General features: G+C 57.9%; 4 protein-coding genes across 9 annotated transcripts in view; 2 read left to right on the forward strand and 2 right to left on the reverse strand.

The window, feature by feature from the left end:
- The window catches only part of MOV10 (Mov10 RNA helicase), a 6,965-nt gene extending 6,701 nt beyond the window's left edge, over positions 1–264 (forward strand). The window contains exon 21 of the mRNA XM_064498207.1: positions 18–264. Within this exon, the coding sequence (XP_064354277.1) occupies positions 18–132 (115 nt within the window). The 3' untranslated portion in view covers positions 133–264. The remainder of the gene's footprint in view (positions 1–17) is intronic.
- A 196-nt stretch (positions 265–460) lies between these two features.
- On the reverse strand, positions 461–7,671 carry RHOC (ras homolog family member C). 2 transcript variants are annotated; one of them, XM_064498211.1, is made up of 5 exons: positions 7,454–7,671; positions 1,598–1,771; positions 1,347–1,467; positions 1,129–1,259; positions 461–1,049 (listed from the first exon to the last, which is right to left on the reverse strand). In XM_064498211.1, the coding sequence occupies exons 2-5, from the start codon at positions 1,751–1,753 to the stop codon at positions 876–878; spliced, it is 582 nt and encodes a 193-aa protein (XP_064354281.1). In that variant the 5' UTR covers positions 1,754–1,771; positions 7,454–7,671; the 3' UTR covers positions 461–875. The 2 variants fall into 2 exon arrangements, with proteins under 2 accessions (XP_064354281.1, XP_064354280.1); XM_064498210.1 differs by having other exon boundaries at positions 1,598–1,755; positions 7,454–7,668.
- Positions 7,672–9,311: 1,640 nt separating this feature from the next.
- PPM1J (protein phosphatase, Mg2+/Mn2+ dependent 1J) lies at positions 9,312–18,823 on the reverse strand. Of its 3 annotated transcripts, none has more exons than XM_064498208.1 (10): positions 18,303–18,823; positions 16,082–16,208; positions 15,198–15,521; positions 15,010–15,122; positions 13,643–13,727; positions 11,965–12,083; positions 11,668–11,731; positions 11,314–11,421; positions 10,981–11,132; positions 9,312–10,877 (listed from the first exon to the last, which is right to left on the reverse strand). In XM_064498208.1, exons 1-10 carry the CDS (start codon positions 18,587–18,589, stop codon positions 10,730–10,732), a joined length of 1,527 nt encoding a protein of 508 aa, XP_064354278.1. In that variant the 5' UTR covers positions 18,590–18,823; the 3' UTR covers positions 9,312–10,729. The 3 variants fall into 3 exon arrangements, with proteins under 3 accessions (XP_064354278.1, XP_064354279.1, XP_025967695.1); XM_064498209.1 differs by having other exon boundaries at positions 15,198–15,516; positions 18,303–18,425; XM_026111910.2 differs by lacking the exon at positions 18,303–18,823 and having other exon boundaries at positions 15,198–15,516; positions 16,082–16,319.
- Positions 18,824–26,327: 7,504 nt separating this feature from the next.
- On the forward strand, positions 26,328–49,109 carry TAFA3 (TAFA chemokine like family member 3). Of its 3 annotated transcripts, none has more exons than XM_064498027.1 (6): positions 26,328–26,532; positions 34,210–34,298; positions 34,594–34,709; positions 44,042–44,191; positions 45,445–45,569; positions 45,745–47,604. In XM_064498027.1, exons 3-6 carry the CDS (start codon positions 34,595–34,597, stop codon positions 46,150–46,152), a joined length of 798 nt encoding a protein of 265 aa, XP_064354097.1. In that variant the 5' UTR covers positions 26,328–26,532; positions 34,210–34,298; position 34,594; the 3' UTR covers positions 46,153–47,604. The 3 variants fall into 3 exon arrangements, with proteins under 3 accessions (XP_064354097.1, XP_064354098.1, XP_064354099.1); XM_064498028.1 differs by lacking the exon at positions 45,745–47,604 and adding an exon at positions 47,614–47,906 and having other exon boundaries at positions 26,333–26,532; XM_064498029.1 differs by lacking the exon at positions 45,745–47,604 and adding an exon at positions 47,914–49,109 and having other exon boundaries at positions 26,338–26,532.
- The last annotated feature ends 17,893 nt before the right edge of the window (positions 49,110–67,002 follow it).

The raw sequence follows: 67,002 nt of genomic DNA on the forward strand, positions 1-67,002 counted from the left end.
TGCTCCCCACCCGCCAGGTTTCTCGCGTACTGCAAGGAGGAGGGCGGCTACACGGGCTACCCCTACGCCGAGGAGGGCGCGGAGGAGGACGGGCTGGCCGCGGAGCTCGGCTCCCTCCGCCTCAGCAACTAGCGCCCGGGTGCGCCGGGGCCGGGACCCCCGGGGAGCAGCGGTGCCGCGGCCAGGACCCCGCGCGGGTTCGGCAGCCCGGAGCAGAGGCACCGCCAACGCCCCGCGGGCCGCCCCCCGCACCGGCACCGGCACCGGCACCGCCGCCTCGGCACGCGCCGCCTTCCCTTCCCGGCGATAAAGGCTTCGAGACGACCGCTGCGCTGGTTCCCGCCCGCCCGGCCGTGCCGCCGCAGGGAAGGGCTCCGGGCTGCTCCGGGCTGCTCCGGGCGCGGGAGCCCAGCGCGGGGCCGAGCACCGGGGCCGCGTCAGGAGGGTGCCACACCGGCAGTTGCCGTTACTAAAATACCGCTTTGCATTTATTCTCCCCGTTACACGGTGTGATTTACTGGTGCTGAGTCCACAGTCAGTTCAACCGTAAAGACGAGCGAGGCCTGACGCTGCTCGGGGGCTGGGAGGAGGCGCCGGCACCGGCGCGGGTCCGGGGAGCCGAGCGGCCGGGCAGCGGCAGGGCTTGCATGGGGGCAGCTCCGCACGGCTCTGCCCGCGGACGGGGACCGGAGCTGCCCGGCGAGCCTGCGCCGACGGCCGGCACGGGGAGCCCGCCGGGGCCATGATGCACCACGCTGCGCCGCGCCGGCCGAGGGGCGGCTGAGACCTGCCTGCCGGCGGCCCCCCCACCAACGCCGCGGGAGGGGGACGGGGGGGGGACGTGGGCCGGGGCGGCCCCCGCCTCGCCGGGGCGCTCACAGCAGCGGGCAGCCCCTGCGCTTCTTGTTCTTCCGCACTTGCAAGCCGGCGCGCGTGGCCATCTCGAAGACCTCCCGCACGCCCTCCTTGGTCTTGGCCGAGCACTCCAGGTAGCCGAAGGCGTTGATCCTGTTGGCCATGTCCCTCCCCTCCTCCGGCTTCACGGGCTCCTGGAAGTCAGGGGAAGGCGGCTCGGGAGCGCCCGGAGCGGGCGGGGGGCCGGGAGGACCCGGCGGGGCGCAGCCCTACCTGCTTCATCTTGGCGAGCTCCCGCCGCGTGTGCTCGTCGTTCCGCAGGTCCTTCTTGTTGCCGACGAGGATGATGGGCACGTTGGGGCAGAAGTGCTTCACTTCGGGGGTCCACTTCTCGGGGATGTTCTCTGCGGAGAGAGCGCCCGCTCCGCTAAGCCCCCGCGGCGCGTCCCCCCCCGGCCGGCGGCGGGCACCGTGTCCCCCCCGGGTCCCACCTAGGCTGTCCGGGCTGTCGATGGAGAAGCACATGAGGATAACGTCCGTGTCCGGGTACGAGAGGGGCCGCAGCCGGTCGTAGTCCTCCTGGCCCGCCGTGTCCCAGAGGGCCAGCTCCACCTGGGAGGGAGACCGGGCTCAGCGGCGCCGCGGGAGCACCGATCCGCGCCCGCGCGGCCCGACCCGCCGCCCCCTCCTCGGCCCCGGCCCTTCAGGGGGGACGGCTCCCCTGCTCCCCCGGGACGCTTACCTGCTTTCCGTCGACCTCGATGTCAGCAATGTAGTTCTCGAACACCGTGGGCACGTAGACCTCGGGGAACTGGTCCTTGCTGAAGACGATCAGCAGGCAGGTCTTCCCGCAGGCGCCGTCGCCCACGATCACCAGCTTCTTGCGGATCGCCGCCATGGCTGCGGAAACGGGAGCCTGGGTGGGGGACGGAGCAGACGCATCGCTCTGCGGCTCCTCCGATGCCCCCGCGCCCCCGGCACGGCCGCCCGCGGCACGACGGCACGCCAGCAAACCCGGGCACCGAGAGCCGGCGTTCCCAGCCGGGCCGGCGCTGGGCTGAGGGGCTTCCGCCTCCGCTGCTCATGCAATGTTTTACTCATGCCACAGGGCCGTTAATAAAAACAGTAAGTCGTGGATGTAACGTGAGAAGAGCTGGGACAACGGGCCCCGCGCAGCAGGAGCCGACGCTCCTCAACCAGGCGAGCCCGCGGCGTCAGACGCACATCCCAACACAGCAACGCCCCTACGTACACGGATGTCTATATATGTACGTTCGTGTGTGTGTCTACGTGTCCACACCTCTCTCTCTCTCTTTTTTTATTCTCATACGCATGCCCAGGCCTCTGCAGGGCTCCATCCCCGCAGGCGCTCCCGGTGCCGGCTGAGCCCCCGGGCCGGGGGAGCAGGCGTCCTGCGGGGCCCCGCCAACCTCGCCAGGCTCGTGCTGCCCGCGCGCCGCCACCTTCGCGGCACGGAGCGGGGAGAGCGCGTGGGCGGGGGAAAAAAAAATCTATTTACTTAGGCAGAGAATTCCTTCGCCCGCAGCAGACCGTGATTTGCCGCGTTGTTATTCCGCACCTGCGAGACGACGGCGGCGGAAGGGCGGCGGGGGAAGCGCCGCTATCTCATCGGCCCAGCACGGGGGAGGCACCTCCGCAGCGCGCGGATGAGAGCATCCGCGGAGAGCAACCGCCTGATTCCGGGTGGAAAAGCGAGACTCGCTCGTGCAGCGGCAGCACTTCTGGTCTCAAACGCAAACCGCCGGAGTCGTCGGCGCGTGCGGCACAGCAGCGAGCCCGCAGCACAGCCCGCGCGGCCGCCGCCGCCTCGCTCGCCGGAGGAGGAGTCCGAGACGCCCCGGCGAGGAGGGTCCCAAGCCGAGGGGCTCCGTCCCGCGGCCCGGGAGAGGCACCGGCGGGAGCGCGACGCCCGCCCCGCGCGGGGAGCCGGCCGCTTCCGGAGCCGCGGGATGCTCCGCGCTGACTCATCAGCGCAGGGACTTTTCTCCCCCACCCAAAATCTCAACACAATTCACCGCATTACTCACCGGCGCCGCCACAAATAGCAACCTGGAGTCGGTGCCTGGAGACGAGCAAGGCGGGAGCCCGCGGGCCGCCGGCAGCCCCCGGGGAGCCCCCAGCCGTGTCCCCCCCCCCAGATGCGCAGTGCAAAGGGCCTGGTCTGCATCGGTCCCCCCCCCCGCCCCCAGACCACAGGCTGGTGACCCGCGGCACCAAATCCGGGGCAGCTCACGGGGGAGCTTCGCCGAAACCGCCAGCGGGTCAAACGGCTGAGCAGCAGCAGCCCCCAGCCTTAGACACGGAAACGCAGATTACGAACCTGCTGAGCGCTAACCACCCCGCGCTTTAATGAACGCTGGGGGCTGAAATACTTTAACGAGCTGACCTGGCGCGTGGAGCAACCGAGGTTTTCAGGAGCGAGCAGCATTTTAGGTGCCTAACTTGAGATTTCTGGTGCTTGTTCAAAAGAGCAAAGCCTAAACAGGCAGCGCCTTCGGCATGCCAAGAAATTGCAAAATGAAACAAAATTGCTCTCCTCTATTTTCCAAGCAGCTACTCTCAAGTCATTGCGGTAAAAATAGCAAGGGCTCCAGCAGGGCCGTTGCAGTACGAGCCTCTCCCGGCTTCGTGATTCGAGATACAAAGTTCCTGCTGGTAGGAAACGGGGAATTCCTCTGGAAACAGGATGCATCTTTCATCCAGCTTCTGTTACGGGATCTCAGGAAACGGCAGAGAAGGACGTTAACGCTTTGAAGGAGGAACAAAACCCGGGACAGAAACCTTCCAGCCAACCCCTTTCGCCAGACCCGAGCTCCCCGCGCCAGTGGAAGAGTGTGGGGAATTTCTAATTCAGGACAAACCGCCCGTTGATAGTCCAGGCTTCTGCTGGACCTGACACCACCCACCCGCCAAACCATCCGAGTGTCCGCCTGGCCGCGACCCCGCAGTGGGGCAACTGGGACGGGCTGGGGCGGCGAGCCGGGCCGTGCCGCGAGGGGCCCCAGCCCAGCAGACGTCCCGCCCCGAATCAAACCCCCTCTCCGGGGATCTGCGGGGATGGTGGAGCGAGACAGAGCGCCAGGTCTTCCGACAGCGCTTCCACAGCACGAACCCCATCTCGTGACGCCCCGCGCAGCCAGGCGAGCTGAAGCCGTCAGCGCTCCCCCAGCGATGGTCTCGGCAGGAGACGGCAGAGCAGACCCGGGGCGCCTGCGCTTCCAGGGCAGCTTTGCAGAGCACCACAAAGCGTTTCATCACAGGCTCCTGGGATTATCAGGAAACGTTTCTCCCGTTGTGGCAGTTCTCCCATTGCTCCTCCAGGACTCAAAGGCAGCAAAACATTCAGAAAAACTGGTCCAACACCATTGTTTAAAACAACAAGTTAACTCTGTCCCCAAAGCCACTTTGCAACGAGAAGTCAGGCTGCTTCGATTTGACCTTGGTTTGGGAAGGAGCTGGGCTGCTGCAGCCCAAGGCAGACTGAAGGCTAGAACAACTCGCGCGGCGTTTCACCAGATTCCCCAGACCCCAAACCTGAGGCCTTTAGTTAGGCCAGCGCAACCGGTAACACAGGCGAGGGCTAAGGGAGCCCACAGCACCCAGAGAGCACGGCAGACAGCAGGAAACCCCAGCGAGGAACACAAAAACGTTTGCTAACCGGTGCAGCCGGGGACAAACCGTCTCTGCTTCTAAACACGGCTCTGTGCGCAGGGGACGCGGCCACCTCCGAGGCACGGCCGGGCGAGCGCGCGACGGGCAAACGGCTGCGGCTTGCGGGGAGCCACAAATCAGCGCCGGAGCTGCCAGAGCCCCAGCTGCAAACGGCCCCGCGAAGCGAGCAGGGAGGGCTCAGAAACACAGCAAGAGCAGCAAAGCTCTCCCTTCGCTCCCCTGTGACACAGACCTACGGCTCTAAATTGGCACGGATTCCCAGCAGAAAGTCCCTTAATTCTGCTGTTGCGCAGCAGAAATGGCTTCAGCTAGCGTTACTTGCTGGCGTTGCTGGTGCAGTGAGGAAGAAAGTAAACTTCCGAATTAAAATCCGAAAGGTGACCCCACTGAGGGGAGTGTAACGTGCGGAGCTGTCTAAATCACAGCACAAGCAGTACAGGACTTCCTGGCAGATATCTCGGGTATGAGAGGAATTCTCAAACGGGAGCAGAAAAAAGTTCCAAAACCGTCTCGAAGGGAAGACAGCAATGCCGCGAAACTCAAGGGAAAGCGGAGCCTGAATCCTGCCGTGAGGAGCTCCCGGGCAGCCCTCAGCTTCCGGACAGACGCTCGCAGCGGCACAGGCTGCGGCAGGACAAGCAACTGCAGCTTCACGTTTGCGCCGCTGCCGAGCGGGTCCCGCCGCGCGCTTGTAGGTGCCGCGCGAGCCCGAGCCCGCAGCCCTGCTGCTGCGAGCAGCCACCGCTCACGCCCACGTCGGAGCCCTGCGCCTCGGGTACGAACCACGCGACGAGCAGCTCCCACCCAAAGCCGCGTCCCTCCCTGCGGGCGTCTGGCGTGACCCTCGCTGATCGCCCCAGGCCGCGGCGCTTTTTGGAGGGAGGGGAGCGGGCGGCGGGAAGCTGCGCGGCTTCTCCAAGGCTCTCCCGCGAGGATGCCAGCAAAAGGCGATCTCATGCCGTGCGCGAGCCCAGGGCTTCTCGGTCCTGCTTGCCACCGCTTCCAAAGTCCCCAGGCACGCAACACCGCGGATGAGCAGAGCGCCTTTACACATCCCTGGGAACGCTGCCCAAAACTGCTGCTCAAGGCCTCGGCCTGCCACAGCCAAGGGACCGGTGATGAGCAGAACAGGAGCTCAGACTCAGCGCTGGACTTCTGGAGCTCACAAATTGCGTGACGTGGTTTCGGCACGATCAGACGGGCTGAGTTTTAGAGCGTGCTCCAGGGCAGTAAGCCCCGTGCTCGCTCTGCAGCGGTGATGCTGCGCGTAAGCGCCCAACAATCCCACGTATTAGACCAACGTCACCAGGAGCAAGGAGTCTTGTTATTACCAGTTTAAATGTCTTTTGTGTCAAGGTGGTATCCAAAGAAGTGAAAGCAGATGATCACTCTTGAAGCAGTGAGTAAACCTCACGCACACAAAACACCTCTTAAATTAAACTCACATTGATGGCAGCTGTGGACTTCTTACATATCACTAAGCTAAAGAGAAGCTAACTTTTTATATGCAGTTGCTGAACCTGTTGGGCTACCTGAAGTGTTTTATTTTAATAGTGTACAATGAAAACAATTTGAGTGAAAAACGTGGCACACAGGGAGCGGGCAGCAAGGAAAACCCCATCAGTATACCAAGGTGATAGAGAGTTTCCTCTTTCTTCCAATTTTCTGCTCCATCTGGTACCTACATCATTTTGCCTCCTCCCTCAGAGGCCTGCGCTGCCTGCCCTGACCTCTTTTCCCAAAGAGCATTACGCTCTATTTTACCTGCCCCCTCCCAGGCTCACAGTAACGCCAGTATCTTGCCGAAAGCTTCGAATCACACACCAGATCTCAGCCAAGGCCTGCGCTTGTGCAAGGCTTTACTGCCGTTGCCCCAGGGCCAATCAATGTTTGCTAATACATTCCTTACTCCTCATGTCAATACTCCTCTCCAGTGTAAACAGCAAGTTACAAGATAAACCTGGTTAAATGCTCCCGATAACCTGTTGGAAAAGGGTGACTTGGCTTATTTTCCACTTAAAAAACATTTTCCCTGGAAAAGCTCTATCTGTCAAGGAGGTGGCTGCAATTTCAGGCCCGTCAGGTCTCGCACAGCCTTTAACTACACTCCTCGCAGCTAAGAAAGAGCAGCCGAGCGCAGAGCGAAGCCGCTGGGCCACCAGAAGACACTCGAAAAAAAGAAAATAAAACGCAACCGGTATCAGCGAGATACAGATAAAACACCTAACCGAAGCTATCGGCTTCCTGCCTTTGGTTTCACAACCGAAGCAAGCGCTTTGCTAGGGATGTGGCGCGGCCGAGACCCTGCGCCGATGCCCGGGACCGCGGCGCTGCCTCTCCGGGGGCTCCGGGGGCCGATGCCGGGCCGGGCCGGGCCGGGGGGGCTCGGCAGCCGCTGGCGGGACCCGGCGCCCCGGCGGTCCCTGCTGCGAGCGCGGCGCGGTGGCGGTTCTGCAGCGCTTCCCCGCTCCCGAGACGCTGCCCGGCGGCCCCCCCCGCCCGGGCCCCCCCGCCCCAGCGCTCGGCAGCAGCAGGGGAACTTTTCCCCCTTTTTCCGGAGCAAACACGGCGCCGCCGCTCAGACGGGGGGGGCCGCGGGGGGCCGGGGCGGGGGGTGGCGCGGGGAGGGGAGGGGCCGCCCGCAGCCGGGCGCGTCCGGGCACGGGACCCCCCGGCCTCGGGGGGGGGGGGTAGGACACCCGCCCGGCCCGACCCCCCCGGGGCGCCCATGGACCGGACCGGCACCGCTCGGGTGTCCCGCTGCTCCCCAGCCGCGCCCGGGCCCCCCGCAGGGACCCCGGACCCCGAACAACTCCCCGGGCCCCCAGCAGGGACCCCGGACCCCCAGCAGCCCCCCGGACCCCTAATAACCCCCCGGGCCCCCAGCAGCCCCCCCGCCCCGCACCTCGCTCCGGCGCGGCTCCGGCTCCGGCTCCGGCTCCGGCTCCGGCTCGGGCTCGGGCTCGGGCTCGGGCGGTGCCGCCCGCCGTGGGGCCGCCCGCGAGGGGCGGGGAGGGGCGGGCCGAGCCGGGTCGGACCGGGCCGGACCGGGCCCAGCTGGGAACCGCCCGTCGGTGCCGCCCCGGCAGCGCCGCTGCCCCCCCCCCCGCTACCCCCCCCGCGGGACGCGCCCAGCGGCCGCCCCGGCGCCGGGAGGAGGAGCGTGCCGGGGCCGCGGGCCGGGTGCTTGTCCGGGGGGCAGGGACGGTGGCGGAGGGGGAGGACGGTAGAGGCGTTTCTGCGGACTGGCTGCTTGCTGCCGAGCTGCGGAGCCGGCCGGGAAATGTTCTCCCCCGTTTCCTGGCGCCGGAGCGGAGCGCGGCCCTCGCGGCATCGGCCCGCGTCTCCCACCGGCTGCGGGCGCGGGCGGGAAGAGCCGGGCTGCCCTCGCCGCCTCCTCCGCCCGGGCAGGGCGAGCGGCAACGGGCGTCGCGTGCTGCACCGCCCCGAGCGGGGGCCTCCGTCGCCCGGCTCATCCCCAGGAACTGCCCTCCCCCCCCAGCACCGCTCGAGGCAGGGCCGAGAGCCAGCACGAGCCGGGCCCGCCCGAAAGGCTCCTCACCAAAGCGGCAGCACCAGCGAGAGGAGAGGAGGAGGAGCAGGAGGAGGAGGAGGAGGAGGAGGAGGAGGAGGAGGCCAGCAGCTCATCCCTTCCTTCACACCTCCGGGCGCTGCCCCAGCTTTCGGGGCCGCCTGGCTGCTGGGTGGCCCCTACGGAGGTGCCCGGGAAGGAGAGTTTTCCCACTGTGCCGACACGAGCGGGGCAGCGCTGTCCTCGGGAGCTCGCGTCTCCTCTAAGGGGACCGAGCGGAGCCCCAGGCCCAGCGAAGGGCCGCGGTGGGGCCAGGACGCTCTGGCCGCGCTGCCGCTGCTCGCGCGGGAAGGAGCCCGCGGACTGTGGCCCGGAGGAGCGCGGCCCGGCCGGCCGGGAGAGCAAGGCACGCCACTCCCGCGACGCCCCAGCCGCAGGGCGAGTGTCCGTGACTCAGCAAGGGAAAGGCAGCTCCAGGTCCTGGCCCAGACCCAGGCACATAAACCGTTTCTATTTTTAGGGCTGGGAGATGGTTTTTCTTAATTTATCAAGCTCCAGACCAGAGATGGCTCCAAAGGAAATGTTCCCAGAGAGAAAGAGAGCCACAGAGGAAGCTTTAAACGCAACCTCTGCTTCCCTGCCTTTATCCAGCTGCTCCCGGCAGTGATCTGGAAAAGCAGAGCCTGTTCTCAGCGACCGGCATCGGAGCATGATGCTCCAGGGCGCTGGGGCTGTGCGAACCGGGGCACGAGAGGACGGGGCTGCAGGGAAACACGTGCGAGCGCTTGCACGCGAGGGCTGCAGTGTGACGGCAGGGACGCTTCCAGCGGGCCGCAGCAGCCCGTGCTCGTGCCCGGAGGCCCCGGAGCACCGCGGCAGGGACGGGACGCCCGGCCAGCACAGCCCTGCCTCCCCGCAGAGCCTTGGCTCCCGGCGCTCCCCCGGGACTTGCCGCCGGCGGAGCTGCCTCCATCCAGAGCCGCCTCGCTGGCACGTCCCCTCTCCGCCACAGGGACTCCTCCTCCGGGGCTGAGCGGAGGGAGCAGAAAGGACAGAGCCAGTGAAACCATCAGTTTTCAATACGTCTCTTTTGCAAGACTGGAGTGGGAGGCGAAGCAGCAAACCCTTCCTTCGAGCAGCCCAGGAGAGTCCCCCCGGCCCGCACATCGCTTCACGCTCCCTCCAGCGCGGGAGACACCAGTCGGTTAAAACTGCACTGGATAACTTTCACTTCCCATTAAGTGCACCCAATTTATTTACATCTTGCCGATTACGAGAGACAAACAACATCCACCAGAGGTGACATCTGACAAGCGCTGGCTGCCCCCAGCGACAGCGGGACACGGAGAAGCTGCCAGCACCACAGGGCGTTTCCAGCACAGCGGCCACGGCCAGCCCCGGGCTGCCAGGATGGGCCCCCCCCGCGCTGGGAGCGGGCGATGCTCCGCCGGGGCCCAGGAAACTCCCCTTCCAGCCCGGAGCAGAGCACGGCACAAAATGGGGGGTTCTGCGGAGACCAGCTGCTGCTCAGCACCGGCTTCGAGGTTAGGAAGGAAAAGGAGGGATTTCTTCTCAATCCCGGCAAGCAGATTTTGTTGTTGGTCTCCAGCCCTGGCTAAGCAGATGGGTGCCGCGGGGCTGAGCTGTTAAGCGTGGCTGAACAGGGCTGCTCTGTATGACGGGTGCTCAGCAGCGCCCAGACCAGAACTGCTCAGAGACACAGACAGATTCATACCTGCTCTCCCTCCCCCAAAACCAAACCTCTGAAGCTGGGCATTCTCCCACTCAGCTAATTAATAATAACTAACTGGCTCTAGAAACACAGCGGTGACCCAAGGCATGAGGGGATTTGGTGGGCTGAGCCCCCCCGCAGCCAGGGGCTGGCGAACACCGTGCAGGTGCAGCAGGCTCGTAGCTTCGCGGGTGCTGCGCGCTGCGGCGACCGAGCACCTGCCGCATCCCCCAAACCTGAGAGGAGGACGCAGCGAACAGCCTGGGAGGAAGGCCCGAACAGCCAAGGAGGGCAAGCACAAAGCCGAGACGTCGGTCGCGGGGCTCAGCCGCTGCCAGGGCCACCCACAGCCTGGTTTCTCCCCCTCAGGGCCGCCGAGTTAGGCGTCACCCCCACTGCCAGCGGGAGACGGACCGACAGGGCTCTGCTCCTGGCAGCGGCGCGGTCTTGATGCGGCGCCCGTCCCGACGGCACCGGTGCAGCGGCAGCAGCTTCAGTGTTAATGGTGCCAATTCCGAGGGGTGGTGGGGAGAGGAGACGTTTGCAGCAGCAAGCACACGCTTCACGAGGTCCGCGCGCCCCGGCCCAGAGCGGAGGTGCAAGGGGCGCACCGAGAAGCCGGGGAGTGTTCAGGCTTTTCACAGCAATCAAGAAAATGGCAACATGAAAACCGCCCCTGTACGCCAGCCCCTCTCCTTCCCTCCGCGTGGGCTTGGCGGCGCGTGGGGCTGGGATGCGGCGTGGGGCTGGGATGCTCCGGGCAGGGGCCTGGGGCACGGAGGCTCCAGGTTTCTTACTCTCCTTGCAGTCGGCTCAGGAAGCAAGTGCTCTCCGGAGAGGCGGCCCCGAGGCAGCGCTGGCGTCCCGCTGGCGTCCGTCCAGGCACGCGAGCCCCTCTGCCCCGGGGTATCGGGGCATCACGTGTAGTTGCCGGGGCCGCCCAGAGGGATCACGAAGACGGAGATGTCGTCACCGGAGCCCAGCTTGTCGTTGGCCAGCCGCCAGCCGCGCTCCTTCAGGACCCCTCTGGACCGCACCACCAGCTCCTGGGCCACCATGGTGTACCTGGCCGGGGGCAGAGCGCGGCTCAGCAGCAACCCCCGGCCCCCCCGCGGTGCCTGGCAGGGAGGGAAGAGGCCGGAGGCTGCCCTGGGAGCCCCACGCCCACCTGCACGGGTCGTTGGGCTCGTAGCTCGTCAGCACCTCCATCACCACGCCAGCCACTTCCTCGTCGGTGGTGACATCCCAGAGCCCGTCGGTGCCCAAGACGAGAACGTCGTCGGGGCAGTGCTCGTACTGCGTCAGGTCGTAAACCCTGACCTGCGAAGCAACGGGGCGAGACGCACGGGTGAGGGGCGCGGAGGAGGCTCAGCGACGGCCTGGATGTGCCACCAGCCCCGGTCAGCGCTGGCGTTGCCCCGTGTGGGGATCTGGTGACCTCAACCAGCTCCAGGCACCGCAGGGAGCCTCCAGCGAGGAGGGACCGGCCAGGCAGACTCACCTCGGGGAAGCAGGACAGGAAAGGCTTGATGTGGATGTTGGAGCTGAACACCTTGAGGTCGTGGTCTCCCAGGCCCCGCGTGACCCCAATCGTGGCCATCACCCGAGCCTGGAGAACAGGCAAAGCCAAAACAGAACCTCAAGCCGCTTTCTCTCCACCTCTGTTCCCATCTCAGAAGACGCACGCAGCTTTGGAGCTGTCGCCGCAACAGTGAAAACAGGCTGGAAACCCCCAATTCACCGCGGGCGGGTGGGAAACGGCCCCGCACGTGTGCCAGGGCCGGCGGTCCCTCGGGGAGCGGTGACCCACGGTGCCCGAGCCTCCCGCCGCACAGCTCCCGCCGCAGCACTTTACCTTTTTACCTTCCCCGTAGATAAGCGGGAACTTCAGGTCATCCTCCTCTATCTTTTTGTAAGCCCTGGTTAAGATAAACCGGAGAGGACGGGTCAGCGGGCGGGTGAGGGCTCTGGGCACCCCTTTGCTTGCTTGGGACACGGCGAGGCATCCATCGGGAATCGGACCCCAGACACCCGGAGCACGGCGTGCCACGCAGGGGAGGGCACGGGCTGCCGCGGCCGGAGCCGGCAGCCACGCGGGAACCGGGGCTGCGTCCCCCGGAGCCGAGCACCGCGCGCGGATCAGCAGCGTTACCAGCCGTTCATGTTTTGGTCTCTGTAGAGCATCTTCTTCCCCAGCTCCTTGGGCTGGATCCTGCGGGGAAACTCCAGGTGCGTGAACTCCTTGCCCAGCAGCTCGGGCCTCAGGAAGCCCTGCGGGAAGGTGCCCGGGCTCAGCCGCAGCACGAGGCGAGCGCCCCGAACGAGGGACGGCCCGGGTGTACCGGTCCCCTCCGCCAAGCAGCGAGGGGCAGCCGTGCCAACACAGAGCAAAAAGAGTTGACGCTCTTGCACCGAGAGGTTTGGGGAATAACTAGACCAAAAGGGATCAAAAATGCAAAAGAGCAAATTCTAGGACAAGCTGGAATTTGCCTAGGAAGAGTCGGACCTGCAAAGAACCCTGGGGCTGCAAAGCTCAGCACAGAAAACGGCATTCGCCTGAGGAAAGGATCTGCCGGGTCTGTTCGGAAAGCACTGTCCCAGCTGCAGCCGTGACTCGGAAAGCGCGCGGAGCCAGAGGCAACGCGGAGCACCTTGCCCAAGGGGCAGCGGACGGGGCCCGCGCCAGGACGCCCGCCAGCCCCGGCTCCTGGGGCCGGGTGTCCGCTAGCAGCGGCCGGGTGACGGTGAACAGCCCACGAACACCGCTGCGGGCGTTAAGCCCACCGCGCAGAGGTCCCAGCACTCCCCGCTCTGCCAAGAGGGCTCCTGCCGGGGACGCGACGCCGGAACACCCTGAAAGGCGGTAACCGCACGGGTGCTGCACACCACTGCCGAGACCCACGCCTCCACGCGCGCCAGCGTGCCGCCCGCAAACCTCCAGGCAATCCTCTGCGCCAGCAGCCCCAAGCCGCCCCGGAGCGCGGCACGCAGGCGCGTGGGGCCCCGCCGCCCCGGGAGAGCAGTGCTGGGAACAGGGGCGCTGGCGATGCTGGGAAACGGTGATGGAGAAAGAGAGGGGAGCTAGAAGTAAGGAGAAGAGCCCGCTCACCGCCCGGCACAGAGGTTCGCCCAGCACAAGCAGGAGAGGCGCTTTCAGGAAGAAAGCTGGAGGGCAGCTGGCACACGTCAGCTCCCCAGCTCTCGAGGGAGCATCCAGGCGAGAAACTAGGACTCAGCACCAGCACCGCGGCCTTTTCCAATGAGCGAGGGGACGCGATGGGCGAAGGGAGAAGAAACACGCTCGTCCAGCACGCCGAGCAGCTCCCTCGCAGGCCGTTGCGCAGGCGAGCCCAGTGCTCCCGCTGCAACGGCCGGGCGGGACGCAGGCCCCCGGCTCAGAAGGGCGACGCTCTCCCTGTTCCCCAGGCAGGTGCAGGGGGAGATGGGCTGATCGGGGTCCACAGGATGGCACCGGGACAGTCCCGGAGCACAGGATTCCCAGAGCACGGTCCGCCACGCCAGGCCCGCGCACATGGCTTTCGCTTGGACCCAGATGCGGCAAGCTGGGACCCCACCAGCCACCAGTCAGCCCAGCCGCGAGCCGGAGGCGCTCCCTGTCCCCAACGCCTCTCCCCACCCCTTTGAGCCGGCAGGGCCCTCGGCAGGGCCGGCATGAACGAGCGCCCCGGCTAGACGCCGGCTGCGACGCTGCCCCTCGATCCCCAGCACCTCCTGCGGAGGAGAGGTCCCGGCAGGGAGGACGAGGGGCCGGGGAAGGGGGCCAGGAGGTGCTTTAGCAGCAATGGGATTAGAAGAAAGGTCTTTCTTACTAAAAACTGCAGCCTCTGCCTCTCTGTCTCTGGAGTAAACTCCCTGGACATTGGAATGATTTCCCCATTACGGATGATAATGGCCCTGCAATGAGACATGGAAGGGTGAGGTTAGAGAGGAAGAGGCGACATGAAGGGTGGCAGCTAAGCGCGGCTCTCGCCGCCCGGCCGCGGTGCGCGGGACGCTCAGGGCCGGAGCAACGCCTTCCCGTACCGGCTGCCGTCCCGCCGCCCAGCCCCGGGCGGGGAGCCCTTCTCTGGCCGTGCGGCAGCTCGCTGCCGGCGTGCCCGCTCGGGGATGCACGCGGGGCACGCTGGCCATTCGCAGGAGGGAGGGAGGGAGGAAGAGAAAATGGAGAAGTGTGGGGCAGGGGAGAACAGCGCGGGGCAAAGCGAGGAAGGGATGCTGTGAGAGGAGCAGCGCGAAGGTTGCAAAGCCTCCTAACAGGCGAGCGGGACCTGGGACGGGCACAGCCGAGGCGCAGCAGGACACGGGTGCGAGTGCCCAGCCCGTGCACGCCAGCGCGGCAGGCTCACCGCCGGGGCTGGCAGAGGGGACGGCCTGTTCCTTCGAGGCATTAGAAAAAGTCTACTTATGAGACATTTCTGGAGGTCCTAGGGGATCGAGGATCCGTGTCAGCAGTGACAGATGATGCCCCCAGGCCATCACCCAGCCGCCACTCAGGGCTCGGCTGGAGCCAAGCGCACAGCCCAGCTCACCACCCCCAGCCCCCAGCCATGGTCCCGCCTCACTCTGCTCTGAAAACCCCAGGCAGAAAGGCACGAAGGAGCTCCTGCACCTTCTCCACAGTCCCAGAGCTGCAAGTGCACCCACCAGCCTCAGGTAACTGCACCAAGGCCTGCGTTTGCCGGCACGACGTTGGCCAGGGTAGGCTAACCCTGCAGTGAACACAGGGCAATTCAAAACAGCTCCGCTCAGCGTAAGGTGGACTGCCTACCTGATACTTCTTGTGGGATAAACACCCATCCATGGCCAATCTCAGAAATGCAGCCAAGGTAATGCACCTATGAATCAAAACCTTTGGGCTCCAAACTCCACAGGGCTTGTCTGCACACAGATTTGTATCAGTTTTGGTAGAAAACTCGCCCTTCTCTTGAAGGGTTCATTGCTATAAAGCGTGCCTAAAATTAAAAATTCTTGTGTACTTTTGAACGCTTTGCTGAGGGCGATTTTCACTTCCCAGCTCCCGGCCGAGGCCGGTGCCGGCGGCAGGGGCTGGGGCGCGACCAAAACGCCCAGCAGAGAAGCTGCCGGGGGGGCAGGGAGGGAACCCAGGCGACGGGCGACCCGGCAGCCCCGCGCGCTCCCTCCGCGCCGGCCGACGGGCCCGCGTGCCGCGCCGTACCTGCTGTCGCCGGCGTTGGCCACGTAGAACTTGCCCAGGAGGTAGACGGCGGCCAGGGCGCAGCAGCCCCCGGACACGCGCTGGGCCGCCCGCTCGCGCTCCATTTGCTCGTCCTGGGGAGACGGAGAGCGAGGGGCTCGCGAGGCTGCAGCTCGGGGAGCGCCGGGCAAGGCAGGGCCAAGGCTCACCATGCGCTTGAAGGCGTTCTCGATGGCGCCGATCACCAGGCTTTCGTGGGAGACCGCTTTCTCCAGGTGGAAGCGCGGCAGAGCGTCGCCGGGGACCTCGCCGTCGTCCCCCGCGAGGGGCGCCCGGTTGGGCCCCGCCAGGCCGGCCCGCGCGTCCCGCTGGAGGCAGATGGGGGGCGGGGAGGGGTCCTGCAAGATGTCCACGAGGTCCCGGAGCTGCTCGCAGAGGTGCAGGTGGAGCCTCTTGGACGCCAGGACAGCAGCACCGCCGCCCGCGTGGCCATCGAACAGGGCCCAGTAGTGGAAATGAAAGCCCTTCCTGCCCTGGGAAAAGAGGAAGGTTCAGGGAGCCTGCAGGGATCCAGGGAAGCAGGTCCGGGAGGTCCCAGCAGCCGGAGTCGGGGCTGCAGAGCGAGCAGCGCTGGACAGCAGGACACCGGGGCTTCGCCGCCGGCTCCCCGGTCCCCGTCCAGCACAGCGCAGGAGCGACCCAGGCAGCTGATCCAGGGCGCCCGCACGTAACCGATCCCTGGCTTCAGCCTCGTCCTGCGTCACGAGCCCCGCGCTGCGGAACAGCCTCCTGCGGCAGCCGGTTGCCCCGGGGGGCACGGCGCGTGGGGGGCACGGCGCGTGGGGGGCACGGCGCGTGGGGGGCAGCACCACGACACCCCCCCCCCCCCCCGCAGGCACCTGCCAGCCCCGAGCTGCCTGGCGAGGGCACCAACGGAGCAGGCGAGGAGCAGGCAGCCGGCCCGGGGCCGAGGGGATCCCCGGGCACGCGGAGGCCAGGGCTCCCGCGTCTCCGCGTCCCCCGTCTCGCATCCCCCCGGCAGGCATCCCCTCCCAGCCCCGCACGGCGCAGCACGGCAGATCCGGGCTCTCACCCCCTCCGGCTCCCCGGTGCCCTCCCGGGACGGCAGACGGCTCCGCGGGCTGGGCCGTCTCTCCACCACCACCACCTCGCAGCAGGCCTGGTCCTCGTTGTGCTGGCTCTTCCCAGCATTTATCACCCTGCCGGAGGGAAAGGGGTGTAAAGACCCTTGTGCACCGACAGTGATTTCAGGGCTCGTCCACACGAGTTCACTGCCTCTGCGGACACGAGAACAAGGATGCAGGCAGGCATCCCTGCTACCCGCCGTGCCTCTGGGGGAGGTCGCCCCAGCAGCAACCAGCCCCCCACCGCGTCCCCCCAGGTCCCTGGCGATGCTCTTTGCAGGTACTCCTGCCCGTTTGGGCAGCAGCAGCCGGGCAAGCAAACACTTCCCAAACCAGTGGCACCGGCTGATCCGCAGGGCGACAGCGGTCCCCCCTCCCGCTGAGGCAGCAGGGCCCCAGGAGCGCAGCTCTTCAGAGCCTGCGCAAAGGGGGGTGACCAGAAAAAGCTGCTTGGCTGCCGGTCCCCACCCCCCAACCTGAATCAGCTTCCCTGCATCGCTCAGTCCCGGTCTGGACAGAAGCACTGTTGCTCTGGAATAAGCGGTCACTTCACGGCATTATTTGGAAATAGCTGTTCCTAAGCCGCTCCGAGCGCAGGCGAGCCCTTCCGAGGAACAAAAACCATCTACCGACTGGCAGGTTTTACACAGCAACTTCGGAGAGAGTGGCCAGGGCCAGCCCATCCCTCGCTCTCCCTGGCTACGCGGGATGAGAAGAGCAGCTCCCGGCTGAGCCCAGCTGCTCTGGAAGAAGGATGCTCCCACGCAGCGCCCCGAGCAGAGCCTGCGCCCGCCTCGCTGCACGCACCCCGAGCCCGGACTCGGGTCCTCGCGGGGATCCCGGCCTCATCCGCGCGCTGTGAAACGCAGGGCACTGCTCGGAGACCAGGTAGCTCAGAGAAGATGGGGAGAAGGACGGAAGGATGAAACCCGCAGAACTTTTGCAAAAAGATTCACACTAACTTGCCAGTTTACGCTGGCAAAGCAGATTTCAGATCTAGATTGCAAAAGCTGCTCGTGGGAGGAAGTTGTAAAGATGCATAACAGGATGAGCTCTTTGGTTTGCAGGAAGAAGTCTTGGGACACAGAGAAGTCTTGCTGCTCAGCAGAGCGTGGTTTTCCCTCTTTCCCCACAGAGTTTGCAAGGTTCCTGCTCCTGTGAGATCAGGCACAGGGCACTCTCACCCCAGGACCTGCCGGGGTGGATTAACATTTCTGAGGGCTCCCAGGGCGATCAGGAAGGTCTATTTGTGCAGAGAGATGCAGGAACAGACCCACCGAGCAATAAAGCTGGCCTTCAAAGCCTGACGCTCCCCACCTGCCTGCAGTTAAGGGGGAAACTCACAGCGAGTAAAAGGAGAAGAAAATCAGGCCGTCAAAGGGGAAGTTGAAGTCAGGTCCCCCTCCAAAGGCAGCTTCAATTCCCTACTCCCCCTCACATTTCCTGCGTGAGCTGGAACAGTTCCTTCGTCCCTCAGCGTGTCAGTTCCCCATCTGTGACACCGGGTATTTTGCAAATAAGTACAGAGAATAAAAAAGACAGAAGAGCTTGAAATATTCACCGATGGGTAACAGCACACACACTGATTGCTTGTGCGCCGCCAGACATTTAGAGAGCAGGCTTCCCATCCACCGCTCTGGGGGAAACACACACAGCTCATCACCGACGAGCTGCGACCCGAGTGAGCTGCTAAAGATCCCAGGCCAGGCTGGCGCGTTTCCACCCTGAGCGTCCCTGGGCTGCAGGGCACCTTCCAGCTGCAGCAGGCACAGCTGCCCGGGGCGCAGCACCAAGCACCGCGCAAGCCTCTGCGGGCCTGGGGAGTCCCTTCAGCGCGGGATTCTGCCCATCCTAACGCCGAGGAGCGGGGAACATCCAGCACCCGCTCAGACGCAGCGGCGGGTCTGCGAGGGCAGGGGAACCGCACCTGGCCTGCTCCAGAAAAGGTGCCCAGAGGACTCGCAGCCCGCTCGGCGCTCCCCGAGGAGGGAGGTATATTTAGACTGGATGCCATTATCGCAGAGCTCAGCCGCGTAACCTGCTTACAAGCCAGCGGCGCTTCCCTGCCCGGCGGCAGCCGCAGCACCCCGGGAAGCGCGGGGGAGGCGCGGAGCGGCGCCGACGAGCTGCCCCCGGACGGCCGCCCCCCCGCCCCCCCGCCCCGCTCACTCGGCGTAGCCCGTGCTCCAGGGCAGGCGGCGGCGGCCGTCGCGGGGGCTCTGCACGGCGCGGCCCGTGTGGTCGTCGGCGCGGCGCAGCTCCTCGGGCGTCAGCTGCAGGAAGGCCGGGCGGCAGAAGGCCGGGCCCCCCCCGGGACCGGGGCCGGGGCCGGGGCCGGGGCCGCGCCGGGGCTCGCCCGCCGCCGCGGGGGGCTGCGCACCGGGGCCGCCGCCGCCGGGGCCCGGGCCCAGCCCCGGTACCAGGTGCGCCACGGCCGTGCGCACCCGCAGCAGCATGCCGGGCCGGGCCGGGCCGGGCAGAGCCGGGCAGAGCCAGCGGATCCCGCCGCCCCGCCCCGCGCCCCGCCCCGGCCCCGGGGCCAGGCTCCGCGGGCGGCGGAGAGAAGAGCAGGGAAAGGAGGAGGAGGAGGAGGAGGAGGAGGAGGAAGGATCGCGGCCGCCAGCGCCCGCGGCTCCGCGCCGCCGGCAGCCGGGGATGCGGGAGCGGAGCGCGGCCCGGCCCCAGGGCGGGCGCAGGTGGGGGAGGCCGGCAGCGAGCGCGCCCGCCCCGCTGCGGCGCCTCCTGCTCCGTCCCCCCGCGGCAGAGGCCCTCGCTGGGCCCCCCCCCCCGGGAGCGGGGCGCTGCTGGCGCGCGGGCGGGTCCGGAGCCCCGGCGAGCCGCAGACCCCGGCACCGGCACCGGCACCGGCGGGCAGCGGGCCCGGGGGACCCGGGGGCTGCTTCCCCTACCGGGCTGCGCCGCCCCTCGCCGCACACGCAGCCCCGTCCGCTCGGCTCGCTCCCGGCGCCGCTCCGCGCCCCGGCTCTGCCCGGTGGATACGTCCCGATTTGCTCTCGATCTCTGCTCCGGGCCAGGCCCAGCTGGCGGGGGGGGTTACGCCAGGGCCCCCGGCTGGCAGCGCGGGTGGAGGCGTGAACCAGCGCGGCCTCCTCAGCACCGGCACCGCCGCCCCACGCGGGTGCCCAGAGCAGGCAACGCACTGCCAGGCTCCGCGGCAGCGGCAATGATGCATCCACGGTGCTGCAAGGACCTCGACTGGTCCGGTAGCTTTACAGCGCAATAAGTAGAAACCTCTACTTTGCATCGACCTGAAACCAGGAAGGCCAGATAAAGGAGTTCTGATTAGGAGATCTAAAACCTCTTGGCATGAAGTCTGGGCAGAGAGAAAGCTGTCAGTAAACGAGTTCCCAGTGCCCCAGTCACCTGAAGTGCAGCTGGGACCTTTGGCAGGGCAGCTCCCTGCTTCTCCCGCTGTTAGTCTTGCGTTAGGGGCAGGAGGCAGAACTGTGCGGCAGGGCACGTAGCGGCCAGTGAGCAGCAGCTCTGGGAAGATCCTCTGCTGGCTGCGGGAGGCAGAAGGGAAGCAGGGAGATACTTCTCCGCTGAAGAGGGAGGCCCACCCTGCCCACTGCATCTGTTCCCCTCGCTGTGCTTAGTCTGGGGACCAGCACATGGATTTCCTGCTTGAATCTTCCCTGGGCTCCAGCAAAGTCACCTACTCCAACACCATATCTACACCCAGGAACAGGTGCTTTGTCACCCTCCCTTGATTCGTCAGTGAAACCCAACCTACCCGCAGTGGTGCTGGGGTATTAATAGCTGCTGCAGAGGAGCAAGGAGCTAGTGTAACAGAAGACTGAGCACCGCATCTCCCCTGCTGCCACGGCAGCCGCGGTCTGGCGTCGGTCAGGACGCAGACGCAGCTGACCCAGAACAGCACATCTCCGCTAGCTGGGAGCAGAAGAGCCACCAGTTTAGACAGTGTCACTCCCACAGCCCGACCTCAGCACCTCCACACCTCCGGTTCCTGTGACAGCAGAAGTCCAGCTGAGCACCTGCAGCGTTTGCCAGCTGTAAAGCAAAACTAAAGCCCATTTCCTAAAATCTGTGTGTGCCCCAGTGCTCTCAGTTCCTCAGGGAACTGTTTCTTCCCTTCCACAGAGGCCTTTTTCTCACCCTGAGGTCTGAGCAGAGGCAGGGCTCTTCCCACCAGCTCTGCAAAGTCCCCAGCGCTTTAACCTTCTGCCTTAGTCAGAGCTCTCCTAACTCACCTAGACTAAGATTACCCCACAGATGCTATTCAGCACTCCTTATACCCTACACCCCTGCAGCATCTTAGCCCTAGCTCCAAGTTATTTATCAGCCTGCCTTACTAAAACCCTCATGCACCCACATCCCCCTCCCAACATCCCCTTGCTCACCCACATTTCCCAGGGCTGCTCTCCCACCCCTATTTGTAACTGCTGCCTCGTCCCCTCCCTCGTCTTGCACACACTGCTCACCTGCACATCCCAGCTGTTGCTCAGCTCTGGGTAATGTGTTCCCTGATAAATGCTTCCCTGCTTCCTCTCTTTCCCTTTCCTTAATGGGGGAAGGTGGGAGAGCCTGAAAGAAGGACTACCATGCTGCACTCTCAGCTTGCAGCGGGGCAGGCACTGCTTGCAGCAGGTACATGTCTATCTCTTCCTTGCATCTCATGTTAGTGGATCAAATCCATTTTCAGAAGCAGATGTTGTTGTTCCTCACCTTGTTTGTAAGCTGGGGGAAAGCTGAGGCCTCCATAGCCCTGTACAGCTCTGGGGCTGAAGCAGGGGGCCAGGAGAGCTGGGGGCTGAGTCCCTCTGCGGAGGCCGGGTCCTGCTGCTCTGCAGTGGGTGCTGTGGCTCCAGCCGGCAGAGTTTGTGCGGCTGCGCAGCCCTGCACTGATTTCTCTTTGGTCACTCTGTGGTCACAGGGATTTTCTCCAGCTGCAGAATAAATCAGGTCTGATTTTCCACTGTCCTCAGCTGTCAGAACAGCTGTTTCCCAAGTGCCCTGGGAGCACAGGCAGGATTTTCCCTGGAGCTCCCATCCCTCCTGAACAGAAGTGTGTGACTGGGCTTTCCGCGTGCTGCCCCTTCCCTCGAGCGCTGGCTCAGCCCCGCCACGGAGCAGGGCTCCGCAGAGCCGGGCACCTGGCACACAGGCTTCTGCACCTTTGCCCCCTCCTTCCCTAAGCACTTTCTTGCTTTAATTATGGTAGACTCCAAGCTCCTGTATGAGCTGCTTTGCTGCCAGCACAGTGCAGAGCTCAGTGAGAACACCTCGCTGCCCGGAGGTTTTGCTCCTCTGCCTCCTCCCTGCGCCCGGGTCCCCTCTGCTCCAGCATCAGCTGCAGGTGTTCCCTCCGCGCGGGCTGTGGCAGCCCCCGGCGCTCACTGCTGCTCCAGCACAGCCTGCTCCAGCCCCTCCTCACCCGCTGCGTCCCTCCCGGCTGCAGCCGCTGGCCTCGGCCGAGGCACGGCAAAAACTGCAGAGAGACGGGGGGACGCTGGATGCCGACGCAGCCTCTGCCGCGGGCTGCCCTGTGTCCCGGGGCAGCGGGGCCAGCGGTTCGGGGTGTCCTGGAGCCACCAGGTTCAGGGGCTCGGGGTGTCCCCGGACTCCCCAGGGCTCTGGGGCGCCTGGCGTCCTGCCGCCCCGCAGGCTGCGTGCCGGGACATCCGCGCTGCTGAACGTGTGCAGTGGCAGTCTATCTGTACAGCCCCTGCAGGCAGCCCGTGAGCCCCGCAGAAAAGCAGTGCTGGAAGATTCAGGTCACCGTTGTCAGAAACGGTTATTTGGAAGTGGGATCTGAGGCGGGAAGGAGAGGCACTGAAGGGTCAAACGCTTCCTCCAAACGGGGTTTGCCGTTAGGGTGCTCAGAGCGCGGGGTCCCACACGGCAGTGCTGGTGTCCGTCTGCCCTCGGTGGGGGTGGGACGTGCTCTTTGGGCCCAGCAGCCGCTCCAGAGAGCTGGCTTTGCATGGCTCTGAGTGAAAAGTGTGCTGAGAAGTGCTGCTTCTTTCCCTGTTTAATTTTTTGTGGTTGAAAAAAGCCGATTACCTAAAGCATGTCAGGCTCCTTGCCTCTCCTCTTGTGGAGGGTGGGGAGAGGAATAGAAAGTTCTAATGCCTTTGAAATAGCTGCATAGAAATGATCTTGGAATTTCCTGGCATAATTTTACTGGCTCTTTCATCTCTGTGCAGCCCTTTATAAACTGCTCCGTGGCTTATTGCAACCAGAGCCCTAAGAGCCAGAACACAGGAGAGCTCCACGGCTTTGCACTGGGAAGGGAACAGTTTGTAGCCCTGGCACAGGCGCAAGTTAGAGCTTAATGTGCTTCTGGCACTTGCTGCCCGCCTCTTTCCTCCCAGCCCTCCCGTGCCGTCTGGCTGCTTGCACGCTCCCGCGGCCCGGGCTCGGAGGGGCTGGCCAGCTGCGAGCCCTGGTGCTGCCCGGCCGGCACTGGCAAGGCCTGGAGCTGTGGTGGGAATGGGGGCAGCGGGCAGGGGCTGTCTGGGAACAGCCGGGAGTGCTGGGACCCCTCCGGTCCTCCAGCAGCTCTGAATCCTCTGTCTCCTTGCACCAAATGCCTTTCTCCTCACGGCACCTCCATCCTGCTGCTGGTCGCAGAGGGATGCCTCAAATAGGAGTGCAATATGCTTTGTGGTGTTAAGGCTGAAAATCACTGGATTCTCAGGGAACACTTCTCTTCCCCACAGGGCTGCGAATGTGCTGTGTATCACTGAGTCACCAGGATGCATTCCTGGGAAAGAAGGAAACTGAAGTTTCCAAAATGAATTCTGTGCGAGTCTGAGTCCTCTTTTACATTTCCGTCATTTCCATTTGCTAAGCACTGCACTGAAAGAATGGCCTGACGTAAAAACATGTTGCAAGATGTTCCCTAAAGCAATGCAATGCAGGTAACAGTTTTCCAAGAAAGAAAAAGCCCATTTTCTTCTATTCATTCTGCCTGTGAGCTCAATGGGAAGCTTCCTCCTCGTCCGCGTTTCTGGTGCTCCCTTCCACAGTGCTCCCTGGCACGTGCGTGGGGAGGGAGCCAAGCAGAGCCGAGTCGGACCGGGAGCTCTGGGGTGCAAACTCCTGTGAACCTGCTGCGGCCGCTTCAGATGCCAGCGGCTGTGCCCTGAGCCTTTCCCTGCCCTTGGAGACTCCCGTCCGGAGTGGCCTGTGCTTCCCCTGCCTCCCACGGCTGTTCTTCTGAGGAGACGGTCCTTCCTGTCAGTTCTGCACGGCTCTGCTCCAGGCAAGAGGAACTGAACTGACCTTGACCTTGACCTGGGGCAGCAGATACTGGCAGCTCCTCGTGCATGAAAAGGGGAAACTGCTGTGGATGGAGAACACTGGCACCAGCACTAACAACCTACTGCCAACCCACTGCCATGATAAACATCAATTAAAAACTAATAACACAGGAACTGGGCTCAAGTTGTGCTGTTTGGCTTCATTTCTTGTGCAACTGCTCAGTATTAAGAAAACTGGAGGTTCATCATTCTGATGGGCTGCTGAGCCCCAAAGGAGGTAGGATGAAGCTGGGGATATTTCTTCTGCCTTGTAATGTACTTTCTGGTAAGAAAATATGAAAGAAGGACATGTTGGTGGCATTTAAACCAGTACAGAAGTAAATTAAACATCTAGATCATAAAAATACCAGAGGATGTTTTAAAATAGGCTCTTCACAGCAGTGCATTAGTTGACTGCACAGCTTTAGTGTGTAATGAGCAATATATTAATTTATAATTAGTGTAATACAGTGAAGCTCAGCAAATAGCTCTGTGCACTCTGGATAATTCATCAACAGAAGCAGCAGCTTTTAATGGTTTCCAAGGTTTGCCTGTTCTCTGTAATCGGGAAGTTCAGAATTTATTGTTCTTTCTTTTAAGGGATCCTTTGACTGCAGCCACACAGCTTTACTGTGTCTGCTCCCACCCCGGTGCAGGGCAGCCTTCCGAGCACTGCAGCTTGCAGCTCACGCACGACCTCTCTGCTGCTTGTTGTGGTCAGTGCTGGTGCATATTTCCTGTAGGCTTTTCACCATCACCTCTTCCTGATGTGGAGAGGGAGAGAGCAGCAGACTAACCTCCTTGAGTCACTGAGCTTTTCTCCCCGCTGCTGCCGAAACTTCCTTCCCCCTCACATCACCCTGGGGATCTTCATGCTAAATTCTCCCCTCAAAGGCCTCAAGAGTCTCCTGTCCTCATATAATATCACTTGACATAGTAGAAATAGAAAAGGACAATAATAGACAAATGTATAATAATAAGGATACTTTGAATTTATGGAGCCTTTGGGGATGTTATTTCTTCAGTCTGGAAGCCTGGATCTAGATCTCAGACAACGTGGGGACCTAGAATAGGACTTACGCCACCAGTGTGACCTCCCCAAAAGCCCTGCCTGGTCTGCAGGCACCCCGGCTTCCTGGAGAGCATCTCTTGCACCTCCAGCTGAGCCTCTGCAGCTCTCCAGAGCCACCGCCGTGTTGTCCAGCTGAGAATCTGCAGCTGAAGTTCCCTGCTGCGGGCAGTCTTCCGAAAGAGAATGAAATCTGCAGTACGGGGTAGTGTGTGCTGAGATGGCCTGGAGGCGTCAATACGTAGGCAGAGGAACTGGATGAATAGCTTACACGTTAATCCAGTGATCCATTGAAAATGTGGGTGTGACAAATCTTTCTGCGGAATAAAATGGTGGGATCTCTGCTTTTTCCAGCTGCTTTATTAAACTAATTTGTATGCTGCTACCTTTAGCTGTAGATAAGTTGGTCACACACTGAGGATTTGCAGAGTTGTGGCATGCCCATCTCTCCTGGCACAACCATCTAACCCAAGCCCTTGTTGTAACCCCCGAGTTTTCTTTCTGATAAGCCAGTTATTCATCAGTTAAAGGATACAAAATATTTCCCGGTATGTCAACAGCTATCCCATATAAGAGGAAATAATTTGTTCTGTGGTGAGATGAGTATTCATCACCAGGATTTTGCACTGCAGTCCCTTTCCTTGCCAAACTTGTTACGGATGTGAAGAAGTCTTTGTTTTCCATGATAAAACTATGGACTATTTGAAGTCACATCCAGGAAAGAGAACAATGTAGAAGACTGTTGCTGGGAAATCTAACAAGTAAGAAGCTGGGAGGAGGGGTATAGGGGAAACTGCTATATTCACTTTCACTGGAATTTAAATGAAATCAGTTTTACTTAATCTTTTCTTCTGTGTTGAAGTGCTGTGATCTGGAAAGCAACATGTTTGCATTTTCTATACCATTACATCAATAAAGACCTTGATTTTGTAAGCTTCCTTATTGAATAATCTGGCCTAATTTAATTGGAATTTGGCTGATGTGAAAGGTATTTTTGATTGCATTTGCTCTTGATTGCTTCTATTAAAACTTTGTGATCTGGAAAGTAATATGCTTGTATTTACTTTTCACTACAGCAATAGACATGAGTTTGTGGACTCTCTATCAAATTACCTGATGAATATGAACAGCAGATTTAATCTAGTTTCATATTGATTTTTGCCTTTATTATTTAAAACCCTCTGATCTGGAGAAGAGGATGCTTGTGCTTCCTTAACATGCTGTTTCTGGGGTTTGGGTTAATCTTGTAGAGCTTTTTCTCTTTGAGCAACCAAGTCTGATTAACTGCAACTTAACATATGATAAATTGAGCCAAGATTAAAGAGAAGTTCGGGCTTCTGCTGGGGGTGGACAAAGGGGAGAAACCTCCCCAGTGCACCCGGTGGAGCAGGGTGTGTGTGTGTGGGGGGGGGGGCAGTGAGGGAGCCTGTTTCCCTGGTAAGAATGGGGATAGTGTGGGGCTGTGTAAACCGGGGGGGTGATGAGCTGCCGGGGGGGGTCGGGTGGGCCGCTGGCCGCGGCGCGGCGCGGCCTGGTGGGGAGGGGCCGTGTGCGGCCTCAAGGCCCTGGTGGGCCGGGGCCGGGGCCGGGGCCGGGGCCGGGGCCGGGCCGGGGCGTGCGGGCGGGCTGCCCACGCGTGGGCTCTGCCGGGGGCCGGGGCTCGGCCCGGGCCTGGCGCTGGCCGCCGCGGGGGCTCGCGGAGAGGCGTCCCGGGGGAACGGGGGGGCTCGGCCCGCCCGGGAGCCGCTCTGGGGGCCGCGTTCGGGCGGCTCCGGGCCGCGGCCGCTGCGGGTCGCCCGTCGCGCGGGGCGGCGCGCTCTGAGGTGAACCGGGCGCGGCCGCTGCGGCCGGCAGGCGGCGCTGCGCCCCTTCGCGCCGGGACGGCCCGCGCCCCCGCCGCCGCCCGCCCCGCTGAGGCGAGCGGAGCCCCGCCGAGCCGAGCCGAGCCGAGCCGGGCGGAGCCGAGCGCGGTGCCGCCGCGATGCCAGGGGGCCGCAGCGGCCATGGGCGGCGGCGCCACAGCCCGCGCGCGGGGCGCCAACAGGTACGTGCGGCCCGGCCCGGCCCGGCCCGGCGCGGCGGGAGTTCGGGGCGGGCGGCGCGGGGCGGCCGGGGCGCGCTGAGGCGAGGCGAGGCGAGGCGAGGGGAGGCGAGGCGAGGGGAGGGGAGGGGAGGGCGGCGAGGCGCTGCCGGCCGGCCGGGTCCCCGCGCTGCTCCCCGGGGCGCGAGGGAAGTTACCGCCGCCGGCACCGCCGTGCGGGGAGCCGCTGCCTGCCCCGGGCAGGTCCCGCTCCCCTCGCGGCCGCCCCCGCCGTGGGCCGGGGCAGGCGGGGCGGGGCGGTGCGGGGGCCCCGCGGTGCCGGACTCCCGCCTCGTTCCGCGGGGGAGAGGCAGGACCCCCCCCCCCGCCTGGGGCCCCGGGCCGGCGGGGTCTCCGCTCGGGGGGCCCGCGGGCGCGAGTCCTCCTCTCCCCGCCCTGCGCCAGCCCCTCCGCGCCGGGGGGCTGGAGCGGGACCGGGGCACCAGTGTCCCGCCGAACCGGCCCGGCAGGCCGGAGCGCCGCCCGGTCGCCGCGGTCCCGCTGCGGAGAGGGGCGAGGAGGGCACCTCGAGGGCCCGCTGCAGAGCCGCCCTGGCCGGGCCGTGCGGCCCGGGGCTCCCGCCGTGGTGCCGGGGCTGCTGAGCGCCGCGCCTTGCTCCGGCGACGCGGCGGGGGGTCGCTGGTGGCCTTGGGCCCCGGCGAGCGGGCGGGCCTGGGGCAGAGCTGCCTGCGGGGAGAGGGAGCAGCAGAGCAGGAGTCGGGCCCGCGCCTGGGCTGAGTTCGAGTTCACAGCCCTCCGCTTACCTGGGCGGGAGGGAGGCAGTGCAGGCTGAGGGGATGAGCAAGGAGCTGGGAATAAATCAGCCTGGGGAGAGCAGGAGCGCGCGGGGAAGGAGCGCCCTGCCCGCCTGCGCCTGGCCTGCGGCCTGCCCGGAGCACGCGCCTCGTCCCGGCCCGCCGGACGCCACCGGGCCCGCGGGGCTGGGCGGCCGTGAGCCCCGAGCGAGAGTGCTGGGCGCTAACGGAGGCGTGCGGAAGGGCCCGGCTCGGCCTCGACCCCCGGGGGAGATGGCCGCACGCGGTCGCCCGCCGTGGGGTTTCCTCCGGAGCGGAGCCGCGGCCGCCGGCCGCCCACGCCGGGCTGGGGGACGCCGCGAGCGCAGAGCGACGGGAGGCAGCAGCTGCCCTGCCAACGCCGTCAGTCAGCGCAGCGCCGGCTGAGCGGCCAGCCCTCCCGGGTGCTCAGCCCCGGCGCGGCTGCGGCGGTGGCTCACGTAGCTCTGACTCCTCGGCTTTGCCTGTAATTAAGGATCGTCAGTGCTGTGGAGGGAGCTAGTGGTTAGCCGGTCCGGTGGCTTGCACTGATGCACCCTCAGCTGTTGGCGTGGAGGTTGCTGCTGTTGCCGTCGGTCTGTGTTCGGAGGATGGGAGCGTCTTGCTGATCGGCCTCTCCGGGGACCTCCTAGCCGCTTCTGGAGCTTGCAGCTTCCTCCCAGGATGGGCAGCAGCAGAACAGCCCGGAGCTCCTGGGCCCAGACCCCGCAGCCCGTGCAGGTCTGAGCATTTCCTCGCCTGCTGCGGCAGAGGATCCGGCGCTGGGGTGGTTTCCCGGTCTCAGGTGAGAAGGGTGATGTCCTCCCTGCCAAGCCTGCCTCGCTGATCTGGAGGCAGCAGTAGCAGAGCTGGAGCCCGTGCTGTGCTGTCCCCAGGGACTGTGGAGGTGTCTCATTGCTCGTTTTCATGATCGCTCAAGGCTTTTGAGGAGGTTTCAGCTTCTCTGGAGACTCTGCGGCCTTTCAGTGCTGCTGCAGCTGCTTGTGCGGCCCGTGGAGCCTTGCTCCGGGGCAGGGGAGAGGACAGCTTCACCCAGGAGTGTCGGCTGAGAGCGCGGAGCGGGAGGGTGGTGGTCTGGGGGTCCAGTCCTCCCTCTCCTACGAGGGAGGTTTGAGTCGGCCACTGCTGTCGTGAGGTTTGCCAGGTAACCGTGCGGCGGGTGATGCACTGTCCACCGCCCCATATGATTTTATTGATGGGGTCTACATATCCTTGCACGTTGTCCTGCTTGGAAAATGGCTACGGGCTAATCTGTTCCCTGAAGTTTGCAGTTGTCCTGCATTCCCACCTACCGGGGCATTGCTGCGATGGTCTGACTTTTCAGGGAATATTAAAATAAAATCACCGCCTCCAGTGGGCACCGCAGCGTCTCCTGCAACAATTATGGAAATATTTTTGTTCCTCTGGGCTTTGTAAAAGTTTGCTTTCCTCCTCTGTGGCTGGGCTGCCTGGTGGTGTGGACCCCGGACTGTGCTTTCTCGAGCTGGTGGGTGCAGCTCTTTTTACACCGAGCAAAAATGCTGAAGTTCTGAGATGTGCTGAGATAGCAGGAGTGTTAAAATAGCTTTCAGAGGGCGAGCAAAACTACTGGGATGCATGTGCATAAAGGTTGATAGTGCTGGAGCTGGACTGGAGAGTGCTTGTGTTATTTAGCATTGAGAAGCTGCGAATATGCCAGCCTCCCCCACTGCTTTCTGTTTTTTTGGAGGGGGAATTTTGCTAAGTACAATTATCCAGCTCATACAGACCATTGCAAATAATGCTCCAGACTTGCAAACTCTGAGCATAATTTGGCATGACAGAAAGTCCCTCATTAACACCGTGGGGCGTCAGGCTGCCTTCCAAATGGAGTTACAGATGGAGCCGTCCTGGCTGGAGGTTCACGGTTTTGCATGTGGCTTTAACACAAAGGGAGAAAAAGCCCCTAGGTACCAGATCCTACGATTTTGGAAAAATGATAGCTACACTTTAGCGTGAGATCAGCCTCGTGGCTGCTCATGATTAACCTCTGCTAACTCTGCTAGCACTTCGTCGCACGTAGCTCTGTGCTGTATTTAACAAGTGTGTTAAAAAATTAAAATTGCTGTACGAAGGGCAGAGGTGTGAGAGCGGTGTGATGCTCGGGAGAGCTGGGGCTCTGTGCTGACACGGAGAGGAGATGTCCATGTGTCTCCCTGCTCTTTCTGCCGAGGACGGTTGGCTCCTGCTCCCCGTCTCGGTCTGCTCTGGCCGCACGTGCTTTGCGTTGGGTGTTTCTTGCACGACCAGGGCCTGATCCCCGGTGGCTCGTCCAGGCGTTTGCACCGTGTGGATGGCTAGGTGCCCAAGCAGCAGTCCGCGTCCCTGCCCTCTCGCTGCTGGAAGCATCCTCTGCGGAGGGGAGACGGGGACCAAGGCCCTGGCGGGTGGCCTACCCGGAACTAGCACTGTTTTTGGTTGTTTCGTGGCAGGGACGCTTGTCCTGCGGTGTGACCCACCTCTCCTGCGCTCCGGAGCAATGAGAGCGCGCGGGGCCTGTGCGCGTGCGTGTGGGGACAGGCACGGACACCGTCGGAGGAGCGCTCGTCTCGGCCGCCCTGGCTGCGATCGGAGATTCGCCTTCAGAGATTCAGGTGCTTTGCAGTTACTCCATGTCCCGGCTCGGAACAGAAAGGCAGAGTAGCAACTAACAAAAAACGTTAATGAAAGATTCCACAAAATTCCAAACAGAAGGTAACAGGATGCAAAGTGCCAATATTTTCAGTTAAAATTAAGTGCTTTGACATGCCGGAACACCACGCTTCATTTCAAAATGACATTCCAGACTGAAAAATTTCAAGTCAGACCAAACATTTTTAGTTTGAGTCTTATGATGATGGGTGTTGAAAGCTGTCAAAATACCAATTTCTGTGAAGCTGTGTTTTCTAGCGGGAATTTGTGCATGAGCGAGAGCGCTGAGTACGTGTACCGGGTGGGTCCAAGGAGGAGCAGCAGCTCCCCAGCGCCACGGGGCTGGAGCCTGCTGCCTGCTCAAGGGGATCGTGGCTTTTTAGACCTTGTGCTTCTTCAAACGCCCACGTCAGCTCTCTGAAGTTATGCGGTCGCCCACTCTGCTTCTGCAGTACAGCACAACAGCTTCCCTTTGAGTGTGGCGTGGACAGCGTGGGCTGCATTATTGATACCTCTGTGACTTATTTATGCTTTCGTAGCCATAGCAAACAGCCCAGCCCTTCTGGGCTAAATATAGTGAGCGCTGGAAGTGTGTCCTGCATGGTATGGAGGAGGTGAGAGGTGCGCTTGCTTTTTGGCTCAGCCAAGAGAGATTTGGCCCAAAAAACATTTAGAAGCAGGTCTCGCGCCAGCAGGCAGAGCCTCCCCGTGTTGGCCGTGCTGATCTGGTCCCGGCTGCGGTGCCTTCCCCGAGCCCAGCCTGCGAGGGCGACGTGCAGGGAGGATGCCCCTGGGGACAGGCGCTGCTGGCGCGTGGGGCCAAGCCGCGGGAGCGGGAGAGCAGATCCGTCGCGGTGGGTGTGGGTGTGTGCAGGAGGCATCTTGCCCTCCTTTCTGGCCCGGGCCCTCGTTCCCGGCTCGCTGCAGTGCCGAAGTGCTGGTGCACGCACTGCCCGGGGGCTCCGTGGATTTGCATGAAGGGCTGAGCTGTTTGGAGAGGGCAGCTTACTTCTTCATTGAGGAAATAGCACACGTTTTAAGCCGGTGTCGATATCTGCATGCCAGGCTGTGACATCTCTGAGGGGACTATTACAGTGCAGGCCGCTGCGTGAAGAGCCGCTCTTTGAGGGAACTTCTTGCAGAGCAGATCTGCTGACGGCCCCACCAGCGCTCTGCAGATTGCCTGAACGCGTCTTTACGCAGGGGAGTGAGCACGGCCTTGTCACATCAGCTCGTGCCCGTTTCAAGCAGGGATTGTTTTCCTGCAAATTAAACCAGTCTAATTCGTCCTCGCGCTGCCGTGGCTCGGGGCGGGCTCTCGGCACCATTTGCCGCTCGCTACCGCCTGCTTGCACCCGTGGCCGCAGGGCCGCCGGCAGCACGTGCCTCCCGCGCTGGCGCGTGGCGTCGGGCGTTGGCTGCGGTCGAAGAGGCCGCGAGGGCTGGGCAGCTTCCCTGCCGCGTTCCCCGCTCCGCACCCCGGGCTGCCCCGCTTGCTGCGTATCCGGCAGCGGCACAGCGATGCGCCGCGGCCCCGGCGGTGAGACCTGGGTGCCGGCGTGCGTGTGCCCTCCCTGGGCGCTGCTTCGCAGTGTTCCTGACTGCGCTGGCTATCCCACAGCATCAAGTGGGAAATTTTTTTTGCCTATGAATTCTTTTCTTGCATAAAATATGTGTTTTTGTCATTTTTCTGGGTGAATGTCAACATTTTTGGTGACATTTTCTGTTTTTTCTTCCAGCTGGGAGAATCAAAATGGAAAATATCATTTTAAATAAGCATTTTGGAATGAAACATTTTTCATTTTGAAATGTCAATTTAAAACAGAACAATTCGTTTTGAAATGCTTCAAAACAAGAAATGCCCTTTTACCACCTCAGATCACTTTGTTTTGTTTAAAAATGTCAGCGTTTTCTGTTCTGGCACTTCATTATGTGAGTATGTTTCAGTGTGTCTGATTCAAAACAGAGCGTAATTTGGAAGATTGTTGAAAATTAAAGATCGCTTCTCCAAGTGGCCCCAGCTCGTCTCCCGCTGCCTGGCCGATGCCTCGCGCCGCTGCTGCTGCTCCGTGCGTTGATGTCCGGGATGCTCCGAGGAGCCCGGTGGGACGAGGTGACGAGCGCCCGGTGCGGTGAAGCTCCCCGCCGGGCGCAGGGCCGTGGTGCCGCTGCTCCGAGGAGGGGGCGTCGGGGGCTGCGGCCGGCGGTGCTACGTAGCCTGATCGGTACGTGCCCAGCCTGGGCACTGGGCAGCCAAGTCCTGGCCCCGGCTTTGCTGTGGGGCTTTGGATCAGAATTTCAAAGGATTAGGTCCCTCCAGCTCCGAGCTCCTCTGTCCGTAGCGCTGCTTCTGAAGTTGCTCCCTCGTTCCCTTTTATCTCAGCGTCTGCATGCACGAGGAAGGTGGGTTTTTGCTCTGCGGGGTGCTTGGATGTGCAGGTAGGAGAGGGGCAGGCAGGCTGCTTATCATGGGCTCTTGGCTAGCAGAGCAGAGAACTCAGCCAAGAGCAAAACAAGGTCTGGAGAGAGGTAATAGAGTGACTGCTACAATTTTTTCCTTGCATGGACACAACGTAATCCAAATACTCAGTACTAACTTCCATTTAGTCGAAAGAAAAAGGTGTTGCTGTGGTCCGGGCACAGCCCTGGAAGTAGAGGAGTGGTGCTCGAGTCCCTGCCGGCCTCCCTGGCTGGAGCATATCCGTTTCCAGTCGCCGGTCACGAAGAAGGATTAGGAGGTGGCTCCTGAAAGGGAGCAGGAGGTCGCTCGGCGCGCTGGCGAGGCCGGTGCTGCGGCTGTCTGGGGCCCCACGCCCTCTGTGCGGAGGTGGGAGAGGGGCGTCTTTGCCGGGGAGCGTGTTCCAGCCGTTCGCCCCAGTGCCGCGACTGCTGCCCTCCTTTGCTGGCATGTACATCCTTCCTGGCATGTGGAGCGGTAACGGCGCCCTGATCCAGCCCCCGTGCTGTTGGTAGCACGAGTAGCGTTCTGAATTAGTGCCTTATTTTAAATACAATTTGGTTGCAACAACTCACTTCCCATTAATGACACTTGAGAGCAATTTGTAAATTTAGAGTTTCAGCTGCTACTCGAGTCTGCCTGGAAGCCTCCAGCTGCCAGACAGAATAGGGCAGGTTGCACTAATATGAATAGCAACCACTCTGCTGGGTCTCGGCGCAGTCTCCTCTCCGTGCCGGCCGGGGCTCTTCCGCAGGCGCCCGCTCGCCGGGACGTGGCTGCGCTTGCGGAGCGGCTGGCCCCGGGGAGCGGCCCCGGGAGAGCGGCACTGCTCCTGGCAGGCTGCGTTTCCCACGGCGCCGTTTAACCGGGAAGACAAGCAGGGGAGAGCTAAATGCCAAGTCTTGTTGTTGGAGGAGCACGTGTATGCAAAGATAGCGGACACAGTTTTGTGTCTGTGTGGTTTTACAGATTTTTGCAGATGTATTGAAAGGAAAACCAGTGCTAGAAGAAGGTATTTTTTGCTCTGGGACACCTGGATTCGGTTTCCGGCCCTGACCTGGGCAGTGTGTGTCCACCTGGACAAGCGGCTAGCCCGCTCCTCCGCTCCCCGTGTGTAAATGGCAGTAGTGGTGCTTGCCTCTCGGAGCCGGTGTCCCCGCGGGATGGCTGCTGGTCGGTCTCTGTGTCAGCGTGGTGTGCAGAGTGCCCAGCCTGCGAGAACCAAGCTTAGCTCCCTTCGAGGGACCTCTCTGACATGAGGGGCAACGAGAGTACGTAACCCTGCTGTGGAGAGTGTGGAAACGATTCACTGTTAATACACTCTTGCTCTTCTCGGATGCTTTTGGTCCATAGTTAGTATTTCTGATCTGCAGTTAATACCTAATTTAATGGGCCTGTTTCTGTTCTAAGTCAGGAGTAACCAAAGCAGGTGGGGTCACACTGGTGTAAAACAGGCAACCATGGTTATGGATGCAGTTACTGGAGAGACTTTGGCGCGTGGTGCATGCTCACGCGTGTGTGCAGACACGTGCTTTGCTGCCCGATCCGCTCCTGCGCACCTCTGTACCTTCCCCAGTGTCCTGGCTCGGTCGGTGTGGAAATGCTGCCCCTGCGCGGGAGCCCGCTGAGGCTCGGGGTCCTTCCCCACCGCTCCCGGGGAGCTCCGCGTTTCCGACCTCTCGGGTGCAGCCCTTCCAGCAGGTACTGTTATCCGAGCGTTGTTTCTCTCTCCTCTTTCAGGTGCACTGATGTTTGCCCTTCTGCGTAAAGACCTGATCTCTCGGAGGCCGGCAGATGCACAGGTGTTAGCTGCGAAACCCCAGTAAGAGGTAAACGTCTCTCTCTGCTGCTCTTGGTGTGACGTGATTTCTGACCTGCCTGAACGGGCCACGCTGCTTGGGAAATCTGTGTGGCGGTGAACCCCAGGGCACACACGTGCTCGCTGCGTGTGCGCCTGCGCCTGCCCCGGGGCCGCAGTCGTGGCAGGGCCCTCGGTCCCGTCGCAGTGCGCGTTAGGGAGCTGAAATGCTGCATTCAGCAGTGTGCGTGCGCGCTGCCCCTTGCACCTCACTTCGCAGCCCCCCTTCCTCCGTGCATCTCTCTTTCTCTTTTTGTTTTTGGTAGAATGAGTGAGAGAGACTTACAAAGCTTGAGCAAATGGGTTTTGGTGCTCACTCTCTGCCTTACCACGCTGTGGGGAAGACTGACGCTGGCCTCCACCCACCACAGAAGCCATTCAGGTAGGGAAACTCGTATTTAATCCGTGAGCTGGGCGGACCACGCTGGCGCCGGGGCTGGGAGGGTGGTTTGCTGGCCAGGGCTCTCCCCTTGCACACTGCCGGTGCAACCGTGCTTCTCTTGCTGGCCAGCTCTCAGGGCACAGCTCCGATTGCACTCGGCTTTGAGCTGAGCAAAGCAACCGCGGTCTGAGCTGAAAGAGAAAAAGGGTGCGGAGTTATGTAGGCCTCGGACCAGGCCTTACCCCTGAAAGAGTGCCAGAACTTTAACCCTCTTCAGGGGTTTCCATCAAGATGCTCGAATGTAGTCTGTGTTTAGAAAAGAGGAGATTTAAGGGTTAATTTGAGAATGTTCTTGCTACTGCCTGACCCCACACCTAACCCCTGTCCTATTTCTGTCATTTTTCCCTGACAGTTAAAGCAGTTCTAATCCTATAATCCCCATCCTCATTGCTTAAAACCAAAACATATCTTCCGGAGTGACTCTGTCAACTAGCTAGTCAGCAGTTACCTGCTTTACCCTCTTTCCAACCTGTAACAGGTGCATGAAATATAAAACTCCTCAGTCATCTCTGGAATTATTTTTGGCGCGAGCTCAGGACTTCCCAGGATGCAGGCGGACTACCTGGGTGATCCATGTGCCATCTTGCGTGGGAGTGCTTGGAGTGAAGCCTTTACTGAAAATGCTGCCCTGGCTACAGGGATATTTGTATCAGATGAACCTTTAAGCCGATGGGAGCTCGCTGGGATAGATCGGAGATTTGCAGTGTTTGCAGATGTGTCTGTTTGGTTAGACAGTGCTGGGGAGGTTTCACGTTAGCATCTCGTTCAGTCCAGTATCGCTGCCCATGCACTGGTGGAGCGTGGCTGGGGGACGCTCACACAAACTGTTGCTTTGGTCCGACTCTCCTTGACTTGAAAACCTGGAGGCCAGGAGCTGTCCCCCTTCTGGGAAGAGTCGGACCTGGAATTAACAAAGCAGAGGCTCATCTGGGTTTAAAAGTGCAGATGCCCAAGTGTATGTGTGGGGTGTGAATTATGTATAAGTCTCACTCCGAACGTAAAAAGACATGCTTATGTATTCATGTGTTCACAGGGAGAGAGGAGGGTTTTTTCACTCACACAGAGTATTCCACAGTGGACCAAATCTTGTGCTTCTTATTCAAGCAAATTCTAACCTGCAGCAAAGAGGCCATAGTAGGAGCAAATACTTAAAGGTTTGACCCTACTCTGTGTCTCTGCATTAACAAGCTTGCTTTCTGCACTTCCTATATTGTAAGAATTTTGCGTATTTGCACTGTCTATTTCTTATTTTCCTAGGCTGTGTCTCCATTTGCTCAAAACAGGATTTTTTAGGCTGCTTGGTGAAGTTTGTGGGTTTTATTTTCCTGTTGTCTGCTTGTGCTTCTGCTTCACTTGGGACAGTTTTTAGCAAAGGTTATGTTTGAAACATACTTTCATAAGGTCTTGTTCTCAGTTGTGATGACGTTTTTTCCCCTAGAAAACCTGCAGTCATATTTCTGCAAGTGGAAATGACCTAGAGGTGTGAAACAGGATAGCTGCACCCTTAATGCCTGACTATGACTCTCAGAGACGCTGATGAATTAAATGCATAAAAGGATATAGACATGCAATGCTTTTGGCCCTTTATACCATTGCATTTATTCACAGTTAAAACCAGGTGTGGAACTTAAAAATGAAACATAGCATTTAATTGTGACTATGTGGCCACAAGATTTCAGATCCCCAAACGCATGAATTTCTTAAAAAGAAAGAATGCATGCAGATCCTCTTTGTTAGCCTTCCAGGAAAACAATACATTTTAAACATATGGCTTTGGAAATAAGATCTAATCACTTAGTTCACCCAACACGTGGAGAATGCTAATGTGTCGAAGCAGAGCAGTGCTTCCTGGTTTATGTGGTTGGATTTAAATAGCCACATGAATCAAGTGCTGAGATTAAGTCATTTGGAAATGGAATAGGAAACTCCTTGGTGAAGAATGATTCACCAGCAATGTAGTCTCCCATATAACTTGGTGAGCTTTACCTGATGAGCAAGACTTGCTTGTCTGGATGTAGCTCCTACAAAGATGGTCCAGCATCTTCAGATAAACCCCTCTAATGCCGATTATCAGAGTGCAACCTTTGCCTTTGTTCACATTCATCACTCAACACGGAGCAGAAGTAAAGACATTTTGACAGCTAGGATTTGCTATTGGGAAATGGGGTTCTCTGAATGAATGAAGAGCACTGATTTCTGATTATCTCAAAGAGAGATTTACTGACCAGCATGTCATTGTTTGGAGTGAGCACAGTAGCTAGGTGGCTTTTATTTGTGAGATGCTTCTGCAAATTCCCCTCTTTGCCTAGGGAGGTGATGTGCAGCCTTTAAATCAAGACAGAACATTTTTCTGAACCATCTTCTCTAGATCAGGCAGAAGCTGCGGTTGAGTGTGTGGGAAGCAGCAGGTCTGTGCCTCGTATCACACAAGAAGGCAGATTGCTTGATCGTAGCTCTATCCTCTAGCTGTAGTATTTCCATATAGGTTTCTCTCTGACACACAACGGCAGAACAGTTTAAGCTATTCTCAACACTGTCCATGCATTTGTGGTTTTTTTCTGCTTGCAAATTTAAAGTGGTCGGATTTGGAAGAGACGTTTACGAAGGAGCTTGCACATATGGCGAAGGGGAACATAGTGTGAGCTGAAGTTTTGATTCGACAATGCAGTAAAAAAGCCCTGCTGACATGCACTGATAATGGGCAATAAAAACAGGTCTACTTCTCTCCAAAACCATTTTAAATAATACATGTGTCTAAGGCAGTAGTGATTTTAAGCCTTTAATTATTTAGTGAGTATTAGTAGTAGAGTTCTTGCTGGGTACGGTGTACAGATAGCTCACGTCGCTGCAGCGTGGGCTGCGCGGGGCTCCCCTCCTTCGAGGGGAGGAAGGCTTTCCCTAAGGAGCAGAGACAGAGGTGGGGAAGGAGGCACAAAGGTGAGAAGTGGCTCGTGGCAAAACTGCAAGCTCCATGAGGCTGTGCTGTCTCCGAGACAGAGCTCACCTGAGCAGCCGAGAAAGCTCCGGGTCCCCGTCTCCTTGTGGGGACTGGACCCAGGTGCTGCCTTCCAGGTTTCCGCTGGTTTCCCGAGGTGTTGCGCAGTCTTTTGGAGGATGCTCTAGACCAGTTCAATGGCGCTTTGCTGCCCAGGAGGAAGGCGTTGTGGAGTGGAGGGTTTCGGCATTGCCTGGCAGTTGTAACGTGTTCAGCTTCTCTTCATTTTACAACTTTCCACCAGGAAACAGCAGTATTTTATGCTGAACAAGCAGAGCAGTGCCCACACCTCCCTGAGACAGACAAAATATGTCATTTCAGGTTATGCAATAAAAAGCATGTTCTGCTGCTCATTTAAAGGTCAGCCAGAGTAGGACAGCATTTTTATTTTATTTTTACATGCAGGATTCAAAGCCTGGTGCTTTTACAATGTCTTTATGGTTCCATGAGATAAGATTTTTTAAAAGGGTTCCAGTGGGGAAATAACAGTTAAATTGGAGGGAAAAGCATGCCAGCAGCTCTGGAATTTGTCCCAGGCTCTCGGAGGGTTTCCTACTCTCGGTGTTAAACACACCATCTGATTTGCATTTTTCAGTTGTATCTAATATGAAGTTTCCTGCCGTTCAGGGAAAAAGGGAAGCACCTGCAGGGAGCTCCAGCGAATCCTGACATTCTCCCTGCACTTATTCTCAGACTTGCAGCTCTTTCTGCCTGGATGGGTGACATAAAAGACCAGCGTAGCACGGAGCTGCTCAGCGGCACGCTGTGCGGTGCAGCGTGGCCCCTGCCGCGGCACGGTGCTGTTAATCCCTTTTCCCACAACGAGGGAACAGCCAAGCGGCTCGCTGGCATCCTGGGCTGCGGCTCAGCAGCGAGCCCTGGTCCCAGACCGTCAGCCCTAACGAGACTCCCGAGGTGCTCTAGGAGAGTGCAGACAGGCTGCCGTGCCGGTGCAGAGAGATTTCCCTTTTCCAAAGGGAAAGCTGCCTCCGCCTCCTTAATCCCCCCGCTACGTTCGAACACAGCCCGCAGCTTTATCGGGAGCAATTACTTACGGGAAGGCAACGCGCCGTGCCCTGCTGCTGTGCTCCCGGCTGGAGCGGGGGACGTGGTGCGTGGAGAGGTCTGCACCGGAGAGAGGCCTGGGGCGAGCTTCCTGCGTCGTTGCTTCCCAGGACAGGATATCGGGATGCTCAAACCACCCACAGGCAGACGAAAGGCTTTCACAGCCCGAGGGAGGGCCCGGCCCCAGGGCCGCGTGCTGCTGCCCCGGCTCTGCCCGCGGAGCGGTTGCTGCGGGGATGCGAGGGAGAGGCAGGGCTGTGCGTGGCCCTGGGCGGCTGCAGGGGCTGGTGCCTGGAGGCTGCCTGACCTCCGTGGCACGTTGGCGGTTCTTTGATGAGCAGTTCAGGTCTGAGCTCGGGAGCAGAGGCAAGTGCGTGAGCGAGGAGCGGCACTGCTGTGGATGATGGGCTGTCAGCCCCCCTGCGAGGTGCTCCTCGTAGTCAGCTCTTCCTGGGGCAAGGAGGCAGCAGCTCCTGGCACTGTAGTTTGCTGCCTGACCCCATTTATCAGCAGATGCCTGTGCTCTGACTGGCTCAAAGGAAAGCTGTATGCTTTTGAGGGAAAACAAAGGGCTTTCTGAACATTTCTGCTGTGCGGATGGCAGTCACCCTCCGCACTCCACACAATGGCAGACGTGCACCTCTGGCGCAGCTGGGCTAATTACAGCCTGTAGCTGAATCCAGCAGGGCTGGAGCACAAAGCACCGGCTTATTAGTAAGAGCATCTCTTGTCTGAGATGGATTTTATCTTCGCCCCATGGCGTGCCCGGGGCTGTGGACACTCCCACTTACATTATAACCTGCCCTCCAGGCAAGGGAAGAGGCAAGCGCTAGCTGGAGTCGGGACTGCGTCAGCCTGCTCCGGTGGGAGCTCGTTTCTTGCATCCGCGCACTTGCAGTCTGCAAACTCCTGCAGCAGTCGCTGGGCACGACTTGCGCAGATGCTGCCCAGGCGCCCGCTGGAACAGAACAACGGGCCCCGGGCCGTGTGCCTGTTGGCGCAGGGCTTACAGGCGCGGGCCTCGCCGCTGGGCAGGCAGCGGTGGCAAAGGCGCGTGGGGGCCTCTCTTTGCAGGACACAGAGACCGAAATGTCAGCATGGGAAAAGCGTCGTTGCACAGGGCCCTCGCCCAGCAACGCAGCCCAACGCGGGGAGCGCGGCGCACGCGGAGGCGGCGGGGGCCGACCCTGCCCTGAGGCGCCGAGTCCTTCAACCCGCAGTTGTTGTCGCGGTTGCTGGGTTCAGGCAGCAGCAGTAACAGGGAGGAGAATCTAATTTTTCTTTATCTCCCTGCTGCACCTTTTTGAGGAAATTAAAAGGGTTTTGGCATGTTAGTGAACTCTTATTGAATGGCTCTAATGAGTGATTTCTCAGTTCTGCCTTGCTCTCCCTCTGCTGAATCTTTTTAAATTAGCTGAAAATGAGAAGCCAGAGAGCTGAAGTGAAAGGGAGCAGAGGGGATCGTCTGGGCCTTCCTCTTGGGAAGAGCTCTGCTAATGAAGCTTTATAGAGAGACTTCTATAAAAATGAGTCAAAATCACAAATGTGTGTGAGCACCGAAGTTGAAGGTTATAAAATCACTTGTTCAGGCAGGGCGTGACCTGCAGCTGGGGTAAGCGACTCTCCACGCTGCTGGACCATGCGGCGGGCGTGCGGGGCAGGAGAGGGAGAGAAGTGGGGAGAACTCAAATGAGTGGGAGTTTGGGCTGGTGCAAAATACCCGACGAGGCCAGGTCTCCCAGGATGCTGCATCAGCCACCGCCTCGGGCCTTCGTTCGTGTGGGAGCAAGGCACGAGGGTGGACGCGGTGTTGCGGTGGGCTCGCCCTGCAGCACAAATCTGTGCTCATGTTTATGGTTAGCCAAACCCAAGGACCTCTGCTTATTTCTCAGATTATATGGAAAATCCCGTTAACCATGAAAAACAAGGCAAAACAGCCACGTTTGTTCTGTAATGAGTTGCTTTCCTTTTCGCTTTGACCAGAGTCTATCATCTCTACATTCAGAGAGAGTGGGAACCTTCATTAAAACTGAATTATGATGGCATTTAGAAGGGAGGATAAAATTTATAGCCAGAGATGCTGTTACAAAATGCTTCCAGGATAGGTAATTGTGTAATTATTATGGGCAGATATGAAAGCAATGGTTCATTAACAGAAAATGACCGTGAAATAACAATAAATAAAGCCAAATAAAAGCCGTAGTAATCGCACAGCCCATCCTGCCTGCGTGCCAGCCGGCGCGGGGCACGCCGGCCTGTAGAGCCCAGCCCCTGGTTCCTCAAGGACGCAGGTGTGGGACTGGCCACCGTCACGGGCATGGCAGGGGGAGGACCGCAGCAGGGAGGGACGTGGCGTTAGGTGGCTCTGAAATCCGCAGAGTCCCGAGGGTCGCAGCGTGCTCTTCCTCCTGTCCGTGCTCCCCACAGCACCGATTTTCTGCACGAAAGCAGATGTCAGCCTGCCCCTGGTCCTGGTCTGGTGGCACCGCTGGTGAGTGCATCCTGGTTCAGTCCTTGAGTCCTGCCCTCGTTTCACCCCTCGGTAGGTGCCGAGGTGCTGCGGGAACAGGGGAGAATAACTGCTTTGGACAGTGAGGCAGGATGCAGTGTTCTTGGCTCTTTTGGCAGCAAGTGGAAGTTAGCAAAAAAACTGTGAAATGTCGTCCGGGCTCGGGGGTGGTTGGTTGGTATGAACGGCAGCGACGCAGCATCGCCTCTGTGAGCGACCGGCTCCAAGGCGCCGTTTGTGCAGCTCCTCCGTGACTCAGTGCGGACACATTCCAGGAATAAGGGGGATATAAATATTTGATACCTTCCCCTTCCCGTCGCGGTAATTGCTGACCAGCTGGCAGTGGTGGGAGACCTGTGGTGGCTGAGGAGGGGAATTAGCTCTTCGGCACGGCCGTCCTTCTGCAAGTCAGAGCCAGCGGGGCCCCAGGCTCCCGCCTTGCTGGCAGCCTCCAGCTCTGCAGCCTGGCTGCCTCCACTGTCTCCTGGCGTTGCTGGTTTTGAGGCATCGGAGAAGCCCTGAGGACAAGCTCCTGGAGCAGCCCCCAAATGACCGGGGCTGCGCCATGCAGATGTAAGTAGCAGGTTCGGAGGCAGGGACGAGGTTCAGCGGCGCAGAGCTGAGCCAAGCCTGCAGGCAGGCACTGCTGCGCCGTGCCAGGCAAGCGGGGAGGTTGCGTTTGTGCTGGCGTTTCCCAACAGCGAGGTGAAAATGTTGTTGCAAGGCAGAGGGCTTTCCCCCTTGAGGCTGAGGAGAGATCCCATTCCCTGAGCTTTCACTTCAGGAGATTAAGAGGCTGGTTTCTGAGAGCTTCTGAAAAGCAGGAGGTCTTTCCTAGCGAGCGTGAGTGTTCGATACCTCTCTTTGGGGACCCACAGGCGTTTGCCATGACACAGGCAGGGCTTCAGCCGTTCTCTCCGTTTTCCTTCTTATGGAAATTGTAGCAGAAATGAACAGGAGTTAAACCAGCAGAAAACCGCGGCACTGCTTCCCTGGGCCCGCATGCTTTAGCGAGTTCAAGAGCGAACGTGCTCCCTGGGATCTGCAGCGCGGACGGTTTGGCTGTTGGACTGTGCAGGACCTCGCCAGGCAGGTAGCTGCTTCCCAGGAGCCATGTCCTGGAAGAGCCGGGAAAGGCACCAAAACTGCGCATCCCGCCTTGCTGCCGCTAAAGCAGCCTGCAGGCCTAGGAGGCTCAGAGGTCTTGTGCTTAACTTGCTGCTCTTGTGTTTGTAGGCTCAGCGCAGCAGTAAATTTGGGGCCGTAAGCTGCATCTCCATGCATTGCCAGTTGGTTTGGCAGCCTGTTGCCTATGTGATAACTCGGCGATGAGCATAAGGGTCAGCGTTTCCCTGGCCCTGTGCGCGATGGGCTCTCCAGCGACAGCAGAGCTGGGAGGCACTGCCAAAGGGGCCGAGCGCGGGCTCGTCCCTCGCGGGAGTACCGCCAGCGGCAGAGCACCCAGAGCGCCCGCCGCCTCAGCCTCGCTCCTCGCATTTGCACCTTTTGTCAAGCTTCTCCCCCGATCGCTGCCGAAGGTGCCCTCAGGGCTCCTGCTGCTGTGGCTGGTGCTGCTGTGGGGGTTGGCAGAGGACTCGTGCATGGCCTTGAGTGGAGAGCAAGGGCAGAAACCAGGCGGTTGGCTGCGACCGCGCGGTGCGTGCCTGCCTGCCTGCACGTGTTTTGGGCTGGTGCGCTGTAGGAACACGGCTTCCGTGTGCTCCTAGCAGCCTGACTGCTGCTTACTGCGTAAATCAAAGACTGTTCCCAGCAGCACATGGGAGGCCTCAGTGTGCAGCTCTGCGCTCGCTCCTCCGGTGCTCGTTAAGCAAGACCTGCAGGGATCACACGCTCCCAGGTCTTGGGAATAAAGTCTATGCAGCCTCATTTGGCTAATTTGTATTGTGGTTGTGTGGGCCATTAGCCAACGAAATTCATTGATTTGTGATGCTAACTAGATTCTAAGCCCAGATCCCAGAGGTGATAAGCCAGCACATCAGTTTTTCTTTCTTCCTTAATATTTTAATGGCACTGGGATGGGGGAACTGCAGATTAGCCTGGATTTCTGATGAAGACCATGACATTTCTGTGTCGCTGCAGGGTGGAAATGCACTCCTGGTACTCCCTTCCCCTTGCAGCGGATGGAGTGTGATGATCGGGCGGGAGCATCCCTTTCAGCTATGGCTGGGGCTGGGGTCAGAGGTGGCATTACTCTGTTTGAAGCCAAAGGCAACACAAGGCACCATCCCCCTCGTGTAGCATCTCATTATCAGCTCCAATTAACTAATGTGCTCATTCATTTCAATAAACCGCTTCCCTTGGCCATGCAAAAGGCTGTTAATTTTGCTCAGCGGGATGGGCATGAGGGCTGTTAGGACCATAAGCCTGCACGGCAGGGTGTCTGGAGCAGGACCACTGTTCTTCCTCGTTACAGATGGGTGGGGAGGGGCTGGACTGGCCCGTATGTGTGTGCGCAGCAGCCTTGGGGCCTGGTGAAGTTCCTGGGGCGCAGGACAGCTCTGCCCAAGCCCTGCCTCCACCCGGGCCATCGGCCACAGCACGCGCTGCCCTAGGCCCCTGTGCTTGGGCTGGCAGAGCCACAGCTCTCCGCTGCCCGGCCCCGCTCGGGGGGCTTCCGGGCCAGGACGTGGCTGGGGGCCCCGGGGCAGCCCCCTGTAACCGTGGTCGTTTCCCCTCCTGCAGTGCACATAGAGCCGGGCACGTGTGAAGTCATTGCAGCTCACCGATGCTGCAATAAGAACAAGATTGAGGAGCGCTCCCAGACGGTGAAATGTTCCTGCTTCCCAGGGCAGGTGGCGGGGACGACGCGGGCAGCCCCGTCGTGCGTGGATGGTGAGTACCCAGCAGTCGGCAAGCCTCACACCTGTGCTCCCTGCTGACTGTATTTTCCCATTTGATCAGGCCAGTGCAGTTTTCATATACCTGGGACTAAGGGAGGACTTCTGCCCAGGGGCCCTGGCTGGATTTCTCTGCATGGATAGGATGAAACTCTCCAACCTGGGCTCCAAGTGAGAGCTCCTGCAATGGAGCAGAGGGGGGGAACCAGCGTTTTTGATTTCTCCTTTGATGTAGCTGCATTATTCTACCCTGTGCAGCCCAGAGGCTGCATGTGCACAGGCACATTATGGAGCTTCGGGGGCTCGAGCTCCTCCCCGATGTTGTTGTGCAGAGCCCTGCCGTGTTGCTCCGCTAGAGCTGGACCTTGCAGCATTGGTCTCTGCGCGTCCAGCTTGCCATGGTGCTGCAGCTGCAGGCACGGACATGACTCCAACGAGGCAGCACCATTTATGGAGAGTACTAAGCAAAACTCAAGCCATATATATTTTATTGAATGTCATCATGTGGTCCTCACAGTAGAGCCACCAGAAGCAGCTGGAAGCTTCTGCCAGTGCATTATTGATTCACTTGAGAGCCTACATCATGTGAATGCATTTGTGCACAACACCAAGAAACGACTGGGTTAATTCTCAGGGAAGGTTTTCTGTCCTGAGCAGCTTTTGTGTTGTCTTTCCCAAATATGGAGAAGCCCCCTGTAGTTATGCACATTGTAGGCATAAATTACAAGAGTTTAACAAAGTCAGGTACTAATAGACAGTCACTTTGCCTTGGTAAGTGGAGCCTGAAGTAGGTTAGTGAACAAAGCTGTTTTCCCTGCTGTTGTCCAGAATGAGGACAGGGCTGATAGCAGGCTTTTAGCTCGGGATAGTGCAAGAAAACAGGGCACCTCAGAGGCAAGTGGAGAAACTGGGACAAATTAGGTCATCTAGCTGACAAGCAGAGATCCTTGTTTTCCACAGATTTGCAAAATGGGTGGCGTTCCCACCCGGAGCGTGCCGGAGGCGGAAGGGAGGCACCTCCTGTTGTGGCACGGCGGAGGCGGCTCGGACGGCGAAGTGTGTGTCTGGGTGTGCTGTGCATGGGGGCCGAGGGCTTCCCCAAACCCCACCAGGCTGATGGCTTTCCCGGCTCGGCTCCTCTGTCGCAGGGTGGCTGCGCCTGCTCCCGGTGCCCAGACCGCCTGTGTCGTCCCTCCCTGCCCGCGGGTGGTTTCGGCTGCTCCTGACACATCCCTCCTCTCCTTCCAGCCTCCATCGTGCTCCAGAAGTGGTGGTGCCAGATGGAGCCCTGCCTCGAAGGCGAGGAGTGCAAGGTCCTGCCGGACCTCTCCGGCTGGAGCTGCAGTAGTGGCAACAAAGTGAAGACGACCAAGGTATTTCCGTGTCGCGGTCCCTTGTGGGCGGCTGTGCCGTGGGGCGTGAGGAGCTGGAGCGGAGCCGGAGGGCCAGCGAGCACTGGGCTCAGACTGGCAGCATGCTGGGGAGACGGGGACACCTCGCTGCCCTTTCCCCAGCCTGGGGCAATCAGACTTTTGCTTTGAAACCCAGGAACATGCCCCAGAGAGTTCACAGGGAGGAAGAGGAGAGCTCTGGCTTCTCCAGGGCACGTGCAATTTGCTGCGGTTGTGCCAAACCCAGCGGAGGGAGCAACCTGGGTGTCCACGTGCCGGCTGTGCAGGGAGGTGGAGTGGGAAGGAGCTCGCCCATGGCAGCGAGGACAGCACGAACACTGAGTCAGTCCCAGGGCTGGTGTCGGCCTGGGAGCTCTTGGCTCACCGTCTCCCAGCTGCTCCCTGGAGCAGCGGGCTCCTTGTCCCAGCCTTCTGGCACAGCCCTGGATCCATTGAGGCTTTCTGGGATGTCACTGCTTCCCCATCTGAAGCAGTCATCTGTGACAGAGAGCTACATGATTATTATTTTCATGGCTTGCTGAATGCCCCAAAGAACAAGGTATAATTAAAATTTTATCAAACTCATTAGTAATTATATATATGTCATGGTTAATCAGTTGCATAATTTTGTAATCATTGTTCATACAGTTGAGTGTAATTATTCCGTATGCTTTAGCTCTTCTCACCCCACATACCCTGCTGTAAAATTATCGCATTAAAAAAGTGATGTGGGGATTTTTTTCATTATCACTATTATTTTTGTACACAAAAAGCATTTTCATGCTCAGATGTTTTTATGGGTGTCAGAAAAGGTTCCTCTCGCCTGGCATCCATCACTGACCAGTAATTGCAGCACTACTTTTAGCTCGTCTTCTTTTTCCCTTCTTTATACTTCTTAATTAATTCTTCCCCCCAGTTGATAATGTAACTCAAAGCGTCTGAGGCTTTGCTGACCCTGGGTTCCTACTGGGACTGTTCCAGTCTGCAAGAGGCCAGAGCTTCTGCTCTTCTCCCCTTCCGGCAGCCCTGATCTCCTTTATGGCAATCCTCTTAACATCCTTTTTTGGCTTTTTTGCCCGTCTCCTCAGGGAGGCTGCGTCTTAAAAACTCAGACCTATGTTTTCAGAATGACTAGTGACTTTTAATGCCCTGTTAAGCACTAAACCCTGAAAGGGGCTGGATTTCCAGAAAGTTTGAGGCACCTCTCAGTTGCTCAGTGCAAATAGAGCCCAAAAGAGAAGCTGTAGCCAAACAAGGAGTTCACAAATAATCTATAAGCTTAAATTTGGAACAAGCATCCCATCAAACAAATGCAAAGAGCAAATTGTGTTTGCATCTGCTGGGACTGTTTGCTGAAAATTCACAAGTGGGAGAATCAGCTGGATGTGTTAGATAACTTGCCCACTGCAAGCAGATTGACCGTTTCCATTAGCAAAGAAGATACCAAACGGACTTCTTCGGGAAAATCATTTCAAACAACAAATAAACGAGAGGGGAGCATGATGTCTCCATGCGTAATCCATTAGTGGAAAAGGGAGAATGTGGCTCTCTGAAGAATTTTGTGACAAATTATTTGCTCAGCAGGGAAGGGATTTAGCTGTCATGGGACTAGAACTAATCCATGCAAAACACATCACCAACTTGGAGCGACTGAAAGCCGTGACACAGAATATTCTAAGTCATGAGATTTTAAGAAAATAACAGTACGGGATTACAGTATACAATTCCCAGGGCATCCTGTAGCCTGGTGTGGGGGTGTGGGCTGGGAGCATCCGCACACAGAGAGTGACCACAAATTGTGCAGCATCAGAGACAGCCCTGGGTCCCGTGCGCTCTCCAAGGTGCAGTCGGGACCGCTCACTTCTGCAGCAGTAAAAGAGAAAACTTTCTGCTCCGTCACGAACGTGTACAGTGCCGCCAGCCCCTCACGCCGCGGGTTTGCGTTCTTCTTGCAGTAGCATGGGTGTATTGTAAGGCTTAGCTATTGTAATTGTTACTGTAACTTCATTCTTTTACGCTGAACTAGCACTTAATCCAGATGTTGTGCTGGGTGATGGACAGAGCCAGAGCACAAAGCAGTTGCAACAAGTATCAGAAACATTGGCAAATACGGAAGGAAACAGTGACTTAAATTCCTGTATCTTGCAAAGCGCTGTCCAAAATACTGGACGTTGTAGAGGAAGCAGTTCAGGACATTGGCCAGAGGTGAGACACACCTTTCTTAGAGCTGTGTGAGCAATAACCCGAGCGTGAAGGAAGCTCTAGCTCGCCCTGATAGCTGAACAGTGGCAAGTGCCTGCCTGACACTTCTCTCCTTTGCCCACAGGTCACGCGGTAGCTTTGGTGGTGCTCTGCTGTGGACTCGGCTGGTGAGCGTTGCTGTTGCAGCAGCCGGGACGTGGAGCGGTGCAGCACAGCGCTGATCCCACAGGGACAGGAACCTTCCATGCTCCGCAGAGCCAGGAGCAGCAGGACTTTCCTGGCGGTGGACAGATTGCAGCTGTGCCAGAGCGCGTGGCGATCCCCCAGCGCTGCACCCCGTTGCCCTTGCTGCTGGGCATCTGCTGATGCTCTGTGCCTGCTGCGCCGGAGAGCCGAGGCTGGCGGAAGCCTGACGGTGTCCTGGGCCTTCGTTCCTGGGAACGTGTCTCGTTGCTGTTCAGACCATGCCAGGTACCGCTCCAGTGCCGCTGCTGACATCCAGCTTCCCTTAAGGCTAGTCATGGGTCCCGAATGCCGTTGCAAGACTCCTGTCACTCCACGGCCCCCTTCCTGCTCATGGACACACTCACCGTGGGCTCATTTTCCTATCCCGGTAAATAAAATTCTCAAGTCATATAAGAGCTGTTGACAATTACAGAGAAAGACAACAGTCCCCCAAAACTGGCTTTATTCTTTCATTTAGGTAAAATAATTGCTGTGAGAGTCATCTTTCCCCCATCTCCAAGATCTTGAACCAGTGTCACCATCTGGAAATTAGAACTCAATGTTCATATAAAGTCCTCCCTGCCATTTGATTCACTGTTTTTAACCCAGATGGGATCCCAGGAAGTTTGCACGCTCTGGACCAGATCCTGATCTTGTTATCCTCGCCTAAGGCTGGGAGGACTCCGCTGACATTGGTGGCATTTTCCTCTCTGCCCCGTAATCTAGCCCACGTAACCATAACCAAGCCCCACACGTGGTGAAAGCGGCAGTGCAGCCTGGGCTGTCTGACACCGCTCCAGACACCGGAGATGATATACTGTAGCCATGGAGCACGCTGCTGTTTTTTTCTTCCTCTGTAATTGCATTAATCAGGGTGTTAGTTTAATATCTGTTCTCTACAATGCAAGTCCCAGACACCAAATTACTGCTAATGTTTGCAATAGCATTTCAGAATAATGCGAGGGGGAACCCTTCTTCTTTCTGTTTGGTTTGTCATGCCTGATACAACATAGGCAGCTGTCCAGAGACCCAGACAGACCGAGACAGGCTTTGTTGTTGCATTAATTCAAAATAAATAAAGAAAAATGTACCGTGTCCCAGCAGTGAGCTCATGTCCTTTCCCAGGACGTGCCGTTGCCCCGATGTAGTAGCTAGAGGGGGAGGCAGCGTGAACCCCGTCTTCCCAAATTCCTCCAGGCGCCACCACCGCCGGAGCCCGCCCTGGCCGAGGGACCCGCCGCCGCCATCCAAGGAGGGGCCGGGGAAGCCGGCGAGCGCGAGTGGCCTCGCCGTTCCCCTCCGTGCCGCTCTCGTTACCAGCACGCGGGGCTGGCGGGAGGTGGTGTTACTGGGCACTGTTGGCTCGGGCGGGTGCATGGATGAAGCGCTGGGAATGGAAACGCCCGATGTGCGATGCGCCCCGAGCCCCGAGCGCTCCCCGGGCGCGAGTGGGACCAGCAGCGGGGAGCGGAGCGGCGCTTCGGAGGGGCGCGGGTGTGTTTTGCAGCAGTCGGCCTCTGCGCTCCAACTGCAGACTTGTTATTTAAATGTTTTTGTAACGGGGTACGTAATACCTGGTTCAGATGTGATGTAAATACCAGACTGTGAAATATTAAAACCATTTTAATCTCTGCAAAAGATCTTGTCATTCAAAAACGAAGGAAGGCTTTAAGAGCATTTTTCTTGCCAAGCAAATAAAAGGTAAAGCCTCTGGTCTGGGAGGGCTCCGTGCTGGCCCGAAGCGCGAGCGGGGAGCGCGGCCGTCGCTGGTGCTGCGTGCGGGCCGAGGTTTGCGCAGCGCCGCTTCTGCCCTCCTTCCCTTTGCACCGCAGCCTCTTGCTGGGGGCTGCAGAGCTGGTCGCAGCCCCCGTGTTCGGGTACATGGCCGGGTCTTTCCCGGTGGGCAGGTAGCGCTGCTGTCCGCGTCTGCAGGGCCGAGCGTGCCGCCGGCACGACCTGGAGACGGCATTTTGAACCCTGCCGCTCCCTGGGGCGTGGGACATCCCCGTTCGCGTCGGAGGAGTTTGTCCAGCGCTGCCGCCTGCTCGCCGTCCCCTCGCTGCCCCCGCACGCACCAGGCACCCTGCGAGGGCTCTTTGGGGACGGGCAGCCTGTTCCCATTGTCATCTGCTATACTAGATCTTCTGTTTAATAGAGGAATTGTTCCTGGTTTTCATTTTTTATTTTTCACTGCTTCTGTCATTCTGTAACCGGACTATTATTCCTGCAGAGCGCGAGGAGACGGATTTAGCGTGAAAGAGGTGGCTATTGTCATGCTGATGAGCTTCCTGCCCTTTGTTTGTCTCGGGCTCCCTGGTGTAGTCTCATTTCGCTGTAATGAATGCTGTTTTTCCAGTTCACGTCCTGCATGACTCTCCGGCTCTGCAGTGCTCCCCAAGTTACACTTGCTGTGGTAGCAGAGGTTAGCGCTGACATTTTCCCTGTGCAAAAGACATGGCTGCTCTGAGGCTGAGGACCACTTGCAACATTATTAGTGGCTGAAATGCTTAAAATTGAATTTTAGTGTCATCAGGCCAGGGACATTTACACACCAGTTCCCCAATGTGTTGAACTACTTTGTTGGATTTTTCATCCTTTGTGTTTTTGAAGTACACAGGATTTCAGGTTTCTTTTAATTCCTTCAATGGGAGGTTAAGAGGGAAGAATGTATTTTGAATGAGTCTAGAGATTTTAATTCTGTGGAGGCCGATTTACAAGCCATGAAGTTTAGGAAAGATCTCTCAGATCCGCTGTTTGCGTTCAATGCTTGTTCAGTAGAGATTTTTGTCCATGATAAATTCATGGCATATTTACCCCATGGCCTTGGGCTTGCAGTTAGGGCCAGGAGAGACAAAAGCTGAACAGCAGGGAAAACCTCCTGACTGCGAGGTCCCGTGTATTTGGCAACACCCTTGCAGTCGAGGAATGGCCATTGCTTGCTCTGTTTTGAGCTGGCCAGGAGCCCGAGCGCCTTGGGGCGAGGGTTGCGTGAGAGACCCAGCGTTCAGGTGGTGTCAGGTGCGTAGAGCCTCCGCCGAGAGTTTGGCTGCTGACCCGTGCCAGAAACATTACATCCTTCCTGAATCCTAACTAGCTCCTGCAACTGCAGCTATTCTCGTTATTCATGCAACTGTCTAATTCTTTGGCTCAATAAAATCTTTTGGCTGTGACTTACGCTGTCTAATTACATGTTGCATTAAAAAGGCATACTCTTTCATTTAGCCGAACCACAGCGGAGCAGTTTGGGCTATACACAACAGGCCGATTTTCATCCTGATTTCACTGATGTTTCCGCAGGGATGAATTTCATCAGTTCAGTTCCATTTCAGCATCCTGGGATTTGACCAAAGACAGCCCTCTGCTTTCCTGGTTTGGTCAGCAGGTAGCTGTGTATTGGTGTCATGGCCACTGATTTGCTGCCAGCGCTGCAAGAATGTTTGTCCTGTTTATCAGCCCTACATGGCATTCGTCTGCTGTGTTATCCAGCAAGTGCTTGTGTGTTTTGTCAAGGGTTTGGATACTTTTATTATAATAATTATTATTATTATTAATCGCATTTCCTAGAATAGTTTGAGGAGCAATGGACAAAGCCCTGTAGAATATTAGACCGAGCTTCCAGGAATTTCTCCCGGGTGCTTGTGCATGCGTGGGGGCAGTTTGAGGCTTTCCCCATCGGGACATTTGGATCCTCCTGCAGGAAAGCTTCCTGGTGCCAGGACCTGTCACACTGCAGGCCCCATCCTGGGCCCAGGAAAGTCGGAAGAGCTTAACCGGCCCTTGAGACGGCTTTCCTCTGTCGAAGCGGTGACAGGAGCCTGGGCCACAAGGTGCAGGAGGAGGGACGCGTGGCAGGACTGCAGGCGCCTCCCTCCCTTGGGAAGCAGGACTAACGTGGACAGAAGATGCAGGGAAACACCTTCAGCTTTCTGTATCTCTCCAGATGCAGAGACATAGCTGGTGGGGCACCTCAAAAAGAAACAAATCCAGAATCGTCCGCAAGAGATTCCTCAGCATTGAAAGAGAGCACTGGGTAGAAAATCAGAGCAAGTGTGCTTACAGTTAACAGGAATAGGCGGTGGAATGATGCTGTGTTTGTCCATGTGCACACAAATACCTTTGCACAGAGAAGGTCAGCAGACATGGAGATGACATTTGAGCGCTCAGGTATTAGGACAGCAGAGGAGGGACGCAGAACGTTTTCTGGCTCACGGGGAGTGGTGCGGTGCAGCCGGGGACGGGAGGCTTTGCCGTGAACCCAGGGCAGTTGTGGTGGCACAGAGCAGAGGGGTGCAGCCAGGGCGTAGGACCAGTGCTCCACCTGCCCCCAGTCGATAGAAATATGAATGGTAAAGTGAACGCTGCCTTCTGCAGCGTAATTTCCCGTGGCTCCTGCCCCTGCGCGTTGCACGGCTCGGCAGAGCGCACCTGCAGCGCCGGCAGCTCCCGGTGCCTGCGCCCGGGGCAGGAGCTCCTGGACCTCGCCGCTGTTGTGCGTCTCCTGAGCGCCCCGCAGGAAAGAAGGAGAAAAGACCGGCGTGTGCTGCCTGTGTGAATCAGCTGCTGCTGATTTTTGATGTTGCAATCCCGCTCTCTTCCATCTTGGCAGGCAGCGTGGGCTGTCACTTTGCTGAGGGCCCCGTGGTATTTTACTGATCGCGAGCTGGCGGTTCAGCCTGCTCCTGATTTATTGCAGCACAGAAAGGCTGGTGCCCCTGCTCCTCATGGCATCGCCAGTGTGCTGAGTTACGACATTTATCCTTCACTGTTAGGAGGATGGGTTTTATTGCCCTGCAGACGTACTCTGAAGAGGGCCATGTGTCCTGTTAGAGACGAGCAGCAGGGCTCATCCCGCGGCGCGCATGGAGCGGTGGTTGCGAGCAGCGAGGCGGTGGGCAGGGCGCGTGGAGGGGCCCCTTCTGCCCTGCACCCGGCCAGGACACAGGGCGAGGGATGGGTTTGCCAGGCTGAAACCAACAGTTTATTTATTGGTTCTCTGTTTACAGGATGAATAATTTATCCAGATGCTCTCAGGTGACATCTTAGAGGAGAGGAGCACAGGGCCAGGCGAGGAGGAAGGCAGGGCTGCACTTTGGTGAATATACAAACGTTTTCCCCCTGCCTCCTTGCTCAGCTGAAAGAAACTGGCCTTGCGAAGGCACAGATCCCTTTGGAGTCATGCCTCTGACGCCCACTATTTGTATGAAAAATTGTTGCTTCCCCCTCGTTGAGGAAGAGCTGGGACCCTGCGGGGTGCCCTCTTGCCCACAGACCCCCGCCCCATCCAGAGGAGCAGGCAGCACCGGACACGCTATGCACGCAAGCACGGGTTCAGAGGTGCCTGTGCACATCGTGCATGTGAGCAGAGCTTCACAGGTGCCCGTGCACATCACGCACACAGACACGGGTTTGGAGGTGCCCGTGCACACTGTGCACACGAACACCGCTTCAGAGGTGCCCGCCATGCGTGCAAACACGGCCTCAGAGGCACCCACGCATGCTGTGCACCTGACCACGGCCTCAGAGGCACCCACGCATGCCGTGCACCTGACCACGGCTTCAGAGGCACCCACGCATGCTGTGCACCTGACCACGGCCTCAGAGGCACCCACGCATGCCGTGCGCGTGAGCACGGCCTCAGAGGTGCCTGTGCACGCTGTGCATGCACATATGGTTCCAGAGGTGCCCACCGTGCACGCAGACGCAGGTTCAGAGGCACCCGCTTGCCCGTGGTCCGAGGGGCAGGCGGGCTGTGATAGTGCCCTCCCGCCTGGGGCTGGGCAGGGTTAGGAGGTGTGGTTGAGGGCAGCTGGGGGCAGTTGGCAATCAGGCCCCAAGCTGACTTAAATGGTGGGGGGTGTGCTGGTGATGGGTGAATGCTGTGAGGAAGGAGATGCTTTCAGCTCTTTGGATCTGTTTCCTGGAAAAGCTAGATGAAGGTAGGCTGTCCTCTGCGTTTCTTGCTTTCTTGGGCAAGGCTGGGGTGGCTGGGCCGGGAGGGGGAGGGGGAGGCTTGCCTTTCCCGTGAGCAGTGTGCTGGGGCCCGGGCAGTTTTGGCAGGGGGTTGTTTTTGTCTTGAGGCTGGGATGGAGCAGTACTGCTTTGAGCCCAGGGGGCATCTGAGGAGCTCTGGCTCCTCTCTGGTGTTGCTGCCCTGGGCTGTCTTGCAGCCCTTCTGCAGGCTGCTCCTGTGCTGGAGAGGTGACAGCTTGCGGTGTCCTGCAGCTGCTTGCTGGTGTCCGCTCTGGCTCTTGCTGTGTTAGGCCCGTGCAGTTAGCTGGAAAATGAGCCTGTGCAGCCCTTCTTGTGCTGCCCTCACCCTCTGTGGGGGGCAGAGGGCTCCTTCCTAGTCTGCTCCTTACGCTGCCTTTGAAGCTGTGCAGCCCCCCTCCATGCCACCCTCTGTAATATCTTTTTTCCCTCTGATATTGAATGCAGCTTTTACAGCAAACACTAAATACTTGCCTTCCTGTGCCCTGCTGGCTGGGAGCATCTCTGCTCCGTGGAGCTCGTTCCCAGTCGGTTTGTGATGTTAAGGATCCACTCTGCACGAGTGTTGAGCTCAACACCTACTTTGATATAAAAACATTTTATTGTCTACATAATAGCCACCCTTAAAGCTTATTTTCCACTTACTGCAATACATGCTTCAGTGGGGGAAAAAAATAGCCCTGTGGTGTCTCTGCTGAGTGCTGACCTTGCCTGTTCAATGCTGCTATCAAAGTGCAGTACACAAATAGGGAAAACTGCCAGCTGCTCTCCCAACAAGTAGCTGCTTTTCCGAGGAAGCTGCTGTGGTCTCTGGGAGCTGTTGCTTTCTTGCTCTTTTCTTGGGGGAAGATGAGGAAGAAGCTCCTGCAGTGACTCCTGTTACTCCTCCTCTTTGCTATCCCTCTGCGTTTTCCGTGCTTCCCTTTGGCACACCAGGGAAAGCACTGAATTCCAGGGGGACCTAGCGTGGCTGCGTCAGCAGTTTGGAGGCTTTGCGAGCCCGGCCCATGGCACGGCAGCGCGACCGGATCCCTGCCGCGCTCGGCCTGAACGCGCTCGGGCCTTAGCCGACGTGGGACCGTGCGCAGCCAGGATCTGCGGGTTGCTGGAGGGGCCGTTAGTCGCAGGAAGCTGTCGCAGTTAGGTACCTTCAATATCATCTCCCTGGGTATTATAATTACACGCCATTCAATTAGTCATCAGAAAAAAAGCTTTTTGTGTTAAGATTTGGTGGAGAATTATTATAGAGCGAATTAAAAGACAAGGATTCCATTTTACTTCACGATAATAAAGGCATAAAGTATAAAATATCCAAAAATTACAAGCTGGCTAAATTTAGAGCTGTGCTAGGAGGTGAAATGAAAGGTAAAATGAAACCCTTTGAGCAGCTGCGGTGTGCAGTACAAGAGGAGTATTATCTGAGAAATAAGACAGAAACATAATTAACCGTCCAGCATTATGCTGAAAGATGGAAAATTGAAATGGAGACAAAATTAGGTGAAACTGTGCAGCAGACTCATTTATTCCTGCTGTATAAATCAGTGCTACCTGTCAGGAGGAATATGAAGCCGTTGTGGAGCAGGAGCCCCGCGGGCCGGGGCCGTGCGCACCGGGAGGGATGCTCTGTGCTCTCCGGGGCCTGGGCCGTTGTCACCCGCGTGTGATGTGACCGCGTCCCCCTCCCAAGAAGGGGAGAAGATGCCTCCAAGTGCCCCTCGTGAGAGCTTTTTGTTACAACTATCGGCACCCTCATTACCTCCGCCGGTGTCGGCTCCCCGTGCAGCCTTGCTGAGGGCTTGGCTTTGGCGGCCTCTTTAGCGATGCATTCAGCAGCCCGGCTTGGGACGGGAGGGAGACTTTCTCTCACTGTCTTTAGATTTCCTCCTTGCAGACCTAGTTGGATCTCCTTCCCTTACGGCAGGAAGGGACAAAAGTAACCTCTGCCGCCTCCATCCTACCGCTCTGTCGTTTTTTGCTGTTCTCTGGCCAATTGGTTTATTGCTGCTTTTACAAAGAATTCAAATCTAGGGCAAGAAAGAGTTTTGCATTTTTCCAGAAGTCACAGGACTTTGCTGGGATATTTTCTAGTCTCCTAGTATCTTTCACTAAGAAACTATGTTTTTCTTCTCTCCCATGTCTGCAGAGAAGTATTACCCCCGTTTTGTAGGCAGGCTGCTGGGAGGTGAAGCAAACAGTGCGAATGCTCCCATGGGGGCTCGGTGCAAGAGCCAGGAACGGGGCCCTGCAGCCTGGTCGCCAGCGAGCCCACGGGACCTGCCGCGGCCCCAGGACATGGCCAGCACGGGCCCTGTCACCGCTGCAGGGGACAGGGGAGGTGGTAACGCGCTCCCTGCTCGTGCTGTCCCTGCAGGCTGGCGGCAGGGGCTGGTGAGGATGCGGTGAGCTGCTTTCTCTGCTCGGTTTAGCCCCCTCTTCCTCCCGGCGCCCTGCCTGCCGGATAGCTGCCCCGAGTGGTCGTCCCTGCTTGCTTCTCCTCGGCCCGGCGCTGCTTCCAGTTGTGCATCCCAATGCGCATTTAGAAAAGCTAGAAGCTGTTCCCTTTCCAGGCTAATTGGAAAGGGCTAAAATGTACACAGAAATGGGGAGGGTTGTGTGAGCATTAGCTGTGTTCTGGGCAGACTCTATTTACTGATTGGATCAAGGATTAAAGTAGATTCTCATTTTTATAAAGTGATTTCCAACCTTGCTTTCCTGCTAGGAAAGGCTGCTTTGGCTGGAGTGGAAATGGTGCCGTTGGCTTGTGCAAAGCAATGAAAGAGATTGCAATTTAATTTGTGCATTTCCCAGCTTGTTGTTAATCTCCTGACTTACTGCTGCTATTTGATTTCTGTAGCATTACTTCATAATAAAGGGATTAGCTAGAACCATAGGTCTCTTCTCTGATGCTCATCTGCTGGGGATTACTGAGAAATTTTGCAGTTAGTTAATGGGTCAAATAGGTAAAAATGAAAATATGTGAATGATTTTGTTGACATTTGCAGCAACATTACACTTATGACCCGACGCCTGCTTTCCTGGCCTGTTTTGCATTCCCTGCTGCCGGTGTGACCGGGTGTCTTGCTCCTCGGAGGCCCAGAGCCGCAATGCAAGAGCTGCGCTGTCGGGAGACAGCGGGGCCAAGTGTCTCGGTGCCGCGTGCTCTGCTGCGCTGGCAGCCTGCCGGCTGCGTGGGCCGGAGCTGCTGCAAGATGGCTTGGGGGAAAAAAGATCTGTGCAGAGCGCAGTGGGAGTGGGCCATCTGGGCAGCTCCGGTGTTTGTGGGACAGGCTGATCTCGCGCACAGTTGCGCGGTGCCTGCGGGGTGGCCGGGGAGCTGGCACGCACCGCCGGGGATGCCGGGCGCTGTGCCGCGGCCCGGGGCTGGCTGCCGGCGGGGCTCGCTCCCAGCCTCCGCCGCGTATGCTGCTGCTGCCTCGGGGGGCTCGTGCTCTCTGGCAGAAGGTGATATTTTATTTATTTTCTTCCTCCAGATTTAATCCAACAAGGACAGGCCTTTGTCAGCTCCCTCCTTGGGCTCATCTGCTGCGGGGAGGTGTGGATGTTGTTTTGCTGGCGGGTGCCTCCGGGCTGTGTTGCCTGGTCATGATACCCTTTCGCCCAAGCGGTTTCGCCCTGCTCGTCCTCCCAGTGCTGCGCGAGCGCTTTGCGTGTCACCCCCCGGGCTGCGGCACTCGGTGCGGGAGCCGTGGTGCGGCGAGGGGTGCTCGGCGCTGCAGGCTCGGGTGTGCGATTCCCTCTGCCCGCTCCGGTGCAGTAGTGGGGCACTCCAGCTGTGCGTGGTCCTGTGCTGGGCGTAGGCCTTGCCGTGGAGGGAGGGTTCAGCATCGCTGAAGGCCGGCCCGATGGGACGGGGCGGCAGGCGAGGGCTGTGTCTAGCGGGCACGATGCTGAGCATGGGCAGGAGCCACCTCTGTCTGCATGCAAAATCCCTGCAAATGTGGTTGGACTTCTGTTGTTCACACCAGTGGAATCAGAGGTTAATGCAATATTAGTAGGCTGACCTGAATATGAATAAACCAGACATCCCTAATAAAACGCTGCTAACTGCAAACACGGGCAAATTAGCATATGCTCTGTTGCCTTCTAATGATGCGCTCGCCTCCTGTCTCGGTTTCCCAGCATGGGAAGAAAGCTGGTGTTGGGACTAGACTATGACTTGACCCCCACAGAGCAGAAGCCGGTCACCTCCCTTGCTGTCACCCTCTCGGTGACATTGCCCATGCCAGGCCTCCTGCCCTGCAGTGCGTCTGTGCTGGCTCCAGCTGCAGTGGTCCCCTGTGGTCCCTGCGCTCCAGGGCCGCTCGCCCGCTGGCCACAGGCCCCTGCGCGCACCTCGGGGACACCTCTGCAAGCAGCTGGGTGTCGGTAAGAAGTACTTCAGTTTTCACCTGTTGGTACGTTGCCTGGTGGGTCCAGGCGTAGCAGCTCTGAAAAGCACATGACGATGCTTCTCCTGAGCCACTGGAATAGATACTTCATGAGCAGAAAGATGCATAATTGATTTATTGGTAGTGTGATACGCTGCATGGAGTCAGGATCGATGCATTCATATTAGTGAGCTCTAAGTCAATCAATTATTTACATGCACTGGGAATCCTGTCCTGTGATTATTAAAGGGGCTCAGATCATGTTGCATTAATAACAACAATAAATATTATGGATACTCAGTTCTTTTAAAAAAATGATTCCATGAGTTCTGAGATCTTTGCAGGAGTTGCAAGGCTGAGAGGAAATGAATATGGATCAGCAGGATTATTACACATACCAGCACCAAGGGACAAAATTAGCGAGTGTTTAAAATTCTCTGCAAAGACAAAATGTAGAATATGAAAACTTTTGCAATCATTTATAATAATGAAATTTTGATTAGAAAGCCAGGATCATGCATAAATTATTGCCTAAGCCTTCAGGGCCAAACAGTGATGTAGCATCAGTGAATTCAGTGGAAGCATTTTGGCTAAGACACCAGACAAACGCTGGTGTGCCTGAGCTGGTGAGGAAGTGGGAGTAAAGGACAGCGCTGAGCAATGTGTGCTGGGGTAGGTGTTTGCTGGATGCACAAAATGAATTGAACTGGCATAGGAGGAGGCAAGGAAATCTGGTTAACGGCGTCTTCATGAAATGGTGAGCTGGCACTCATGCTGTTGCAAGCGTTTCTTGATTGACACCACTGGCTTCAGCCCTGCAAGTCTCCGTGGTGCTTGTGGCCTTGAGCAGCACCTGGGGCAGGGAAGCCTTGGGAGCTGTGCCAGCAGACCCAGCTTCCCTTTCCCTCTCTTGCTTTTGTCCCTCTGCCAAGTGCCACCGAGCTGTGCCGTGGTGCAGCGCGCTTTGGAGGCAGCGTGTGGGTTTGCTGCCCAGCCCCAGAGCAAGGATGGGGACAGGAGTTGCGGTCCAGTCGCTCCCCTCTTGCTGTGACACGGCTGTCCTCCCTCGCCCGGATGCCTCCGGAGCCGCCCGCCCCATCCGCGTGGGCATGGTGACACAGGGACGAGGGGCTCTGCACCCCTGCACGGCCTCCCGTGGAGCTGAGCGGCTCGTGCGGAGCAAAGCTACCCAAAGCGATTGTGCTGCTCTGCCTTGAGCAAAATGCAGTGTATTTTCCCCAAGACACCTTTCCCAGGGGACATGGAGGGCCGCAGCCTGTCCTTGCTTGCTCCTGGCACTGGCGCGGTACAGGGACTCGGCGCTCCCCTCCTGCTCGCTCCTGGGGGCAAAGCTGGCAGCACGGCTGGCACCCCAGCCCTGCGCTGCAGCTGGGGGGGGACACCTCTTTCGCACGCAATGGAGAAAGGGAGGGAATCTTTCTTCTGTATTTTCTACTCTTACATAGTAGGGAAAACAGTATATAAATTATTTAAGCAGGCAGAAGATAATTAACTCTAATCAATCTGGGTTCTGCCCAGGTTATAGCTCTGCAACAGCATTAATCTTACTAATTACTTAATTTTACTAACGTAGTTTTCAATGAGTTCAACAACGCGTTCAGTGAATTCAGCATTGAGTAATGGATGTATAGTGATTGATTCTGAGCTGAAAAGCCCTTCAGTACTGCAAATCTGACCATTTTATTAATCAAATTATCACTTCTAGGGCATTTGAGAAATAGCTGCTTGGTCTCATAGGGAAATCTTTTCATTACACTGGGTTATTCCTGGATTGCATTAGAGAAAGTGTGATTTAGAGAACGTTAAGAAGGAAGAATTTAGGCTAAATTAACAATCTCTAATAAACAGTTATTTAGCTTACAGGGTGAGCACTGAGGTTAAAAGCATGGTCTTGATGAGTTTGAGCTTGCATCTAGTTCCTCAGTGATCCACTTAGCTGTGCTGAGCAAACACTTGCCACTGGTGGAAAATAGTGTGTTAATGAAGGATTTGGAAAGTTCTCTGTACCCTGGCGCAGATGGGGGGAGGCAGAAGAGAGGGGGTGAGACTGTCCTTGGATGTGTAGATTCGGTTTATTCTCTGAGGGGTAAATTCATTCTGGTTAAGTCATTACACTATGCAAGTCATAGAAAGCTAGGGAATGAAAAGGTGAGAATGCATTATTGATTAATTACTTAGTCATCTCTGGTTATTGAGCACGGCTGTGACTTTGACAAATTACTCCTCAATTTTTGTGACTGATATGCAATTTGAATAATGCAGTTTTATGATGCCCCTGTCAGTATGACATGGAATAGGATTCCAGTGCCTTGCAAAAGGCAGTGGTGTCATGTTTCCAGTAATTGATGATATTTGCAAATGGTTAGCCAAAAAATAATTAAGCAGTGTGATATTTTGTTTGTAAAGAACATTGGGTTAATTAGTAGAGCTGAAGGTGGAATATCAACTTTTTATGGTCATATTGACAAGTGAGCTAGTGCTATTGCCCTGCAGTATCTAATTAAACCCCAAACCCAGCTGATGTCTATTTATTCCTCACTCAACAGGTCAGCATTTGCTTGCAGAGGCTGAGAGAAGCCCTCTGGGACGCTTTTCCTCTGCAAATGTTTGTCCCCACGTGCCCTGCAGGCCTGGCTTCATGCTCCAGGGAGCAGGGGCGACCCGGTGTGTTCCTGGCACGGCCGTGGCAGAGCTGGGAAGGGCTGGGCATAGCGAGGCAGCTGGGAAGGTCCTGGGTCTTTTGGGGTTTTTTGCATCTTGAGCCCTCATGGGGCTCAATATCTGCTCTCAGTGTGTCTCCAGCTCTCTGGAGTGATCCTGCTCCCAGGGAAAGGCATCTGTGTGCTCTGGCTTGGTGGTGTCTGATTAATATTTGTTTTTGGTTCCCTCACCTTCCCCTCAAATCAAAGACCTTGCCTGGCAGAGCACAGGAGACATAAGCAGTGCAAACTTGCAGTTTCCAAAAGGAAATGCTGTTAAAATCCTCTGCAGAAAACTGGAAGATTAACCACCTGTGGATGCTGTGCCTGGCAGTCTTCACCTTCAGCATTGGTCATTTTATCTTTAAATCCTTAACATTTAGCAACTGAAGAGCAGGACAGCAGGGCCCAAATTGGACAGGCTCTCTCTCTAACAAATAGCATCTGGGATAACAGAGAACATTAGATGCTGAAAAAGGCCATTTTTGTAGACCAAAAGGCAAGTGGCCTCGTAAAGAAGAATTTCACACTAGTTAAATAACAACATCCCTGCTGGCTGCCTGGGGAAAATAGCCTTCTACCATGAAAAAAATGTGATTTGAAAATAGTGACTGGCAGGCAGTGTCCCAGCGAAGGCTCACTGCGAAGGGGAAAGCCGTACGAGTGGGTGTAATACAGGCTGCTGCTTGGGAGTTAAGGACCTGTGCAAAGTCCGTCACAGCCAAGGGTCCTCGGATGCTGACAGCTCTCTGGGCGCAGCGTGGGGCTGCGGCACTGCCCGTGGGCACGGAGGGCACCAGATGTGCGGCTCTGCAGCTGGGGAGTGGGTGACTTTCCCTGCATCCTCCCTTCTCCAGCGCGGTCCCTTTGCCAGAGGCTGAGCCAGCATGCTCCTTTCAGCCTGCGGCCAGTGCTTCCCGTCGCCTGCCCCCGGCTCTTTCTGCTGTCCGTTTGCTCCCCGTTTGGTGTCCCGTTCGTTGCGAAGGTTGGGGCCGGCACATGGTGGTTCTGCACGGCAGCTGGGCAGGCGGATATGGTGCCCCAGCAGAAGGATGTGTAGCTTCAGGACTGGGCTGGCAGTCAATGCCATAGTTATTGCTTTCAAAAGTTGTCATCTAGATTCCTAGAAATGTCAATTACTAATACTCTGTTTAGCGGTTCTGCTTATTTTCTCTCTTTTATGATCAATACTTTAAACAAACTGGCTTTCTGTTCCACTTGGAATCATTTTCCTCTCGTTTTGCTCAGTGCTCTCTTTGTAATTTCACATGTTTAGCAAACTGCTTTGCACTTTCTCACTGAATCCACATGCAAAGGGTTTCTCTAACTGCTTGTGTTAATCATTAGGTTGTTAACAACACCTTGCTTGGAAGTTCACTCTGTGAGCTATTTCTGCAAGTCTGCCTCACTTTGGTTAGCACCTTTTTCATTTGAGACTTTGTCTGGAAAATTGACATTCCAAAGTTTTCTTCCTGGAGTGAGCAATTATTGGCAGCATGCAGCGAAAGGAGAATTTTAGAGGTGACAAGACAGTAATGAATATTCTAACTGCCTGGCTGGAATAAATTCAGCTTTAATGAAACAAACTGAAAACAGTGGTCTGCTACCAAGTAAGAGCAGGCATGGAGCTTAGCTGGGACTGTATTGTCCCATCAGTGAACTTTTAGAAGAAAAGCTGTGTTCTGGGCAGAACAAGTAAAGGCCATCCGACTGCATCCCCTCCGTCGCATCCCAAGGCAGTGCCACTGCCGGGCTGCCTCCTCCGTGTCTGGGACTTGGAAATGTGTCACCAGATCTTAAGAATGAAAGATGAACAAGAAAATCTTCCTCTTATAAAACTAAGTCACTGTTGTTAAGGGTTGGACCATGGGATTCAGAATCGGGTTTCTTCCTCTATTAATCAGTATTTGTGTTGGTTTTAATTAGTTTTGATTGCAGTTTACAAATGTTAATGTATCTCCCATGACATCTTCCTCACCTCCTGGGAATATGAAATGAGTGTTTAGCGTAACAGCATCTGTGAATTATGCACAGTAAGAAAAACAAACAGAAAAGCTCCTTGTATATCCAAACTCTTTGCAATTTCTGGTAATTACCTCCCTTCCTGCTAGTCTCGGCTGCGTGACTGCGGGCTGTGTGTGCCAGAGCTGTCGGACTGCCTCGGAGCAGCTTCCCGGGAGGGTCCGGGCCGAGGCGCAGGGAGGCTTAACGAAGCTTGTAGAGCTCTTCTGTAGCCCTAGAAAACAAAAATGAACAAAACTCTGAGATTCTCCAGCTGATTTCCTTGCAAATATAGGATTAAACATAAATTCAAAACTACCTAAACAGTTGTCTTTACCATTAACTCATGAAAACTGTTTGGTAGGTGGCCTGGAAGCATTTTCAGTCTTCACTTACATTTCCCAGGCTAACTTCACTTATGCTTATCTGGGTAGCCTACAGTCGAATGGCTTTTTTTGCTGATCAAGAAATATCTAAGGCTGGGCATTGGTTTTTCCCTTTAGTAAGGGATAGGAAAGAGCTGCGCTATAGTATCTGTGACTCTCCTGCAAACCCGAGGGTCCTGCTCCGGGGGAGCAGCCTGCCGCTGCCCCGCGCTCCCGCTGCTGCGGGGCTCCCGCTGCCGTCCAGCGAAGGGAAGCTCCCTTACCGGGAGGTTAATGCACCTGATCCACCACCCACAGGGATATCATCTATCTTAGTGTTTGCCATTTTACAGTTTAATTAAGGTCACCCAGTGGGCCTGTAAATGACATCTTAATTAATAGCCTACAATATCTGCCTGTGCCAGCTGGTCTTGCTGTGGAGTCGATACCCGAGGAGGGAGGGAGATAACAGGGGTGTGATACACACCTGCAGTTATTAATCAGCAGGGAAAAGGCTACATGTACCTATTGTGAACAAGGGTGTGTGTGCATGCACACACGTGTGAACACGAGCAGCATGCTCAAACCCCCAGCGCAGGAGGCAGAGGGGCTCTGCCTGCCCTGTGGAGCTGCGTGCTCGTTGCTTGCAAGACGTGGGGAGGGTGGGTGGAGGATGCATCCTGCTCCTGTTGCTGCCTGCTAATTGCTGCTATTAGAGACAGGAGCCCGGGTGCCACGGCTGTGCTGGGACTTCATGTGATTGCCTGCGTGCAGCTGAGGAGCTGCAGCGAGTACAGAGGTGCAGGGCTGCAAGCGCACGAAGGCACACGTGAATGGTGAACGTGAATCTCCCTGACAGCGAGGGCTGAGGATGCAGCTAGCCACCCTCTCTCGTTTTAGACAAGCAGTAAGTCAGGGTGAAAGTCATAAGCTTGATGCGTTTGCATTTCCAGACTGATTTCCTGACAACAACCGATCGGCTGTAGAGTGGCTGATACTGTTATAACCTGGTGCTGCCTGGGATTAATCCCTGTAAATAACAGGCAAATCAAAAGACCAGAAAAGACCTCCTTCCCCTGCAGAAGGGCAAGCAGGAGGGCTGGAGGGAGTGGGTGCTAATGAGTGGGACAGCAAGCCGGTGCCTTTCCTCTGGTGTCACCTTGCCATTCACATCGCTCCCGTGAAAGCTGCTGACAGCGTCCCCGTCCCAGCCGGCGGGCTGCTCCCTTTGCAGCGCGGTATCAATCACACCACGTGTGCCCTCCCTGCCCTACATCATTGCTGCCCGCTGCTTCCTGACGGAGCAGCTTTGATAATGAAAGATTAATTCAATCTGCCTGTGCTTGGAGGAGGCTGCGGGTCAGGGAGGGAGCGGGAGCTCCGGGGCTGTGTGGCGCTCAGCGAATGCTTGCGGCGCGAGTCCGCTGAGTCAGGACGAGTGGCAGCCCCTGAAATCATCCTGCCCTGATCGATGAGCGCCAGCAAAGTCCTGAGCTGCTCCGGTGACGGAGGAGCCTGTGCTGAGGCGGGGAGTTTGCAGCTGAAGGGGTGTTTGCATCCATCCCACACCTGCAAGTGCTGTCTGCGTCGCTGGTGGCTGTTTCCCCCTTTGCCCTGCCACGGCATGGTGTAGCCTGGTGCAAAGGGCTGCCGAAGCCTTCTGGCTCTATTCCCCGGAGCGTGGGCAGCAAGGTCCCAGATTTACGCCCCTCGCTTTTATTTACAAACCATGAGATAATGCAGGCGCTGCCTCACCCGCTCGTAAATCCTTGCTGTGCAGTGCCAGGCGGACGCGGCCGGCGCCCAGCCCTGCTCTGCACGGCCTCCCTGCTCGGGGCTGCGTGCGGGGAGGTTCTCGCGTTAAATTACTGCCTCCTGCATGGTGCAGGTCACACAAATACGGATTTTTAAATCGGCACAGATTGCAAAGCCAGGCCATGATTTGTGTGTTAGGTAAATCAGTCCATGATTTTCCAAACATATATCGGGTGGATGTCCTCCCAACTAGCCGATCAGCTCAGGGTGTATGATACAACTACATACTAGTGATTTGATGGTGTAACCGGATCCATCCATTTTATGATTTATGACTCAACTTTGTGACTTATTTCAGAGTCATCATAGTTCAGAGTCAACCTATAACACAAACACATCCCGTAGTCATCAGTGACACAACTTGGGTAACTCAGGGATAACTTCAGAATTAATTGTTACTTATGAAGTTACTGACATGACTTATAAATTGCCGTATGGTCAATAAATTGGTGAGACACCTGAGAAATTCTTCATACTTTTTCTTCGATCAGAAACTTGATATGCCTTATAAATCGGATATTTGGACAGCTCCTTGTATGTCTAACCCACATTTGGAAAACGGCTTTTTAGGGAGAAAATACAGTTACAGAATATCTGTTGCAAACTGCTTAATGGGTTAAAGAAAACGTAAGGGCCGACGAAAGGGAAACGTATCAAGGGGAAGATGTACGTGTGCGTTCCTGGCGAAGCTCTGCAGTGAGTCGCGATTGGGACCAGTCAAGTCCCAGCCCCTGGGTGCAGGTCTGGAGTGAGGAGCCCCGGAGTCGGTCCTGAGCGCCAGCAGGGCCTTGGCAGGGGTCTGGCACTCGACGGCCCACTGCTGAGCTGGATTCCCCTCCGGAAACGAAGGGCGCAGCTCTTCCCCTAGAAATGCGTGCGGTCGTACTGAGGCGCGCCTTGGCGTGTGCCGCTGTGCCGTAATGCAGCGCTCGCGCTCGTGGAGCTGGCGTCGCCCTGCCGGGCTCGTGCACGCCGGGAGAGCAGGCTCCCGGGCGCTGGAGGCAGCCGCCCGCCTTGCGGGGAACGTCGTCGCCCTCCCGAGCCGTCGCTAGTGCTGTAACTTCAGTGCCGCTGGAGGGGCAGTGGCTGGCAGAGCCTTGCTGATGGGATGCGATGCTGATGCCGTATCGCTTTGCAGGACTGCGGTAGCGTTATGTTCCAATTAGGGCTGGTGTATGACACACGCAATTAAACCTCCTCATCCTGAACTACTCCGTTCCACGCCGGTAGCAGCCAAGTGCGTTCCCCAGCAAGAGAGTTGATTAAAGAACATTCAACAAGATCCACCGCGGAAATTCAAGTGCAGTATTCAAGCTGCTGGACTTTTATTAGTTATCCCTGTGCAATCAATGAACAAATGGACCAAATGTTCATGTCTTAGCAATTCTAATGAGTGCAGGATAAGGCACTGTGTCCAGGGCAGAGGCAGGAATGACTCTGGTTCAGTAACTCTGGAATTCTTTGCTGTGGTGGCGTTTTCTTAGACCTGAGGAAGCAGCAGGATATGTGAAAGCTGTTGTATTTTTTGTGCTCCAGCAGATGCGTTGGAGAATGGATTAACTGTTTAACCCAGTTGGCGAGCGGGCCAACCTGCTGTCAGGGAGGCCGAGCAGGGCTGTGCTCTGCGCTGGCCTCCCTCAGCTCTGCCCCTGCGAGAAATGTGTCCCAGCAAGCCCGGTCGGTGCCGGCCACTCGTGTCCTGGCCTCCAGC

This window comes from Dromaius novaehollandiae, chromosome 27 (genome assembly GCF_036370855.1).
Source record: "Dromaius novaehollandiae isolate bDroNov1 chromosome 27, bDroNov1.hap1, whole genome shotgun sequence".
Taxonomy (NCBI): Eukaryota; Metazoa; Chordata; class Aves; order Casuariiformes; family Dromaiidae; genus Dromaius; species Dromaius novaehollandiae.

What these genes read in the sequence shown, in the direction of transcription:
- TAFA3 (XM_064498027.1), top strand. Translation starts at nt 34,595, where the DNA reads ATGAGTGAGAGAGACTTACAAAGCTTGAGCAAATGGGTTTTGGTGCTC. An exon ending in CCACCACAGAAGCCATTCAG is followed by an intron (nt 34,710 to 44,041) that starts GTAGGGAAACTC and finishes CCCCTCCTGCAG; the next exon opens with TGCACATAGAGCCGGGCACG. An exon ending in AGCCCCGTCGTGCGTGGATG is followed by an intron (nt 44,192 to 45,444) that starts GTGAGTACCCAG and finishes CTCTCCTTCCAG; the next exon opens with CCTCCATCGTGCTCCAGAAG.
- RHOC (XM_064498211.1), bottom strand. Translation starts at nt 1,753, where the DNA reads ATGGCGGCGATCCGCAAGAAGCTGGTGATCGTGGGCGACGGCGCCTGC. An exon ending in TCGAGGTCGACGGAAAGCAG is followed by an intron (nt 1,468 to 1,597) that starts GTAAGCGTCCCG and finishes TCTCCCTCCCAG; the next exon opens with GTGGAGCTGGCCCTCTGGGA. An exon ending in CGACAGCCCGGACAGCCTAG is followed by an intron (nt 1,260 to 1,346) that starts GTGGGACCCGGG and finishes CTCTCTCCGCAG; the next exon opens with AGAACATCCCCGAGAAGTGG.
- PPM1J (XM_064498208.1), bottom strand. Translation starts at nt 18,589, where the DNA reads ATGCTGCTGCGGGTGCGCACGGCCGTGGCGCACCTGGTACCGGGGCTG. An exon ending in AGAACGCCTTCAAGCGCATG is followed by an intron (nt 15,123 to 15,197) that starts GTGAGCCTTGGC and finishes CCGTCTCCCCAG; the next exon opens with GACGAGCAAATGGAGCGCGA. An exon ending in GGCAGAGGCTGCAGTTTTTA is followed by an intron (nt 12,084 to 13,642) that starts GTAAGAAAGACC and finishes ACCTTCCCGCAG; the next exon opens with GGCTTCCTGAGGCCCGAGCT.